Source organism: Silene latifolia, chromosome 9, assembly GCF_048544455.1.
Source record: "Silene latifolia isolate original U9 population chromosome 9, ASM4854445v1, whole genome shotgun sequence".
NCBI lineage: Eukaryota > Viridiplantae > Streptophyta > Magnoliopsida > Caryophyllales > Caryophyllaceae > Silene > Silene latifolia.
The window spans coordinates 27,713,665-27,785,753 of record NC_133534.1 but is presented as its reverse complement, the minus strand read 5'-3'; the positions used below and the strand labels follow the sequence as shown (position 1 = coordinate 27,785,753).

Genomic DNA, 72,089 nt, shown 5'->3' with positions numbered 1-72,089 from the left:
GTTCTTTACGCCTGTGTGACCATCGCATTGTGGGTAAGCTCCTAGTATGATTTTTATATCGTTTCATTGATTTTAGTTGAAACTCTAATTGGGTAATTTGGGGGTTTTGGGGAGTATGGTTGATGTTAGATTGTAATTGTATGATTGTGTGTTTATAGGAGATTATTTCGTTGAAGAACGATTGTGATTAGCTGATTGTGACGATCTTGGTGATTGCTTTCCGGGTAGGGTTTCCCTACTCAGTATTGGCTACATATTGTATTGGCAATTGTTGTGGTGATTGTTGATTAATCATTGTGTTAGATTGGCTTTGGTGATTGTTGATAGTATCTTGTTGATTAATTATATAACTGTCTGTGATCTTCGGGGTGCGTCCCTGGCTGAGTGGAGTCACTTGCGGGAGTGGCTTCACGCCCTTGATTCGCCTTCTATGGAACCCGCCACAGAAGGGATGTGCACATTAATGAACTTGGGTTTATCGCTCGATGGAGATGGGCGAGGCTTAGGTGGGAACGGCTGCGGTCCTCCACTGGCGGCAAGGAGTACTTGTTGCGATGGGTACTCTGGCAGGGCTACACACTTCGGTGTGTAGTCAGATGTGTGGAGAGGAGATGGAATTGTGGAGATTGTGTTGTGTTGATTGAGTTGTTTGTAATACTATTTCTTTGCAGCTGTTTGTTTTATGTAATCAGTACTGACCCCGTTTAAATGTTTTTAAAAATTATGGTGATCCATTTGGGGCTAGTGAGCAGTTATTGAGGAGGTACGATTGATGCGCATGGGATAGCTGGGTTGAGTCGTCATGAGCTGTTTTAGAAGCCTTCCGCTGTGTCGAATGTTGTTCTTTAGCTAGTTGGTTTAATATTTGAGAACCTTTGTATTTTATTTTATCGATTTCGATTTTGGTTGTATCGCTTTAAACTTCATTATTATTAAATTACGTTTCGTTATTGTCTATTTGATTTTTATTGCCTCGGGTAACCGAAATGGTAGCACTCTCATTCCTTAAGTGGTCCTGGTAAGGCACTTGAAGTATGGAGGTGTTACAAAGTGGTATCAGAGCGACGATCCTGAAACCCGTAACCAATGTACCTAATAAACATAAGGAGTCAAACTAAAATGAACCCGGGTAGGAGTTGTAGGAGCTAATGCAAAGACTTGGGAGACGTCCTAAACTCGTGAACTCGCCCTACAACTTTAAACCGGTCACTATGGGGTGTCATGGGATCGCTATGTGTTTACTAATGTTCTATTGCGTATGTTGGATGACGTGTTGTATGAATATGTTGTATGGATGGGTGTTATATGGTTGAATGGAGGTGTGGTGGAAAAGATGAAGGTAATTATTCATGGTAACACGAATTATGGTGGGGATTGCTACTAGTAACTATTGTTTATATACATATGATTGGATGAATAAATTGTATGAATACGGGTATGAATATGATCTATGAATTGGTTTGAAAAGATGAAGTAAGGAATTGCATGAGAATATGAAATTCATGTGGAGAACATGTTTATGTGATGGAAGAGGATTTTTTTTACTTTTGCTATGTTAGTAACATGTGAATAGGGGATTTTATGTCGTATATTATGTTATTGTTGTATGTAAAGGTATAGAATAAAAGCATGTGGGTAAATCATAATTGACAAGTTAAATAATCTATGTGCATGATGAATATTGTTTCTTGGCTTTTGAATATAGTAACATGTGATTAGGAATACTGGTTTTATGAGTATTGAGTTTCTTTTGTTTACCTTGTGGTCGTTTAAGTTGTTTGGAAGTAAAAATCAAGTAGTTGTGTTTTTCGATTATAGAGAGGTTTTATTTAAACTCTTATAACTTGATATGTATATATGATTTTGACGTGATTCTAATTGGAGGTGATAGCTTTTCTGTTACGATTCTAACGATAGGTCACACGCCCAAAATGACCAAGAAACGAGTGAGATATGACCATTTTACGAAAATTGGACAGTGCTGAGAAATGCGTAGGGTACTCGATTGAGTGGCCCTCACTCGATCGAGTGCACCTCTTGTTACTCGATCGAGTAACACTTACTCGATCGAGTAGCCCTGGTAATTTTTTTATGTGTCTCTGACCTTCACCTACTCGGTCGAGTAAGTCACTCACTCGATCGAGTGACCTGTACTCGATCTAGTGACCCCTGTTTTGGGTCATATGCTTATCTTTTGACTTTGTTGCCTATTATGTTTAATTCAAAGGTGTTCTTTTGCTTCCTTATGCATTGTTTTACGTATGTGTTGGTCCTGATGCGTAAGTTACCCAATCTTGTGATGTAAGGAGTGAAACCTGTGGTGAGTATGAGTTCGGTGGGGAGGACATGAGTTATATGTGGTTGTGATAGGTAGTTTGAAAGAAAAGGAAGATTGGTAGGGTTTATTAAGGCATGGAGCATGTTTTGTGAGATGAGATGAGTGATATAATTGTGTGTTGAGTACTGTAAAAGTAAGTGAATGTGGGCAAGGGATGATGTGAGTCTAAGGAACGTGAGAATGAAAAGATTGAAAGGAAGGATGTGGATAGTGGCAACTTGAGATGTGGATAGAATTATGGAGGGAGATGGTTAGGAATAGTGTGGGTTAAGAATATATGTAGTGAAAGGTCGTTTAAGAAGGATTGAGAAGGGTGGTATATAGTGAACTTAATGGAGACATGTCGCAACGTAGATTTGCAGATAGTGAGTGAGTTTGAGAATTTGTATTATCACGAGGTGAAACTAATGTGTGATTTCCTTGGGCAAGTAACGTTATGAAATGAGTTTTGGGATGCTAAAAAATAAAAATAAAAAAAAAACTGATTGGTGATAAGTGTGAGTGATAGCATGCCAAGAAAAGATCCATGATAAGAAAGGGTGAGATGATATTGATATGAAATAATGGTATTTGAGCTTTGGAGCAATGAGAAGGTAACCGGAGGACTAAAGAGTTAGGTAGAAGTAATAAGGAGTTGAGCTATTAATTGGTATTGTTGAGTGTAAAAAGAAAGAAAGGATAAAAAAAATAATAAGCTGAGAAAAATATTGACCGGAGTTATGTGATATAGAAGTAAGGAATCATCGAGATGTATGATACTGCCATGAGGATGTGAGTTAATGGTTATATAGGAGTTTCAGGACAACATGATTAGTCAGGAGTTTCTAGGAATTAAGGGAGTAAGAAGTTGGTAGAGTATTTGCACGATAGGAGATCTTGGTGGTGAGTTGGGTGACGATACAACTAGGGATGGATTGGACATAATGTGGAGGTAATTTTGTTGATGAATTTGATGTTCGTTATTTGGAATGTTAACCGAAGATGGGAAATGAACTATTATATTTAGAAGTGAGTGTAAGATATTGTTATACGAGCAGTGGTGGTATTGTGGTATTGTCAATAGTGGTTAAAAGTGATGATGGATAAGAACAATAGCAATTCTAAAGAGGTTGATTTTGTAAAGGCCTGATTGAAATGTATGGTTTTAAGGAAGTATAAGATGTGGTTATATGAGGCGGGTGCTAGTAGTTGAATATTAATGGTATGGTTATACTTGGCTGGAGGTGATGGTTATGCGAATGGGAGAATATGTTATGAAGGGCATACAAGTTAAGCTCGGGCGAGAGGTAACCTTATCGAGTCGTAACTTATGTGATCAGGATTGACTAGTTGGATGTGATTATGGGTATATGATGTGTATAAACGTTTGTGTGAGGTTCTGACCTCACGATAAGTGGTATGGTGTGATAGTCATAAAGTTGTTATCTGAATGTTCTGTAATATATGTTGGATACGATAACCTAATGGAATGATGTTCAAAAGTGATAGTTTGGGTGATCTGGCATGGCTAGTTATACTTGTATGTGTATTCATGATATATGTTTATTCCGTGAAAAGGTATGGATGATATTCACAAGATTCTTGTCTATTTATTCCGTATAATATATTGTGTTATGATCTAGTAAAGTAGTTTTGAGTAAGTTTTCTTGTCCAAAAAGTTATACTGAGTCAGTGTTTATGGAAATTGTATGTGGTTGTGATGTTTATCGATGTGGTTGTTGTGCCACGGGTGGTGATCCGGGCACGGTACTTCGTGTTATGATGCGGGTATTTTCGCGCTGCGGTGCGGCTTTTGGTGGCGGTGTTGCGATGCCGTCACCGGTTGTGGGGGAGTAGGCGGGATGATTACGATTCGAGTTTCGAAAGTACATACCAGTTATACATAGATTGTTGTTTTGTTTTGTTTTATGTTGCTTCCTGTGAGTTTCGGATTGTACATATAGACGATTGTTTTGTTTATTGATGTTTCTTACCAGTTTTAGTTTGGAAGTAAAGGTAGAGTATGATATGGAAGAGAGTTGTGCATATTTTCGTTGTTGTCATGGTATAGTGATATCCTGTTGATCGGACATAGTTGCGAGAGGTTGTTGGAGTACTTGTGATGTTCTTTTAGAGGACGCATTGGTTGACTTAGTAATGGCAAGTGATTTGTGGAACATGTGTTGTACAGATCTGAAAGTTGCAGGTGGTCCATAATCTTTTGTTGAGACATTGAGTATAGAGTGTTGGACATTAGTATCATGGTAAGTTGTGGATGAGTTTGTGGTAATAAAAGGGAGAACTTGAGGATCTAGTGTGAGTGTGTGTAATAATTGTGGATCGTGAGTTATGAGTATGGAGATAAGTGCATGTATAGAGGACTATGTCGTTTTGGCGGTAATAGGGAAGAGTTGAAGTTTTGGTTAAGCTAAAGATTTTGTGGTATAGGTTAGGTGGTGTGGTGAGTGAATTGAGGTATGAGAACTGTTTAAGTAAGTGTGACACCCCCATACTCCAAGTATCTTACCAGGACCACTCAGGTATAGAAACGTCACCATCTCAGTTACCCGAGGCAATGATAATCAAATGACAATGAAGAAACATAATTTAAATAGCAATACGTTTTAAAGTGATTACATGTTCAAATCCAAAACTAATAAAAGTACGATACAAGTTCTTAAAATCCAAATGTCTCAAACAACTAAAGTATAACAGCGGAAGACTCTAAACTGCTCGTGGTGACTCATCCCAGCTAGCCCAAATGAATCATATCAACCTGCTCAACAACTGTTCACCATCCCCGAATGGATCACCACAATTTTACAAAATAAACAACTGGGTCAGTACTAATTACACTACATAAATCACAATAAGACAAATGCCAATCAGCTCAATCGTCACATCAAACCCCAACTCCATAATCAATCTCCTCATAACTGATTACACACTAAAGTGTGTAGTCCTGCCAGAGTACCCATCGCAACAGATACTCCACACCGCCAGTGGGGGACCACAGCCGTTCCCACCTAAGCCCCGCTCATCTCCATCGAGCGATAAACCCATGTTCATTAATGTGTACATCCCTTCTGTGGCGGGTTCCACAAAAGGCGAATCAAGGGCGTGAAGCCACTCCCGCAAGTGTCTTCACTCATCCAGGGATGCACCCCGAGGATCATAGACAGATACAACAACAACAACAACAACAACAACAACAACAACAACAACAACAACAACAACAACAACAACAACAACAACAACAACAACAACAACAACAACAACAACAACAACAACAACAACAACAACAACAACAACAACAACAACAACAACAACAACAACAACAACAACAACAACAACAACAACAATAACAACAACAACAACAACAACAACAACAATCAACGATAATATACAACAACCGTCACAACCACCAACAATATACTATAACAACAATCACAACGAAACCACCAATCACAACATGTAATTAATACTGAGTAGGAAAACCCTACCTAGAATGCAATCACAATTCAGACGATCTAGCAACTGTCTCAAAACCTTTCTTCTACAAACCCTCCTTCTATACACATATTCATACAATCACTACCACAACAATATAATCATAAAACCCCCAATTCCCAAATTAGGGTTTAACTAAAATCAGTCAAATGCTATAAAAATGGTACGTAGAACTTACCCTTGACGCAAGGATTACAAAGGTATAAAGAACAAAGGAGTCCGACTTCTCTAGCTCTGGGATTTGTCAATAAAGCGGAAGAACAAAGTAACGTAACTTGAATTCTCTTTTAATCGGTGAATTAGGTTTGTAAAAGTGTTTAAGGAAGATGACGAAAAATATTATATATTAATCCGCCTTATTAACAAAACCCGTCAAATAACACCCGATAACCGACTTACTCGATTGAGTAAGTCTCGTACTCGATCGAGTGCCAAGGCTACTCGATAGAGTATCCTACAGGCAAACTACTATTTTGTATTCCAAACATACTTACTCGACAGAGTAAGCCCCACTCGATAGAGTTCCCATAAACTCATAAAACCGTAGTATTACAGTAAGAGAGCCTTGGATATAGGAATGTTGAGTGTTTATATTATAGGCGGTTATCTTTGACATGCGGTGGTGATGAGGTTAATGAGAAGATATAGCTAAGGATTTAGTACTAGTGAATTACGAGGACGTAACATTTGTCTTAAGAGGAGTAGGATGCGATAAAAGAGAAATTCATGGTTGTGCATGTTGTATTATATTTGGAAGTAGAGTGTTGGTGTAGCATAAAGGATGGATCTTTGTTGTGATTGATTTTGTTAAAGGTCATGGCCGTGCTTGTAGTAGTGTGATCTTTAGGAGTGTGATAATATTTCGATAGTGTTGACAGTTGGATGATGATGTTTATGAGTTCGATAATGTTGACAGTTGGATGATGAGGTTACGAGTGCGAGTAAACTTCGAGGACGAAGTTCCTTTTAAGGGTGGTAGAATATAACATTCCGTTTGATGTTTATGAGTGTCATGATATTGGATTTTCTAGTAGATAATATGTTAGTGAAACGGAGCTAGCAGCGTTTGTGGATGGTAGTTGGTAGTGTATAGAGTTAGTGTCGAGAGAGACTATGATGTAGTTAATACGATATCGTGAGCCATGTTGTGGAGGTAGGAATAGTTGGTGGAGTTGGTGTTAAGAGTTCATGTTTTATAGGTTGGGGTTTTGTTTTGAGTTCTTAGTTGCGTTGTTGTGTCTTGATCGAGTTAGTATGTTTGTTTTTATGTATGGGTTGAACTTCGGGGACGAAGTTCCTTTTAAGGAGGGAAGACTGTAATACTACGGTTTTCTATGTCTATGGGTACACTATCGAGTGTTACTTACTCTGTCGAGTAAGTATGTTTTTATACGAAACAGTAGTCTGCCTGATGGGTACTCGATCGAGTACGTGTGGCACTCGATCGAGTAAGGGGCACTCAATCGAGTAAGTCACTTACTCGATCGAGTAAATGTGTTTTACGGGTTTGTTTTGACGGGTTTTGCTAATAACGCGAGATTAATATAAAAGGCTTCTGTCATTTTCTTTAATCACTTTTCACCTTTCTAAACCTTTCAAAAGAAAAAGAAGTTACGTAGTTCTCTCTCATCGCATTGTTGGCAAATCCTAAGGGCTAGAGTCGTCGGATCGTTGAGTTCTTTACGCCTGTGAAACTGTAGCATTGTGGGTAATCTCCTAGTATGATTTTTATACCGTTTCATTGATTTTAGTTGAAACCCTAATTGGGTAATTTGAGGGTTTTGGGGAGTATGGTTGATGTTAGATTGTGATTGTATGATTGTGTGTTTATAGGAGATGATTTCGTTGAAGAACGATTGTGATTAGCTGATTGTGACGTTCTTGGTGATTGCTTTCGAGGTAGGGTTTTCTTACTCATTATTGGCTACATATTGTATTGGTAATTGTTGTGGTGATTGTTGATTAATCATTGTGTTGTATTGGCTTTGGTGATTGTTGATAGTATCTTGTTGATTAATTGTATAACTGTCTGTGATTTTCGGGGTGCGTCCCTGGCTGAGTGGAGTCACTTGCGGGAGTGGCTTCACGCCCTTGATTCGCCTGTTAATAATAGAAGGGAGAGTATAACTGAATGAGATGATTATTATTAATGAATCGGTTACATTATATAGTAGACCGTCTTGGAGGATAATCCAAGAATAATCCTAAATATCCTAAATGATAATATTATGATAACCATAATATTATCTTTACACATAATATATATTTCCTAATATTCTATCCTATCTAATATTCTATTCTAATATTCTCTAATACACCCCCTCAGTTAAAACGGTAGTTGACGGACGCTTTGACTGGACGAAAAGATATAGTTGTTGACGCCGTAGTAGATGAGCCAACTCGATATTTGTCGACGCGTTCACCGAAGGTATTTCCTTGCATTTGTTGAGGATCATGCCGAAGAGCCACGCATACTAAACATAAAGAAAACCAAACGTGCACGAGAGTCGAAACAACTCGTGAGACACAAACTAAATTAAGGTCAGGTGCACGAGGGCCGAAGCAAACTCGTGAATCACCGACAACATAAAAGAAAACTAATGGTGCACGAGGGCCGAAGCAAACTCGTAAAACACCGGTACGGTGAGGGCCGAAGCAAACTGATCCGTACAAACAAAATAAAACAATAATATTAAAAAAAAATAACAAAGCACACGTCCAGGGCACTTCGAGTCGGTTGCGGCTATTGCGACGGTCGACGATGTCGTACCACCCGGCCTGTGAGGCAGGGGTGGTGGTCAGAAGCGAACCCGAGACGGACGAAGAGAAGGCGAGGACGGGACGTGGCAGAGGTTTAGAGCGGTGGCGGTTGCCGAGGCAACATGGCAGAGAAGGTCGCCGTAGCAACCATAGACAACAGCGGCGAAGGCAACGACGGCATCGGCATGGACAATGGCAACTCGGCTATATCGATCGGGGCACAACAAACTTGAAGCACGGAGGAGGGTAGAGAAAATTATTTATTCCTAATATAATCTAGGGTTTCGGTTGTGTTATACGGAGGTTGTCGGAGATGGCGGTATATGTTGTGGTTGGGGCTGATGGTGGCCAAGATCCGGGTTAGCGAGATGGCGACGGCTGGTTTTGGTTGGTGAAGGTGGGTATGGCTGTAGATGGAGGCAGGGGAAGGACGGGGTTTGGCTCAAGTGGAAAAGTCCTAGTCTCCTAGATGTACTTTATTATTAATAATAATAATATAATAATAATACTATGAATGTTGCGCATGACTTGATTATTAAGGTAATACCCGCCGGAGATGGTATAAGACCGTCATCTCCGGCCGGTGGTTTAGAACACGAGATTGTGGCAGGCGGAAGGGTTTTTGATAGGAGCGATTTTTAGGCTGATACCATGTTAATAATAGAAGGGAGAGTATAACTGAATGAGATGATTATTATTAATGAATCGGTTACATTATATAGTAGACCGTCTTGGAGGATAATCCAAGAATAATCCTAAATATCCTAAATGATAATATTATGATAACCATAATATTATCTTTACACATAATATATATTTCCTAATATTCTATCCTATCTAATATTCTATTCTAATATTCTCTAATATCGCCTTTTATGGGACCCGCCACAGAAGGGTTGTGCACATTAATGAACTTGGGTTTATCGCTCGATGGAGATGAGCGGGGCTTAGGTGGGAACGGCTGCGGTCCCCCACTGGCGGCGAGGAGTACTTGTTGCGATGGGTACTCTGGCAGGGCTACACACTTCGGTGCGTAGTCAGATGTGTGGAGAGGAGATGGAGTTGTGGAAATTGTGTTGTGTTGATTGAGTTGTTTGTAATACTGTTTCTTTGCAGCTATTTGTTTTATGTAATCAGTACTGACCCCGTTTAAATATTTTTAAAAATTGTGGTGATCCATTCGGGGGTGGTGAATAGTTATTGAGCAGGTATGATTGATGAGCATGGGATAGCTGGGTTGAGTCGTCACGAGCTGTTTTAGAAGCCTTCCGTTGTGTCGAATGTTGTTCTTTAGCTAGTTGGTTTAATATTTGAGAACCTTTGTGTTTTATTTTATCAGTTTCGGTTTTGGTTGTATCGCTTTAAACTTCATTATTATTAAAGTACATTTCGTTATTGTCTATTTGATTTTCATTGCCTCGGGTAACCGAGATGGTAGCACTTCCATGCCTTAAGTGGTCCTGGTAAGGCACTTGGAGTATGGGGGTGTTACAACAGACGGGTACTCGGGTACTGCCGGGACCGTAGGTCCACTCCCCTCTCCTACCTCGGGCTCAGAAGCCCTTCCCCTCTTGCTCTGACGCGTTCCCACGGTTGGTCTCGGCATCTGTTTTCAATACATGACTTAAATATACAAACCACATATACTTGAAAACATGTAAAACATGCATGTACAATCATAAAAAAAACTACTAAGTACACACTTTCACCAACAATCCAGAAATTATGAGTATAGGTTCTCAAATTTACTATCAGACGGTCTCACAGCTGTAAAAAAAAAATTGACAATCATGGCATCAATTAACCTCACTACTACCACTTCTGAAAATTAAACCTTCAAAACAACTTCATAAATAGACAAATTTCACAATAATATAAGGCGAATTTCAGTTTGGGGTACTTTTAAGACGGAGTTTTAAGACAAAATTTTGAGTGAAAACCATCAAAATCGACTCTAAACATGATATATACAACATACATTACTCAATTTTCCCCCTTTTCATACAAAAGACAATCAAAATTCAATTCAAAATCTCAAACCCTAGAAATTTCGAGTCACATAAACCCCCAATTTGATTCGATTTTTGCATGGCTATCAACAATAATCAACAAATTGAAGCAATTAAATCATATTACAACGATTACAAGCAAGATTTTATGCATATAAACCTGATTTCTCAACAAACTTCAACTGTTATACATGCTTTTAATCAATTAAAACATAAAAAGAGGATGAATATTATTACCTTGATGAATTAGCAAGTAAAAGGACGGATTAAGCAAGAGAAGCACAAAAATGAAGCACCAAAATCACAAGAATAAGAGCACTTTGAGAGAGACTAAGAATTTTTAGGGTTTTTGGATGAAGGAAGAATAAGAAAGAAAGAATTAGGGAAAAGGGTAAAAAGATCCTGTGTTTCAGCGGTACTGTAGCAGCTTACTCAATCGAGTAAGTAGGTTACTCGATCGAGTGGCCTCCACTCGATCGAGTTGGAGTTGCTCAATCGAGTTTTTCATTGGCAGATCCAACCTTTTGATCTCATAACTCCTAAGCTATATCGAATGAGGTCTACTCGGTCTAGTAGGCACTCGTACTCGATCAAGTAAGGCTAGGTACATGATCAGAAATTATGAGCTTAACTAAAGATTCCTGCAAAACAGCAACGCGTGTCGATTCCAAAATAAATTCGGAAATCGTCACAGATTATTATACTTTTTCACGACGTATTACTACTGCACAAGTACAACGTATCAATTCTAACAAACATGTTACTTCATTCAACTCTTTCTTCTCATTCTATGACAACCATTACTCAACCAAACGATTAAACTTTTAGCTTTCTCATGCATACTTTCAATACGTTCCTTTTACTTATGATCATACAATTGTGACTACAACAAAATAACTTCTAATCATATCACTCTAAACATACATCTAACATTTAACCATTCTTTATCATCCAAGCATACTAATAGTTTAACCATATCTCAACAATTATCAAGTAGCTTACTCAACTTAATTACGCCTCATTGCGGAAGCATTCAACCATTTATCTATCACCTTTACCAAATACTATTTTGATAACCATTACCACAATTCAAAACTTACTAATTAACATGATTACCACATACAAGACTCACAAGTTCTTTATATCAACCACTAATACCCACTATTTGGAACAAACATTACCATTACCACATCATACACCTTGTCACGTATTATAAGCGTTTCACCACTTCTACTACTTGCATTCACATTTCCACTCAACCATAGACTTCACAGTTCTAATCACAGTTATACATGCTAGCATTCCTAAAACTCCATCACAAACATTTCTAACATAACCATTATACACGCTAGACACATTATTCCCGACTCGATATCCCCATAACCGGTGACTGGCTTAAGCATAAAGGGCCATGATTTTGAAATGAAGGCGCCTACTCACCCAAAATCATGCATCAGCTGGGGCTCCCAATACATATACGCCAGGTTCATTTTATTAGACTCACTACGTTCATTAGGTTCATTTGTTACAAGTTCCAAAATCGTCGCTCTGATACCACTTTGTGACACCCCCATATACTAAGGAGTCTTAACAAGACCTTCCCTAGCATATAAGGGCATCACCATCTCGGTTTTCCGAAGACAGTAATAATCAAATGTCGATAAAAGAACATTTAAGTTACATTACAAGTGATTAACAAAACTACTAATATATAAAAGATATAACTCAAGACCACTTTATGAACTACTTCTGTCATTACTCGTGAAAGACTCATCCCGCCAAGCACCCAGCTAACATCCACATCACAACCTGCTAAGACTGACTGCTCATCATAAGGGATCACGGTAGACACAACAGAAACAAGCAACAAGACAAACCACACAAAGTCAGTAACTGAAGAAACACGCCAACAACCACAGATACAACACAGGCACAACAGAACATACACACATCGCATCTCCTCCAACCAATCTCCGTCACCGACTGTCCACTAGACCAGCTCTGCCAGTGGGGGACCACAGTCGTACCCACCAAATCCCTGCTCATCATACCGAGCGATAACCATGTCCCATTAATGTGCACATCCCCTCCTGTGGCGGGTTCCACAGAGGGTGAAACTAGGGCAAGAAGACACTCCCGCAAGTGACTCCACTCAACCGAAGACGCACCTTGAGAACCATAGACAAACAATCACAATCAGCTGTACCATAACAACGATAATCAAACCAACACAACACCAACCAATCACCATAACCAGTCAGCCATACCGACACAACAACAAGCAGACCACATCAAAAGACACTTTAAGCAACCAACAATACTGAGTAGGCGAACCTACCTTTAGCGCACCACAGCGATTCCACGTCCGACCACATGATATCAATCAACCAAGCAACACACCTACACAAACCATACAACCATCCATAACAACCACTGCAACCCTAACTGAAAACAACAACGATAATGATGATGACGATGACATACCTACGCATAGCAATTCGGCATTAAGACCGCTACCCAACTCAAGTAACCCATCTCCATGACACAAGCATCCTCAAGGGCTCCAATGGAAGGAACTATGGTGAAGGGAAGGAGAAGGGACGACATCTAGGTTTAGGGAAGAGAGGCGGAAATGATTTGCGGTTTCTCAAAACATGACTTATAAATCCTCGATGTAAACATGATACTCAATCGAGTAACTAACTTACTCGATCGAGTGACCCCTACTCGATCGAGCTTCCAAGCTACTCGATCGAGTAGCCTCGACTAAGTCGAGTACCACATACCCAAAGCTTACCACGTCACAAGTCATAGCTCGTAAAGTTTCCAAAGGTCAAGATATGTCACTAAGGTCGGTCAACGTCTGTCAACGGGTCCCTAAAAGAACGGGTATTACACGAGTTTACCACGAGTCATGGCAGATATAGTTTCACATCGCTGATAGTAGTCTTGAGTTGTATCTGTTATATCGTCAGTCATTTGTATTTCACTTATAATATAATGTAATTGTTATTTTATCGACATTTGATTATTACTGTCCTCGGGCAACCGAGATGGTAACGCCCTTATCTGCTAGGGAAGATCTTATTAAGGCTCCTTGGTAGATGGGGGTATTACAAATTGGTATCAGAGAGACGATTTTTGAACCTGTAAGAAATAAGCCCGATGAACGTAAAGAGTCTAATAAAATGAACCTGGTGTATGTAAATTAGGAGCCCCAGATGATGCTTGATTTTGGGTGAGTAGGCGCCCTCATTTCAAAATCACGGCCCCATTATGCTTAAGCCAGTCACCGGGGACGGGATATCAAGTCAGGAATTATGTGCTTAGTGTATGATAGATAAGTTAACAATAACTGTGATAGAATCTCTGTAACTCTAATTGTGATGATGAATTGTATAGGGTTGTAGTTGAATGGAAGTGTGCGTGGACGTAGTAGAGGTGGTGGGAGTGTCGATAGTGCATGATAGTATTGGGTGATGTGGTGATAAATATGAGCTCTAAATTCTTTGTATGCGTACAGGATTATAGAGGAATGGTGAGTCTTTGTATGTGATGATGATAGTAAGTTGTAAGTCTTGTACTAGTTATAACGCTGGTCAAGTAGTAATTGGAGTAGTGTAGTGTGAGTTTGTTGAGTACTTTTATGATATGGCATGTCTTGGTCGAATAATTTAGTTGATAACTTGTTGTGACATGATCAAATTTCTTAGCAAACTCGGATGATATATGATGATTTATTGTTAGATGAATGCTTAGCGTAGTGTATGTATAAGTTGGATTATTGAATTTGAAAATGCATAATTAGAAGTGAAGTAATGTGTTGATTGCAAGTACGAATAAGTTAATGGTATGGTAAATCATTTTGCGTAGTGTTTGTTATAGAATGACGTAATATGTGTCTCACTCGGATGAAATCGTTAAGTTACGTTTGAGTAGTAATAATGTGTTATGAATGAATGACATAATCTGTGATGATTTCCAAATATACTTTGGAATCGACACGAGTTGTTTTTTTGTAACAATCGCTAACTACAGTTGTAACCGTGTACCAAACCTTGCTTGACCGAGTACAAGTGCCTACTCGCCCGAGTAGACCTTATTCGATCTAGTTAGGGAGCTATAAAGTCGATAAAGTTGGATCTGCCAGCGAAAACTTGATCGAGTAGCTCCAACTCGCTCGAGTAGAGTGTTGGAATATGTGTCCTCCGACAATAATGCGATCACAACTGTTGATCATGATGATCACATGTTTAAATCTCATTTTAAGAATACATGTGGGATGTAATATTTTACAGTCAACTGGTCCACACATATCGGTAACGATTGGCTGACTAGAGTTTGACATTACTGTCATGCGACGGTGGTGATCAGTTGATCCCCTTAGGTCATACCTATAGGGAAATACCCTTAATTGATTATTTAATTAATCGTATGCCGATACGAGTTAATTAAATTGCTTAAAATTGACGGATGATTTGTGAGTGAGATTAACGTGTCTTATTGTAATTCGATTATATTAGATACGGTCTAAGTAATCGAATTGTTTTATTACTTGGATAAAATTATTGTTTACGAAACAATTGAAATCGAAATTGAATGAATAATTTATTATAAATACAAGACGTTGTAATTTATAATTTGATAAACCGTTTTGGTACAAGTAATTACGAATTACTAGTCGATTTTATAAATGACATATTTTATGAGTATGTTGATTTTTAATATGTTAAACATACATTACATTGTGACATTTCATGTAATAGGTTACATATGACAAAATTAACAAGTGACAAAATAAAATGGACTGCCCATTTTATTTTAGGTGTACCGAAATAAGGGAGGGAGTATAAGATTTATATTGTGTTTTATCTTGAGTGGAAAACACAATAATTAAATCTAGCTAGTAGCCATGCATACCTAGCTTTTGAGAAGAGCAATTTTTTCATGCATTGACTCCCCCATGACCCATACCCCAACCGGTATTCCCACTAGAGAAAGACTAATGTTTTCTCTTTAATTATTCATTACCTCATATAATTTTTCTAGTGTGTTAGAAATATACTACTCTCTACATCTTATGAAAAATTAGAGAGATAAAATCTCCAAAAATTCCTTCCTCTTGACCGAAATTACAAGAGACCAAAATAAATATTTTGGGTCAATTTTATTTTAGTAAGATTAGTATTATTTCTAGTACAAATAATATTAGTTATTAAGGGATTTCTTTGGGTATTCACATTTGGGAGGGATTCTATTTTAGATCCTTTGTTCATCCACTTTAAGGAAAGCTCAAGAACAAGTAAGAAGGAGATCTTACTTGTGCCCTTTAATCCGAAATTCCATAGTAAGAAAGACGATTTCTTCTCTTGTCTATTTTTGTTTGCATGTATAAGATCTAGTTTTAATTTTATGACTAATGTAAAATGTCACATATATGAATATGTTATATAATGAGATTAATGAACCTACAAGCGGTATCATGAGCTTTAGGTTGTTTGCATGTAAATCGGTTATTGTTTTTCCGAGTTATAAGATTAACAAACAAAAGTTATAAATTTGTGTTTATTATGAAATATCACGAAATTTATTTGCATGTTAAAGTTTCTGGTCCTAATATGTATTTAGGATATTTTGGTTTATTTATGGATTTTATTGTTCATTTTATATTATAAATGGCATTAAAATGTGATTTTTATGATAAAAATGTCATTTTTGGACTAAAAATAGCTAAACTTCGATTTTTTTCAGTGGTTTTTGGATATGTTTTCACATATTTTATCTACTGATGGCCTGTAAATTTTCATAAGAAAATGAGTTGTTTTGCTCGAAATATGGATTTTTCAAGTTAAAATCGTATTTAAATGGGAAAATAGGTTAATATGAGTTATATTTCGAATCTGGTCATGGAAATTTAGTATGTTGTCAAATGAAATTTTACAAGATGTGTGTAAAATATTTGGCTATAATGAAGTCTTTATGCATGATTTATGATTTTTTGATGAAAAATCACATAAATAGTGACTTTAATTAGTAAAAATGCTAAAACATACTTCATGACTAAGGAAAAACTTCACATGTTGCATTTTATCATATATTTCAGATCTAAAAGTGAAAAGTTGATAAAAATAATTTTTCTCATATTTTTATGGTAATAATTGTTTAAATCCGATAAACCGCAACATTGTTTTTCTCGATAAATTTTCGAAATTTTTAACCTAAGTTTTGAACACTATGAGTATCATGGTATTTTTCCAGAATATTCATGAGTTTAAATTTTAAATTTTGAAATTATTTGAAATTTTTATGATTTAATTTGAAGTTTATGGAATAATTTTGTATTTTAGGTCCATTCATGAACAATATTAAGAAATCTAGGTTAATTATTGTCAAAATATTAGTGGAGACTAATTTTTGAGTCCTAAGTTGGTTAGGGTAATTAACTTGTACATAAATATGAATTTATGTAATTATTGTGATTTTTAAAAGGTTAAATCACGCAAATCCGTAAAAACCGATTAATATACAATATTGGCTCCTTAAAGGCGATTTAGCATAAAATTGGGCATGTTCATACATATTATAATGCTGCATTTTATTTATGATTGTCATATTTTAATGTTATGTAATTTTTGAATTATGTAATTTTACTTAGTATGGCCTTAGTTTTAATTGGTATTACTCGAAATGTATGGACATATCGATTCGGTTGTAATTTATTGTGATCTCGTATCACCGTTTTGTAATTTAATAGATTTATTTTATTTTAATTACAAATGTATAATAAGAAATTATGTAATTTATTATGTAATTTATTTATTTCGGAGTTCCTTGAAGACGGTGCCACTCGAGAAGGCGATCCATCAAAGAAAGTGTTGCCTTGAAATGCGTGCCAAGACCGAAGTTCAAGGGACCAAAGGAGTTGGTTTCCGAATTTGTAATAGTTTATTAGATTTACTATTTTAGGAAGGCCATACTAGGATTTTATTTTTATGCTTTGCATTTTATTTATATGTTGCATGCATCGCTAAATCGCCATAACTAAACATGCATTTTAATCGAGTTTATCGACCGTGTCAATTACAATTATCGTATTTCACCGCTTTAGTTCACTTAAAACGTGATAGATAATAAATTGACATGACCTCTCGCTAAAATAAACAATTGAGACATAGCCTTACCAAAAAGTAGAAACCATGAAAACCTATTTCGTGAGGGAGTGAACTCGGCTTTACCGGGGTACAAACCTTGTTACGTAGGGGGAGTGGGCGATAAATGTCTACCCACCGAATTTATAAAGATGAGGGTTGTATTCGGCTTTACCGATGCCCAAGTTGATGTAAATTTGGATCATGGACACATTTATTCGAAATTTGGGTTGAACTAAACGAAAGTATTCTCGACGGTTGCCGGATGTGTTTCGGGCTAAAGATAAATATTAACGTTTTATCGACCAAGAGTTCTAAAAGTAGAATCGATTAAAGAGTTAATCCACCGAGTTATATTGATAAGGGTTGTATCCGGCTTTACCGATGCCTAAGTTAATATGAATTTGGGTCTTGGAATCATTTATGATAGTTGGGTAGAGGTCACTATATAAATGTTCATATCTTGTTAAAATTATTTACAAGTATGATTAAAAATGGCAAATGTTAATATTTCCTTTTCCTCCATAGTTGTAGTTCATTACAATGAATCCACCAAACGCTACTACACTGATAACTATTGAGTCTTGCCACAATGTTTTTGACGACGTTTGCTTCAACAATGATTTCGACACTACTAGTGAACTTTCTTTTGGGATAGGCTCGGATGGAAACATAAACTTCATCACTTCTTCTAAACCCCCTACTACTACAAGATCTCTTGTGAGCCGGTCTCAGGAAGACCGCCTCATAAAATCTATGGGATCTTTGTCTTTGGAAGAGAAAGATGTCAAAACTAGTGGGAGCTCAAGCAATCAAGTTCTTGCTTCCAAGGGTAAAAGGTTCAAGACGAAGGGAAAGAAAGGGAAAAACTTCAAGCAAGTTAAAGATGAGTGCCATTATTGCTATGTCATGGGATATTGGCTTAGGAATTGTCCCGTATATTTGGGAAATATAAGGGAATGAATCATCGTTCCAAAAAGTAAAATTCCTAAGGAAATTTATGTTATTGATGTAAATTATACTTCCACTACGACATGGGTACTGGATACCGGTTGTGGTTCTCACCTTTGTAATCATTTACAGGGGTTAAGAGACGTGAAGAGGCTTAGCAAAGGAGATGTGGATCTACGCCTTGGAAATGGAGCTCGAGTAGCGGCCGAATCCAAGGGAACTTATGTATTAGCTTTGCTTAATGGATTTGAGTTATATTTACATAATTGTTTTTATGTGACTACACTTTCTAAAAACATTATTTCAATCGCTATGTTGGACATGGACGGTTTTTATTTTGTCATTAAAAACAATCGTTGTACTATTTCAAGGAACGACTTGGTTATAGGCCAAGCTCCTTCCATTAATGGCATTTACATTTTAGAAACCTCAAATCCGACTAATGTCATCTACAACATTCAATCAAAGAAACTCAAATCAAGTGATCCAGATGAATCGTTCATTTGGCATTGTCGATTAGGTCACATAAACGAGAATCGCATCAAAAGATTAATTTTGACTAATGTGATTACACCATTTGATTATCAATCATATGGAACATGTGAATATTGCCTTCTTGGCAAAATGACTCGTAATCCTTTTAGCGGTAAAGGAACTCGAGCAAGTGAACTATTGGGACACATACATACCGATGTGTGTGGACCAATGAGTATCACCGCTCGAGGAAATTATGACTACTTCATAACCTTCACCGATGACTTGAGTAGATATGAGTATATTTATTTAATGAATCATAAGAGTGAAGCTTTTGAGAAATTCAAGGAATTTCAAAATGAAGTAGAGAACCAATTGAACAAAAAGATAAAAGCACTACGATCCGATCGTGGTGGAGAATATCATGGCCTTGAATTCGATTCACACTTGAAAGGTTGTGGTATTATATCACAACTTTCTCCACCCGGAACACCACAACTAAATGGTGTTGCCGAAAAGAGAAATCGAACCCTACTTGATATGGTTCGATCCATGATGAGTCAAACCGAGTTACCGAACTCGTTTTGGGGATTTGCGATTCAAACCGCAATAAGATCTTTGAACAATTGTCCCACCAAAACCACCAAGAAAACTCCATTTGAGATATGGAAAGGAAGAGTTCCTAATGTATCCTATATGAAAATTTGGGGATGTAATGCTTATGTCAAGACTAAAAATGACAATAAGCTAGCCCCACAATCTGAAAAATGCACCTTTGTAGGCTATTCTAACACCCGAGGTTACTACTCTATAAACCTCAAGAAAACAAAGTGTTTGTGTCTTGTGAGGCTGTCTTCTTAGAAAGAGAATTTATTTCTAAGAGACAGAGTGGGAGAAATTTTGAACTTGATGAAGTTCAAGAGCCACAAACCGAAGTAGATACGCAAGAAGATGTTCCTTCGTCATCTAACGTGGTTGTCCCTCCTCCACTTAGAAGAACGGGCCTAGTAATTCGCCATCCCGATCGATATGTGGGACTTATCGAAGAAGATGGAACACTCGATGTGTTGCTTTTAGAAAGTGACGAGCCCGCCACCTACAAGGCTGCAATCTCTAGTCCAAATTCCTCCTTATGGCTTGAAGCCATGAAGTCCGAGATGGATTCTATGAATGAAAACCAAGTTTAGAACTTGGTGGATTTGCCTAAAGGGGCAAGACCTCTTCAATGCAAATGGATTTTCAAGATCAAGAATGGCATAGAAGGACATGATGATGTCTACAAAGCTAGGCTAGTGGCAAAAGGATTTACCCAAGTCCAAGGTCTTCATTATGATGAAACCTTCGCCCCCGTAGCCATGCTAAGATCCATACGGATTTTGTTAGCGATTGGCGCATTTCATGATTATGAAATATGGCAAATGGATGTCAAAATCGCTTTTCTAAATGGGCATTTAGAAGAGGAGGTGTACATGATACAACCCGAAGGTTTTGTCGATCCTAAAAATCCTAACAAAGTGTGCAAACCTAAGAGATCTATTTATGGTCTTAAGCAAGCATCTAGAAGTTGGAATCATCGATTCGATCATGTGATAAAAGAGAATGGTTTCACTCGAAGTGTTGAGGAACCATGTTTATACATGAAATTCAGTGGGAGCAATGTTGTGTTCCTAATCTTGTATGTCGATGACATACTACTCATTGGAAATGATATTCGAATGTTGTCTTCTGTTAAGAAGTAGTTAGATAACCATTTCCAAATGAAGGATTTAGCAGAGGCACAACGCATATTAGGTATCCGGATCCATAAAGATAGATCCAAGAGGGTATTGGCACTAAGTCAAGAATCTTATGTTGATAAGATTCTTCGACGTTTCAGCATGGATAAATCAAAAAGGGGATTGGTACCTATGGTAACTGGGACGATTTTGAGCAAGTCTCAATCGCCCTTCGAACCCCATGATGTTGAACGCATGAAGTTGATCCCTTATGCTTCCGCTGTTGGATCAATCATGTACGCCATGATATGCACACGTCCTGATGTCTCGTATGCCTTGATCATGACGAGTAGATATCAAGCAAATCCAGGTGAGAGTCACTGGATAGCCGTCAAGAACATCCTTAAGTACTTGAGAAGAACTAAGGATTCTATATTAGTGTTTGGAGGAGACACTGAGCTCCGTGTTAATGGTTACACGGACTCAAGTTTCCAAACGGATAGAGATGACATGAAATCACAAGCTGGTTTCGTTTTCATGCTCAATGGTGGTGCCGTTAGCTGGAGAAGCTTCAAGGAAGCTGTGACTACGGATTCAACAACGGAGGCTGAGTACATTGCAGCATCAGAAGCTGCCAAGGAAGCTGTATGGATCAGGCAATTCACGGAAGGTCTAAGAGTAGTACCTGTAGGAAATCTATATCTCTATACTCAACATATTCATATATGTAATGATATTAATTTAGTCATAAAATTAAATGATGATCTTATGCATGCAAACAATAAAATAATTAAAGAAGAAATCATCATCTCACATTGATGTTTCGGTTTATATGGGCACAAGTGAGTTCTCCTACTCACTTGTTCTTGAGCTTCCTTAGGTGGATGAACAAGGATTCAAGTAGAGAATCTCTCCCAAGGTTTTATACCCAAAGTAACAACTTAATAAAATTAATATTATTATTACTAGAACAATATTAATTTTGTATAAAAATTGACCCAAAATATTATTTGATCTCTCAATAATATCGGTTAAGAGAGAGGGAGGAGGAGGAAGATTTTATCTCACTAAAACTCTTATTTTAGATGATGAATGAATGATACACTTAAATCTTTAGGTAGTGTATAATAGGTAAAAATAAGGAGAAAAACCCATGCATTTCTCCTCTTGAAAAACCGGGTGGAAGGGGAAGGAAGTGCCCAATGCATACACAAGGTTGTCTTCACAAGATCAAGTAGGTTTGCATGGCTATTCCTTAGGTAAATCATTATGCTTACCACTAACATAATTAACATAATATATTCCTAATACCACCCCTAATTTCGGTCATTATAGATAAAATGGACTCCATTTTATTTTTGTTAATTTGTCAATTTGTCACATGTCATATGTCACATAAAATTGTTATGTATTTTTAACATATTAAAAATCAACGCATTAATAAAAATACGTCATATACAAAATCGACTTAGTAATTCATAATTACTTGTACCAAAATAATTTACCAATTATAAATCACAACATCTTGTATTTATAATAATTTATTCATTCAAATGCAATTGTTTCCTTAAACAATAATTTCATCTAAGTAATAAAACAATTCGATTACTTAGACCGTATCTTATTTAATCAAATTTTAATGAGACACGTAAATATTGCTTCCAAAATCGTTCGTCAATTTTAAGTAATTTAATTGACCCGTATCGACATACGATCAATTAAATGATCAATTAAGAGTGTTACCCTTTAGGTATGACCTAAGGGGATCAACTGGTCACCACCGTCTCATGACAGTAATGTCAAACTCTAGTCAGCCAATCATTACTGATATGTGTGGACCAGTTGACAGTAAAATATTACTTCCCAATTGTATTCTTTAGAATGAGACTTAAACATGTGATCATCATGATCAACAGTTGTGATCGCATCATTGTCGGAGGACACATATTCCAACAATCTCCCACTTGTCCTCGACAAGTGTGCGTCACCAATTCTCTTGTCCTATTACTATCTCCCACTCAATACAAGGTGTCTTTCAGGTCGTACTTGCAAGTGATCATATCGAGAGTGGTTTCCTTGATCTGGAGAATAACTGATTGACCGGATTTATCTACCATAGATATCTTCCGAGCGTGGCCACACATTTCCAGTTTATTACTCCTCGAGTGGCCCCGAGATATTGTTATAACCCTGACTAGGGGTGGACAATTCATATTGCACTCATTCCCTTCGACTAGTCACAGCCATCATAACCCAAAATATGCCCATTTGACCTCATTTACGAAGGTCGTAGTAACACAAATCAAAGTTACTCTGAAACTGTGCCACCTTAGGCGAACAGTCTTTAGTCAAAATAATCGACTCATTAGAATACTATAGTAGCTCTCGCAACGACCAGGCTATATAAATTTGCCAGAACTCTATAAGCAGTCATAAGGCCCGACAAGGTGTTCCTAACAGTCTGCCTATGTGATCGACTAGTCATTCTCATATTACTCCATGGCACTTGAACTTGCCATTAATCGCATCACACTCTAGTTACTTCGAGACGTCACCGCATGTAAGTAACTATGGGCGAATACAATGCTAATCCGTGTTCACTTTAACGGGGTTCAATTGTCTCTACAACCCGTTTGGATACAACAAAGTATAAGGTGAGTTAATAATAACTCAAACGACAAATGTCGACATCACATTCGGGTAGTCAATACCATATTACAACCTTGTGATGCATATCGTAAGTGTGTAAACACTTGTTGATTGCAATAGAAGTTTAACATACCATGTGTCCATGTGTTCAAACTTCTTTTAATCGCATTTCCTTTATATTCATATTATCTCTCATAGCATGAACCTTACCAAGTACACATATGGGTTCCCAACCTCGGTTTGGGTTCTTTATCTTGAAAGAACTTTCCTGTCGATTATCACAGAACCAATGAATTTGCGGTGAATGATTCAACTTGCACTGATCAAGTACTCCATCCACTCATAATGCACTAGGTAAATGTTTTGCAGAATCTTGCAACAATTTGTCAAGAAGATTAGCCTAGCACTTCTCACAAGTCCTAGCATATTAGGAAATACTAGTTTTGAGTAACTTCTTACTTCAACTAAGTACTTTTCCTAAATTCTTATTTCTCCTTTTAGCTGAAAAGCTTAGGATTATCATAAATCCTTACGCGTGTTCGGATTTTCTTTAATATGTGCAACCTCTTGACACATAACAGAGTGTTCTGTCCAACACTGAAATCGCTCATCGGATTCTCCTCGAGAATACATGACGATTCTTTTATGGCTTGCCAATGAATCATCATGCTCTTATGCATATGATTTATTATTGGACATGTGCATGATTATTCTAATGGCGGAAACATTAGTAACTTTTAATCATGTCATCAACTATACTTAGGTTCAATGAATGACCATGACTGCTTATGGTAATTCCATTTTCATCGATATGAATAACCTACGTTTCTTGTTGATTTGATGCGTATATCTCAATACTTATCCAACATCTCATGATGTGATTGGATTCATCATAGTCCATTTTTCATCCAGAATTGAAAACTCAAATACTTCTTTGTGAAAGAATAGTATTAGCTCGTTATTCCTAATGAGTAATGAGTTATAAACCTTTACAGGATGATTGCTCCCACTAAATTTCATGTCTTCACATGATAATTTCCAAACTCCCACTTAATTCCACATGTTTCGAAATTGACTACTCAATTGAAACATTTCAAGAATTGAAATATATTGCTTTGCTAAGTTATTAAGATAAAACCATATATGTTCCCATCATATCCTTTCAAAATTCCTATTTTGAAGAGGTCTCATCTTAACCTTATGGAAAGAGATTTTAATCTCTAACTCATTCATTTTATAATGATGCGTAGCAATGTCATTATTTAAATATGAATAATATCTAATACACGTCCTTCAAAATACCCTTTTCGGAAGGAGGTTTAACCATTTCATTTTCATAATGAGGTTAAGTAATGACATTAGCGTGGTTAATACTTAACTTAGCTATTGAGGATATCGGTATATCAATCCTTGCAACCTCTAGTCATAAATCTCGTTTATTTTCTAGGATGTTACTTTGATTCATTTAGGCTCTTAAGTAAATATCAATATTGAAACTATTGGTCAAAAATATCATGAACTAGTCAGTTAAGACTTTACATTAGTCATATTTCTTCCAAAACTTTCTTTTGGTCTCCTCGTGTAGTTATCTTGAGAACATATTCTTTTGATTACTTCACTTGGTCTCTTTTGTCATGTAGATCTATTCGAGACCATAGATCTCATCTATTCGTGTATACTATATAAATAGGTATACCTTTATTCAAATCATTCTCCTTTGCGTAGATCTCATTTACACAAGTACACATATTTCACAAATTTTTCTTGATGTTCTTTGTGTCTTCATTTTCTCCCACTCTATCTTTAGAATGATTATACTAGAGATTCAAAGATAGCATATGAGACACAAATAATGATTTTTGAAGGATAAGGAGGACTATCTCATAGTTTGACTAATTGTTTTAGATTTTGTAAGTGTACTTGGTGATTGACATTCCTTTAAGAGAGTTCATCAACTCAATATCATTTTATAAATGATCATACACAAGCCTTAAGCTTGTGAACATATAATGAATCCCATCATTATAGTTGTCTATTAGATCACTTTAAGTGAATGATCATATGTTTCTATGAGCAAGCGGATAAAGATGAATTTTAGAACAAGGATAAAAACGATAAAACGGGTGACTTGGGTTGCAAACCAAGCCACCATTATCCAAAATACAACCATTATCCAAAATACATTTCCATGTCGAACATGGAAATCAAAAGGTTCTAAAATCCAAAACATAATTAAAATAAGACAATAAAAAGCGAAGCTTCATGAAAGCTATTCCTAGCTTCTTGATGGTTTCTCAAGCTTGATTTTCTTTTCCCTTGTCTTTGCTTGGTGGAGGCCCTATTTACAATAAAAAGGGAATACATTATCACAACTTTGTATCACAATAACATAGTTGAATTAGAAACATAAAAGAAAGGATAGTCATTTACCTACTGGAGTGATCTTTCCAGCCTTAATATCACCAAGGTATTTGGAACAATTTCTTTTCCAATGTCCAACACCATTACAATAATGGCATTTATCAAGAGGACCCTTCTTGATTTTGGAAGTGCTAGCTTCATAAGTCTTAGCTTTGGTGAAAGTGAGAGCTTGCTTCTTACTCTTCTTCCCATTCCTTTTGAACTTCCCCTTGCTCTTGGTGCTTATGTTAAGCACATCCTTAGGTGGGTTAACATTTAACCCCATGTCTCTTTCGGCTTGCACAAGTAACTTGTGCAATTCTTCAAGAGACACGTCCTTGTCTTGCATGTTAAAATTCACCCGGAATTGAACATACGCCTTGACCTTGGATAAGGAGTGTAGAATCCAATCAACAACAAGTTCTTTGGGGATTTCAACTTTTTGAATCTTCAAGGTCTCGACTAGCTCCATTAATTTGAGCACATGAGGGCTGACCTTTTGGCCCTCTTTGAAGTCGAGATCAAAGAATGTCGCGGCCGCCTCATATTGGACGATCCGCGGAGTTTGTGAAAACATTGTCACAAGCTTGGAGTAGATTTCATTAGCGGTGCCCATTTTAAAGGCTCTCCTTTGGAGATCCGCCTCCATCGCAAAGATCAACACATTTTTCATTGCGGCGGACTCCTTATGGTAAGCCTCATATGCTTCCCTAGTGGCGGCGGTCGACCTAGTATTAGGTTCGGGTGGAGAGGCTTCGGTGAGGTAACGAAGCTTGTCATCACCTTGGGCGGCTAGTTTGAGTTGGGCATCCCAATCGGAGAAATTTGACCCATTCTTTTCAAGTTTACAACGATCCATGAAGGATCGAAGCCATGAAGTATTAGCGAGAGGTGTGGCGTTTGGGTTTGGAGTAGCCATAGGTTATGAGAAATAGAAGCGGTCTACAAAACAAAAATAGAAGGAGTAAAACAAATGTCGTTTTAATAATAATAATACTCGTAAAAATTTAATTTAAACAAGTTTTATTGCATTTTTCTAGTGACCTCTACCCAACTAGATAAATGATTCCAAGACCCAAATTCATATCAACTTGGGCACGGTGTGGCCGATGAAACTCTTATCAATATAACTCGGTGGATTAACTCTTTAATCGATTCTACTTTTAGAACTCTTGGTCGATAAAATTACATTAATATTTTATCTTTAGCCCAAAACATATCCGACAAGGGCACGGTGTGGCCGATAAAACCCTTATCAAAAACTTTTTTTGAGTTCAATCCAAATTTCGAATAAATGTATCCATGATCCAAACCCACATTAACTTGGGCACGGTGTGGCCGATGAAACCTTCATCAACATGAATTCGGTGGATAGACATTTATCACCCACTTCCCCTACGTAACAAGGTTTGTACCCCGGTGTGGCCGAGTGCACTCCCTCACGAAATAGGTTTTCATGGTTTCTACTATTTGGTAAGGCTATGTCTCAATTGATTATTTTAGCGAGAGGTCATGTCAATTTATTATCTATCACGTTTTAAGTGAACTAAATGTGGGAAATTATTTGTATACTTCCCTTAAAATGAAGGATTATAACGAATTTAATGATGACGATCACTAGTCAAAAATTAAAATACATAAACAAAAGTAAAGGATTCAGAATTAACCTTCGGTCCTAGCAAATACGGCCTAAGAACAATATCAAAATAGATATTCTCCTATCAGTTGCACCCAAGATGCTCCGAGAAATGCCCTTGATTTTGCTAGAATCGATCCAAAAATTAAAATAATTTTTAGGTTTTCTTTGTGTTTTTCCGATGAGAGAGGAGGCAAAAATGAAAAATGAATTAGGTCAGAAAATCCTCTCCCTCACTCACCTATAAACCGTATATAGGAATGAATTAGGGTAGGCTTTTCTTTTCTATTTTTCTCGGCCCATAACCGAAATAAGGAGTATTCTTTCCTTATTTTTGGTTATTCCAAAAATGTATAAAATGTGTTAAATTATCATCTAGTGAGGATCGAACCCATGACCTCTTGGTTTGTGTACCCTCACTATTACCACTATGACACATTCAACTTGTTGATATTAAATATAACCGATTACATTTAATTACGAATTAACAGATTAATTCGTCCAAGCTAACATTACATATATTTAATTAAATATAACTTATTATATTTAATTTACGAATTCACAGTTAATTCGTCTCAACTAATATTATTTAATCTTCATTAAATAATTGTCTCATCAACACATTGACTAACTGTTTAGTCATATTAGGCATCAATGTGATCATATTTCTATAACTACATCTCTCAAACACATCCTATAGGTGTGACCTTTAGGGACCAGTTGATCACCGCCATCTGTATGATAATAACGTCAAACTTTCTAGCAAGCCAACTGTTATTAGGTAAACGTTAATCAACTGATTAAATATATGAAGTATACCCTTGTGAACCTGTAAGAGATTTACAAATGTTATCACACTAATTTGTGGAGGACACAAGCTCCAACAAACTCCCACTTGTCCTCACAAGTGTATGTGCGATAACCGATTCTCATATCCTAAAATTTCTCCCACTCAATGTAAAACAATTTGCAAATCCGTATTCACAAAGGTCGTATTTTACAAGCGATCATCATCAAGAGTGGTTTCCCCGACTAGAGAGTAACTTAACTGATAAACGAATCAACATTCGAGCATGGCCATGCATTTCAGTTACAACTTCTCGAGCGACCCTGAGAAATAACTATACCTGATAAGGGTTGGATATTTTCCTCAACTCGAATCCTGCAGATGTAAGCACAGTATGAAATGACCCAGAAAAAATCTACTTAGCCTCCGATTCACGGGCAGATCGTGAGAAAGAAACCAAAGTCACCCAAAAACTGCCTTAATCTCAAGAGACAGTCGATAGTCAAAAGAATCGACTCTAGGAACACAATGGATGTCCTATCCACGACCTGGCACCGAATGTTATTAAACATTTAGGACTCCATTACGTTGTCACAAAAAAAGTTGTCCTACGAGGTATCGTTATAATCTCGCATCTCGTGATCGATCGATCAACCGTTTGACTTATGGCTCGTTGAACCCACCATCAATCGACTGCACAATATAATAGCCGGAGTTATCAGCTCACATTGGTGATTACGGACCAAAACAAATATAATGTAATTCAGTTCACTTTGTGGCGTTCAATGTTGTCAGTACAATCCACATGAAAAACAAAATATTATATATAAAACGATGAAGTTATAAATAGTATATATGAAAAAGATAATGTATCAAATCCATAATCAAGTACTACAACTCAGGAACGCGTTTAATTCCCATGGAATTAACGTGCCCTACATGCTTATCATAATTCAACGGTTTAGTGAGAGGATCCGCGATGTTATCATCCGTCGCAATCTTGTCTATCACTATTTCTTCTTGCTCCACATAATCACGGATCAGGTGAACTTTCTGATGTACATGTCTAGATTTGTTGCTAAACTTTGGCTCCTTAGCCTGGAAGATGGCACCTCTATTGTCACAATAGATGGTGATCGGGTCATTCGAACTAGGAACTACCGTAAGTCCTTGTAAGAATTGACGCATCCATATCGCTTCCTTTGCTGCCTCCGAAGCGGCATAGCACTCGGATTCAGTAGTAGAATCTACTACAACACTCTGTTTGGAACTCTTCCAGCTGACCGCAGCACCATTAAGAGTGAAGACGAACCCGGACTGATATTTTGAATCATCTCGATCTGTTTGGAAGCTAGCATCTGCGTAACCGATTGCGCATAGCTTAGAATCGCCTCCATAAGTCAATACCCAATCCTTAGTCCTCCGTAGGTACTTGAGGATGTTTTTAACAGCTATCCAGTGTGTTTCACCTGGAGTCTTTTGGTACCGACTCGTCATACTCAATGCATATGCCACGTCTGGACATGTGCATATCATGGCATACATGATCGATCCTATTGCAGATGCATAAGGAACACGACTCATGCGCTCATTCCCTTCAGGCGTCGTGGGTGACTGAGACTTGCTCAACTGCATCCCAGTCGTCATTGGAAGGTTCCCCTTCTTGGAGTTGGTCATGCTGAACTTCTCAAGAATCTTATCCAAATAAGACTCCTGACTAAGTGATAACGTCCGTCGTGATATATCTCGGTAGATACGGATTCCCAAAATGCGTTGTGCCTCACCCAGATCTTTCATCTGGAAATGGTTCTTCAACCATTCTTTAACCGAAGATAGAAGAGGAATGTCATTCCCAATCAAGAGTATGTCATCGACATACAATATCAAGAATACAATCTTGCTCCCACTCGACTTGATATATAAGCATGGTTCCTCGACCGATCGAGTGAAACCATACTCTTTTATCACCTGGTCGAAACAATGATTCCAACTCCGAGAAGCTTGCTTAAGTCCATAAATGGAACGTTTAAGCTTGCATACTTTCTTAGGATGTTCAGGATCTATGAAACCTTCGGGTTGCACCATGTACAACTCTTCCTCCAAATAACCGTTTAAGAAGGCGGTTTTCACATCCATTTGCCAAATTTCATAATCATGAAAAGCGGCAATCGCTAAGATTATCCGAATGGAACGTAGCATGACTACAGGTGCAAAAATCTCATCATAGTGCAATCCGTGCACTTGAGTGAAACCTTTTTCCACAAGTCGTGCCTTATAGGTATCTGGTTGCGCGTCTACAGAACGCTTTATCTTGTAAAGCCATTTGCACTGTAGAGGTTTTACCTTATTAGGTAAATCAACTAGATCCCACACGTCATTCTCATACATGGAGTCCATCTCGGATTGCATGGCTTCGAGCCATAGCTTTGAGTCGGAACAGGTCATAGCACCTTTATAGGTAACGGGTTCATTACTCTCTAGGAGTAAAACGTCATTCTCCTCGACCATACCAATGTATCTGTCCGGAGGATGAGAGACTCTACCCGACATCCTAGGTTCCTCAGGAATATTAACCGTATCAATAGTTGGAGGAACAACTCCCTCCATCCGTTCCTCGGTTGTTGGCTCTAGAATCTCCGACAGCTCGAAGGTTCTATTACTTGTCTTGTTCTCGAGAAATTCTCTCTCTAATAACGTCGCACTAGCCGCAACAAAAACTCGATGTTCGGTAGGCGAATAGAAGTAATGACCAAATGTTCCTTTTGGATAACCTATAAAGTATGTCTTGACCGATCGCGGGCCGAGCTTATCCTCGTGTCTCCACTTGACATAAGCCTCGCAGCCCCAAACCCGAATAAAGGACAAGTTAGGGACCGTTCCCTTCCACATTTCATATGGAGTCTTGTCGACAGCTTTAGACGGACTTCGGTTAAGTATAAGAGCAGCTGACAAAAGAGCATAACCCCATAATAAATCAGGCACTACCGTGTGACTCATCATGGATCGAACCATATCAAGTAAGGTTCGATTTCTCCGTTCGGACACACCATTCAATTGAGGTGTTCCAGGTGGAGTTAACTGCAAAACGATTCCACAGTCTTCAGGTGTTGATCAAACTCATTTGAAAGATATTCGCCACCTCGGTCTGAACGGAGTGCTTTAACCTTTCTACCCAGTTGGTTCTGTACCCTGTTCTTGTATTCCTTGAATTTCTCAAAGGACTCACTTTTATGCTTCATTAAGTAGACATATCCGTATCTACTCAAATCGACCGTGAAAGTGATAAAATATCTATAGCCATCTCTAGCGGTAATTGACATAGGTCCACATACGTCCGTATGTATGAGTCCTAATAGGTCACTAGCGCGCATTCCAACACCTTTGAAGGAAATTCGAGTCATCTTGCCAATGAGACATGATTCACATGTGCCCTATGTAGAAAAATCGAATGCGGGAATAGTCCCATTATCGACGAGTTTCTTCCCGGGTTTCTCATTTATGTGTCCCATTCGACAATGCCATAGATAGGTTTGATCTTTGCCACCAACCTTTATTTTCTTATTATTCACGTGTAATACTTCTGTAGTTTGGTCTAAGATATAAATTTCATTCATGGAAACTGCTTTGCCATAAATCATTTCATTGAAAGAGAAAATACAGCTATTATCCTTTATTGAAAATGCAAAACCGTCTTTAGCAAGTACGGAAACAGAAATAATGTTCTTAGACAAACTGGGTACATAGTAACAGTTATTTAAAAATAACTCAAAACCACTAGGGAGTTGGATTACATATGTTCCCTTCGAGACAGCAGCAACTCGTGCTCCATTCCCGACTCGCAGGTCCACATCACCTTTTTCGAGAGGTATGATGTTCTTTAGGCCCTGCAAATGATTACACAGATGAGAACCACAACCAGTATCAAGTACCCAAGTTCCGAAACTTGCATGGTTAATCTAAATCATATGAATATAAGATGACATACCAACAGGAATGACGCGGCCTGCTTTGATGTCCTCACGGTAGACGGGACAGTTCCTCCTCCAATGTCCAGTCTTGTGACAATGGTGGCACTCTATGTCACCGCCCATGCTCTTTGCCTTGCCCTGTGAGCCACTAATCTCACCAGGCGCACTCTTACCATTTCCTGGCTTTTTAAACTTTGGCTTACCTACAGCTAGGTCGCCATGAGCCTTGCCCTTACCTTTACCCTTGTTGGAAATCGTGAGAACATCCTGCTTCATGCTCCCACTCAATTTCATATCCTTCTCGGTCTGTACGAGAAGGGAGTGTAGCTCATGAGGACTCTTTTTCAAGTCATTCATGTAATAGTTCGCCCTGAAAAGGGCAAAACCATCGTGAAGAGAATGAAGCATTCGGTCAATGACAATGCTCTCACTGATTTTACAATTCAGTGCCTCCAGCTTCTCGACATTCTTAATCATGTGAAGAATGTGTGGGCTAACCGGTTGGCCCTTCTGGAGTTTCGCATCAAAGAAGCGACAGGTATGCTCATATGTAATGATTCTCGGTGCTTTTGAGAACTTGTTAGTGAGCGTAGTGAAAATCTTGTTTGCACTTTGGGCAATGAAGCGTCTCTGCAAATTGGTTTCCATTGCAAAGATGAGTACGTTCTTTATCGCACCCGCTTCCATAACGAAATCACTATAAGCGAGTGTCTCGTTGACTCCTGCATTGGGGCCTGGGTTGACCGGTATTGGCTCAGTTAAGTACTTGAGCTTACCGTCAGCAATGGCAGCATTCCGTAGTGCCGCCTCCCAATCCGCAAAGTTGGACCCATCATTTTTCGGGACGTGTGAACCGATTCATCCGGTCCATGAATACTTTCAGCCAAGACGCGCGATCAAGTGTGGCACTAGGCATTGGGATTGCGTTATTTCCAGCCATTTCGTTGTAATAGTATTATGAAAAATAATCGTGTTCTACATCATGAGAAGAAGAATAAAAATAATAAGCATGTGCATCGTTTATATTTTTAAGTCTAATGAACTACTGTCATAACGCGAAGACTCAAAACATTTATACAATTGACCTCCCTCAAGAATTATATAAATGACCCCAAGACTCAATTCTCTGTAAATTGATAAGATAACCTTTTAGCTAATTCTACCGTTAGAATTCTTGGTCGATAAATTTCTGTAAATTCTATCTTTATTCCATCATAATCACGAGAAACTCTTCGAACTATGATGTTGAGGTAAACTAAGTCAACACAACTACTTACCCAACGTAGAAGGGGTCATATTATGCCTACCGACGAAGAAGGGATTCATAGTTGTTTGCCCTTATAAAGACTAATCTCAATTTCCGTTTTAGAGGAAGATCCCATCAACTTTATTTTAATTCATTTTAAGTGAACTAATATCTAGCATGCGAGAATGAATAAACTAAGGTGATGGCTTAAAGACAGTGGCATCTGTATGTCCATGAAAACTAACAAACAACCTATATGAGTCAATTTTCATTCATTGTATTAGTAGGTGGTTTGGTTTTAGGCGGAATATGATGCATATACTAACATGTGAATAAAAAGCAATAAGAATGAAAAACGTAAAAACAGTAAAAGTCCTAGTGTGGCCTATCCTATCAAAATGAACAATAAATACAAGTTTGGAATCCTCCTTGGACCCGAGAAGCTTGTCTTGATGTTCCATCTTGATCCATGTAGCGAGAGTGAGCTCCAATCTCCATCTTTAGTCTTCTTTTGAAAATTACAATAAATAAAATTTACATAATAAACCTATTTATTACATTCTAATTTCAAAACCCAAAAACTAAAGAAAAATAAAGGAGATTCGAGATCTCATAATTACATTAAAATTATGTTTCCTTCATTACGAAAACATAATTTTACTAAGGCCACACTAAGTATTACAACTGATTGCAAAAATACGTAAATTAAATTCATTCAATCGATTCATTCAACAAAAATAAAATATAATGCATCAACTAAAATAAATTAAACATACATGACACAATTCCTTAATTATGTTGATTAATTTATCCAAACCACCTATTTAAATCAAATTAAGTGACAATTCCTCAATTAATCACATTAATTTCAATCTTAATTCATATTAAACTTGTAATATGAATTCAATCCGTCAAAATTTTAAACTGCTTTAAAATAATTCGGTATCTTTTAATTGTGAACCGTTTCACAATAACTAATTGGCCAAAATCAAAACAAAAACAAAATCCTTTTTTTTATTTGGTCTCGGCATAAACAAAGAAAAACAAAACAAGCATGTTTCTTATTTTATACACGGTTTTATCTGTAAAAACCGAAACAAAAAAAAATTTTTTTTTTTAAATTCTGTCCCCAGTGAACAGTAGCACGTGAACAGTAACAACAAAAATTTTTTTTTTTTTTTTTCGGATGCTTTTCCAAAACTGCATAAACAAAACAACCGCGAAAAAACTTTAATCGGTTTTTCTAATTAGAAAAACCGAGAGCAAAAAAAAAACAGCAAATTTTTTTTTTTAATACTGTTCATCCGTGAACAGTACAGAAACAGGAAAAAAAAATTCACGGTTTTTAAATTAGGAACCTAATGCCTTTTTAATTTCAACTTAATCTGCATTAAATCAAACATGACGATTCCATTTATGTTTTAACTTAATCTGCATCAAATCAAACATCGACCAATTCTTCATATGATAATTTTAACTAATTAAAACAACATTATGAAAAATAAAAATGGAAATCTCGCATCAAAAAGAACAAACACCGGCTGCAAACATTTTTTTTCAATCGGCATTAACAAAAAAAAAAACAGCCGTGCCCTAAATTTTTTTTCCGGAAACCCTAAAAGTTTACATACAATTTTTATGAAAATCATCAAAATTAAAATTCGTGGCCTTTGCTCTGATACCACTTGTGGGAAATTATCTGTATACTTCCCTTAAAATGAAGGATTATAACGAATTTAATGATGACGATCAGTAGTCATAAATTAAAATACATAAACAAAAATAAAGGATTCAGAATTAACCTTCGGTCCTAGCAAATACGGCCTAAGAACAATATCAAAATAGATATTCTCCTATCAGTTGCACCCAAGATGCTCCGAGAAATGCCCTTGATTTTGCTAGAATCGATCCAAAAATTAAAATAATTTTTAGGTTTTCTTTGTGTTTTTCCGATGAGAGAGGAGGCAAAAATGAAAAATGAATTAAGTCAGAAAATCCTCTCCCTCACTCACCTATAAACCGTATATAGGAATGAATTAGGGTAGGCTTTTCTTTTCTATTTTTCTCGGCCCATAACCGAAATCTATATATCTATATATATACACAAAAGAGAGTTTTTTCGAGCGATCTGAGAGCGTCCACATCATCAAAAATAAATTTAGGAAAGTATAATTTTTGATGTAAAAAATAAAGTGAAGAATCTTTTAATTATTATAATATGTATATTTCCTAAATTATATTCAAGTGATATTTCCAATTTTTATATCAAACTTTTACATTTCATTTGTCAAAAAAAAATCGTTAAAAAAATTATGAAAATAATATAATTAGCTTTGTGGTAAAAATTGCTATCATTAGAGTATAAATTTCATATTATTTTCTCATATTAAAGATGGTGTACTTCTTAATATGAAAAATTGTGTACTTTTTAGTATGTTTTGTCCCACATTGAAAAAAAAGTAGTGTGGTGAACATACTACATATAAATAGTAGAATTGTCCCACATCGAAAGATTAGTATAAGGTGGGTGATTTTATAATTATACTAGTTGTTTCTCCACGCGCGGTGCGCGCGGAGATCCAAGACGCGTTTCCATTTGTGTGGCAGCAAATCTGTTTATGGCGTAGACTTTGCGAGAATTACTGAATGTATGTTGCTGTAGTTGCATTTTGTTCTAGAGTAGAAGCTTTCCTTTTTACGTGTAATGTTCAATGTAGCTGTCCTAATCAGACCGGCATAATTACCAGAAATTAATGGATATCTTATAAGCACGAGTATTCTGAATGTTAGAGTCTTACTAAACTCGCTTACGCTTAAGTAGTTTCGTCTGTTAGAGAGTTGAACTACATTCTGAAACAGCAGTACAACTAAATTAAGGATAGGATAAGGATGTTACGAATAATATGTTAAAGGTGCACGAAATGATAAAGAAGAACTACTGCCACAGATAGCAGATCTAATGCGCAAGCAATTCTGAACTGCGAAACATAATTATAGCAGGCTATTAACTCGCACTTATTGACGGATGACATGTTTAGGGACGCGAAATGCATAGTTTAAATGTGATGACAACAATAGTACGAATTAATATCTTAAAGTTGGAGATTAATGCAACTGTAGATGCAAACTTGGTCCTTATCAGCGAGTTGCCTTCCTTGTTTCCGCAATATGTAAGGGACCTTCTTACACATTGGTGTGCAGGTAAAGTACTCTGCATCCTTTTTTGTTGCCACCCATAGATATGGTCCATGTCTTGGTTTGTACTCAGCAAAGTAATCTTGTCTGCTACGTCCTACTGATTCAAATTTCTCTTGCAATTTGAATGCTAAACTGCATGATTCATCGTCATCTCCAAATTCAACGCGAACTATACCACTGAAATGTTCTGCTTTTGTGCAATTGGTAATGCTTAATACTTCTATAGTATACCCATGGCTGTTGAGAATGTTTGGTAATGCTTCTACATTTCTCGGTACATATCGTCCCCCCTCCATTTTCCCTGGCACATTAGCGAGAATGCATGTGTATGGCGATACAAATTGATCTCCCATTTTCTATATATTTGTTATTTAGTTTCTGGTTGTTTACCTTACGTTTATGCCTTTTGTTTGTGTTTAATCTGTATCTTATATATACTATTAGGTCTGAAATCTGGACAGTCAATTTTTTCGCACAATTCATTGTACTTCTATGTTCATACAGTATCTTTTCCACTTCTAGCAGTATTGTTGTATCTGTTGGTTTGGTTGCCTGTTACTATTCTTTATTAATCTATATTTATAATATTTATACAGTCCTATTTATTGGCTATTGAAAACTGTTTCATTAAGATACTGATTCATTGCCCGTAATTTATTTCCATGTTGCTTGATATATTTTCTGTTATTCTGATTTCGTTTATGCGATTTGATTATTAGTAGTTGCGCGTTTTTTTTCAAGTTCACTGTTATTTCTTAAATATCTGTAAGCATAAGGCCTATTTTTGGTTGTAATTTGTAAAGCTTTGTTGAACGGTAAACCAAATCTGAAGAGCTTCTTATGATCGTCATAGTATTTATTATGTCCGTGTAAGTAATTTATAATAACAGTACGTATTGCTAATAAAAAGGTAACTTGCACATAAAATGTCTTGAACGATTTAGTGCACATAAACTGTCACTGACGATAGTCTTGATCTTTCATAGTACTTAAATAAAATGTAAATGGCAATGAAATTAGTTTTCTAAGGATGCAGTCTGATGAAGGCATGTGAATGACATTGTTATACAATCATTTGAAGTACTCAATACAACCTTAAAGTCTCTAAATCCATATGAGTAACAAAGACTTCTTTATAGTAAGTCTCTCTGAACTTATCAATTTTGAAGGGCCAACTAAAATCAAATGACATCACTGTTTGGCGTCAACCATACTATACTATCATCCTTTCCCAGCTGCCAAGAAATTAGCAGAGACTACCCAACAATGTAGCTTTGTTTGTCTACATACCATACTTCAAGTATCAATTAAAATGAGCCAAATAGACGAACTCTTAATCCCACAATTAGCATTTTTTTTATGTTAACATACACCTTATCAGATCTAAATACTGGAAGTAACTACGATAGGTAATGATGATCTTGTCTGAATTAGTTAATATAACACTCTGAATTCAGCTTTACAATTCTAAGCGTTGTAAGTTAGCAAAGTTAATGTCCTCCAATCGAACCACAGCTTTGCTGTTACTGAACTGTGATCTGAATTCAGGTCCTAAATTCCTGTTTATATTGTGTTATGAACTGAAAATTCTTCTTACCTTGTCTATAAATTGACTCTTCATGTGTATCTAATTACTGCCTAGAAATCAATCATAGTTTACATGCCTATTGAAACAGTAAAGTGAGCCTAATTCAGCAGCTTGCTTTGATCTTTCGCGGAGTTAATTATCCAATTATTTGACCTAAAACTGATTGTAGCCTACTATATTGATAGTTATAGATTACTGCGGTAAATAATCTGATAGCCTTACAGCTAAGTAGACGCCATTTTTTTGTGGGTATTTTGTGCATCACCGTTGATAGAACGAAATGAACACTGTGAAATGTAATTTAATCACTCGCGTCTAGTTGAAAGCTCGTTACATGTTATCCAGAAAGCAAAGAACAGTTGCTAATACTACAGCTGCATAAAGGTTTGCAGCTCATGACCTTATATACACTGAAAATACAACCCCCCTATTTAAGATTGTTTTAGGATACAAATCTAGGCATAGACACTTCTTAAACATCACAACCTAATTACAAAATAGCCAATGTTTAAAACAAAGGCGACCCTAGCAGGTTTCGATATGTTTGATTTGCGTAGCATGACATAACTACCTGCAATCACCCTACGTAACGCCACATTTTTACATGCAAAAGGCTACTGTAGGTTAGGCTATATAGACAAACAAAAAACCCGAAAATCAGACCTGCTTACGGAACATCTTTGCACTTAGTCGGAGTCATAATACCCTTCACTTCCGGACGCTTCGGAAGTGTAAAGCATGTACCTCCTATTAACCGCCTGTCTTTTCTCCAATCTTTTGTGAAATGCTCGCTTTTCCTTGTCATTGTTGTGGTAGTTACATCCACAGAATTTGTGGACTAACTTGCCTTTCCTGTACAGCGAGATCATACCCCCATCATTTTCCCTTGCCAACTGCGAGTTATAATCACGACTGACCTTTGATGTGTCAGTGCCGATTATGAACCACTTGGCCCAACACTTGCAAACCTCAGACATGTTCCTTTTTTCCTGGATTGTCAAGCTTGTTGAAGACATTGGTGACCACATCCTCTAAACTCAGGATTTCGTGTTCAGATTCATCACCATTCTTGATCTTCATTTCTACCTTGTTAGTTGTGAAGATGTCTTGAGCAGCAAACGTGGTCTTCTTCCACCGCTTGTAATCTTTGACAAACTCAATCTTGTCCGTTTCATTTACGTAAACACGCCTGGTGCATTTGAATTTTGGCATGATTCTTCTTATGTTTAAAAAAAAAAAAAAATTCAATATGCTAACTATTTTATCTTTATTGGAATAGAATGAATTGATTGACTTGTGATTTTAAGATCTTTGTTCAAGAGAAGTTTAGGTAGACAAGCTATTAATTAGTAATGATGAAAGCTAATATAATCTGCATGTCAAACAGTAATTTGCGTTGTATAATGCGCTAGAAAATGCAAAGCTCTATATTTTATTTTGGTTAGTTGGGATTTAAAGCCTCATTAGTCATTCATATGAACAGTTATGGCGCATCAAAGTGATATCAGTATGTCTTGTGTATTGTACTGCGCGCGTAATTTAGGCTGATCAAATATTCATGTTATCTTTTACTCTGTTTATTTTGGTCATTTGTTGTCCTTTTCTATTTTTGGGTGTCTTAGTGATTTGTTGTTTTTTCTATTTTAAGAAATAATTCGAAGAATAATTTGATCATTCATACCCAATTGGTCACACATGTCATTCAATTAACCTTTTTAAAAAAATGTACTCCTCTCGTCCCGATCATTTGTTGTCCGTTCCATTTTAGGGTGTCTCACTCATTTGTTGTCTTTTCTATTTTAAGAATGAACTTGATGAGCAATTTGATCATTCACAATCAATTTATTCTACCTGTCATTTAATAATTGGCTCTCTCCCCTTTCCTTCGTCTTTGTGCCAAAACCAAATGACAACAAATGACCATGATAGAGGGAGTAATAATTAAGATAAGCTATAGTTGGTGAATAACCATTATATTCTACGGAAATAGGATCACATGGTCCTCTAAGTGGCTTACTAATATGTTCTGTTAAGACATACTATATTTGTTAGCTTAACCATTTAGTTTTGAACTTCAGTACCTTTTTTTTTTGTTTTTTTTTTTTTTTTTTTGATTATATAATGTTTGTTCTATTTGTATAATAACATTTTAAATGAATCTTATAATTGTAATCGGCATTAGGTTCAAGACTTGAAGATTCATGTTGATGAATGGGAATGATTTTTTAGATTATGATTCTAAGATACACTTTTTATTAAGTAATCTATTAGTTTAATTGGATACACTATCTACCTAACACAATAAATAGGTATATTGAAGAGATAAATAAGAACCTTTAAGTCTAAAAACTGTTCCGTATCTAGATTTGTAATCTACACTTAAGTAAACGTAACATAGATAATATATGTATAAATGTCCGCCAATTTTGTGAATTTTAACTTTGTATTATTGTTGCTAACGTCCATTGTTAAACCTTGTTTTTAAATTGGAAATATTCAGATCAGTTATAGTTAGTGAATAACCATTTAATTTGACAAGAATAGAATCATATGGTCCTTCTAAGTTGGCTTAGTAATATGTTATCTTAGTACGTCAAGCTACAACCTGGTCCATATTTGTGAGTAGCTTCAAGTCTGTGAATGTAAGATAGTAATGTTTATTTTGATATCTTGATAAGATATACAATACATATCAATTTGAGAGTTGCAGAACGAAGTAAGATAAGCACGAAATTAAAAAGAAGATATATAAACTAACAAATGATCAATTAACCTATGAAAGATTAATAATCATCATAGTAGATTAAGTAGCCTTAGTACAAGGCAGAACTGAGTTGTTCATAAGTACGCTGATTTGTCTGGTCCATAGTTTATACTACACACAAAAGCTAAGATTAAGATAAAAGAGTACACGCAGCAAGCTTAGCAGCTCGGCGAATTGTTCAAGAGTAACAGTAGATTGACAAAATACCAAAATGACAGGCCATGACCACTAACTATTACGACTATGCATGTGCTATTGTAGTCCATACTTGATAGCTTCACGGGTAAGTGCGCAGATTTAGGACTGTGTTCTTTTTGGTCCCCCTTTTTTTGGACGTCGTTGGTCGTGCGAGAATGTCTTTGGAGATCTTTGGCTGATCGAGGATATTTCAAGTGCATCTTCTGCAGGAGTAGTAGTGACATTGGTTGCAGATTGGTCAGGAACTATTTGCTTGTCAGCTGCACGAACTTCAGAATCGTCTATAACTTGTGATTCTGGGATTGTCTCCTGCACTGGTTCAGTTTTTGATACAGTGTCATCTTCGTCGTTAACAACGACCCGCTTCACCACCCACTGCAAGATGTTATTTACTGAGAGGGATGTAGAAGGGCCAACTTGAACTTTGAAAGGAGTTGTACAGAGTAACTCTTGTACAGCTGAGAATGCTTCCTCATGGTCCTGAAAATTAGGTTAATAATTATTAATATGTGTGTGCTAGTTTATTAGTTGAGATTTTATGTTGTAAGCCTTACAGAGTGCTTCATGTGGAATATATCAGCTGCTGACATTTTGAACAATCTTTCAAGATCTGTAAATGCGGTCATTGGCAATGTTCCCTGTTCCATCGATATTTCGCATTGAATGTGATTCTGAAATAGATGTTGTCTAAGCATTAGTACCTTCTTTGTGTTTTAGCTATTAATTATAGGTTATTGAATGAGTTCTATTATTAGCCATGCTATATGTAAGAGAGGGATTATGTATATTTACTTATTTGAAGTTATTGTAGTACTAAAATGATGCAGTAGACGTACTTTGGCACTGAGGTACAATCAGGCGCGGAGCAATTGTTGCATGTGTATGGACGCCCTGGTGGCATGCTGGAAGTTTTAGCACATTTTGAACATCCTATGTATGCATGCACTTTATGTAGTTCAGCAGCTGGTATAGTAACTTCTAACCAATGTTTTTCATCTTGCAAAGCTGATTTTGCCTGTTGGAAGTATGATGCAGATTAGTAAATGCATATGTAGTAGGTATATTAGAAGGTGCATCAGTAAATTGTGTTTACTTTCTTAGCACGAAGAGCTGAAATTTTGGTTGTATTTTCATTTGGCATAGGTAGCTTGACATGAAAGAGCCTAGACTGAAGTTGTGTCAAGGATGTGTGATGGCTTGCCATCCTGTAAAAGTGAATAACATTAGCATCTGAAATAGCATGTAGAAAAGGTCGTGTTCGTAGTGTTTGAATTAGGACTACTGAGTTCAGAGAGTACCAGGTTTTCAGCGCTTCTGCTTTCTCGCCAACAGGTGAATGTATGATGGCTGTTGAGCTAGAAGTGGTCATTGAGAAACCTGTAAATGGTAAGGTATAGTTATTAATTGCCAGTTACTACATTTAGTGCGTATGTTTAGAATTGCAACTAAGTAAATGTATCTGACCTTTGTGATTAGATACTCTGAGAGCTGTGAGTCCCACGATCCTAAATTTGCCAGGTTCTGGAATCAGCATTGTGCAATCATCTTCTGCCAGGTCATCCCAAACTGAGATTGATAGTGGCTGCGGAGTACTGCGTAGGTTGTTCCATTTAAATTGATGTTATTAGTTTCATATACAATATTTGTTGTTTAGTATTTTAGCACTAACTAATCTGTAAACTATGACTATGATTTACCTGTGGTCAGTGAGCACAATCTCACGAACATTTGTTTCACGGTTCTTGTTTGTTGTAACTTTACGAGAATGTTCTTCTACAAAGAGAACCACACCAACTATATCTGCAATATATAAGAAACATGGTAATGGTATGATGGAGTACAGTTTTCCTGTAGTACAACAAAGTAGTCAAAAAGATGATATAGCTAATCACTTAATCATACCAAACATCTCAGTGTAATCAGTTGCTCTGGGCAGATGAGAAATGGGTCTATAGTCTATGGTATTGGTGCCATCATCAATATCAACTGGTAGGACAATAGTTCGCTTTCCAAAGTTCATCTGGAAATCAACATCTGTGGGGTTAAACTTATACTCTGGCTTCAGAGGAGATATTGGAGTGTTGGTTATCTCATACAGTCTGTTGTGCTTGAATGCATCTTCATATTGATCGACTTGGTCAGCAAAAAGAGCCCCACGCATCGTAGATCCCTGTTAACAGTACTATGTTTGTTAGTTACGGTTTATTAAATAGATTAATCCTAAGACACGATCAAGAAACCTAATTACACATACTATTTAGATTTGTCTGTATATTCATTGTTATTATACACACAACAAATCTTATCGCGTGGTACTGACTATATTTCACTTGTTAGCAAAGTAGCTTTCAAGTGATTTGTTCATGTACAAAGAGAACAATGTTTAAAAAGAAATGTGCAGTGCTTAGTTGTGATGTACTTAGGCAAGTAGAGTTTAGGGTTTAATAAAACTACTTGTAGTAGAAGACAATGTTATTCTTGATTCAAGAAGAACAGGAGATGTATTTAAAGGTTTCATCTGAAACAAGTCTTTTAGCATTTCAAGTTCACTATGTTATACTAAGCTTACCAAACGTCACAGCCAAAATGATCATTGAAGCACATCCTTTCCATTTATGCACTAATGGTTGCAGCTAAATTGAAATGTTTCATGAACGAATATATGTATATATGAGCAGAGCGTCATAAAATATACTAAATGATAATTAATTAGTAAATGCACTAATTCATCAACTACTCTATATATAGATTCCTAAAATAAGATCAAATATGATAAATTATAATCTACATTCACAATTTATTTTAGACAAAGATTTATATGAATATTGGGCTTGCCTTATCATCTTGGACGACGAAGCCCTGGTAGACCACCTTTGAAGGAGATGTCTTTGGGCGTCTCTTTTCAATTACTTTCACCTTGACCTTGTAGTCCTTAGTGATGTTTGTTAGTTCATCCAGGTACACTGGTTGCGGCTTCATTCTGTTAAGAGAGACCACAGAATAATCAAATAATTTTCATATTGATTTCTATGTATTTTGAACATCAGATTTAGTATCTGGGTTCTGAAATGCAGACTATTCAATGAAGAATATGTAGACTGAAATTGGAAACTTTTGAACTGTAAATTGGATGTAGTTTTGTAGATAATTTGAATAAACAGGTTAATTCAAAACCGCATCACATTATTTCTAAATTGACATATGAATACAGCTTTTCTATGTGAACACATATGACCAAATTAACCAAATAAGTTATGATTGTTAAGGTGATTTTTTTTTCTAGCAAGTTTTCCTGATTTTGTAGTCTTCACTTTTCTAATATAGAAGCATGACTATTTTATGCTTCATAGTATGTATGTACTTGAAAGTAGCTATGATAATAAAGACCTGATTCAGTTGTAGATGACAATGATAATCATGTAAATAATAATTCAAGAAGACAACAAATTGAAATAATGTAATATAGAGTGAAAGGATGAGTGTATCTGAGATTAGAAGTGCATACTGAAAGTTGTTTTCTTATTTCTTTGAGAACTGTAACTGGAAGTAGGAATTAGAAAGTGGTGGTACTATAAGTAGCAAAGTAGTTACTCAAACATGTGGAAGAGGTGAGCAATGACTGACATAGAATTAGAAAAGCAAGTGAATGAAAGGCAGTGAGGGAAAAGAGGAAAAGAAGGGAGGTGGAGTGCAGTAGAAGACTATGTTTCTTAGGCTAGACTGATTTCTTAGCACATGCCAATAAGATAGTACACTGTTTCGTTATAGTTAGAGTAATGGGTAGTTAGGTGATCGTTGTGAGTATTAGAAGAAGTATAATATTATATTATTATTAGTAGGTTGTAGGAGTACTATAGTATAGTATATTTATAGTTATAGTTATTTATTTATACAAGAGATTTTTATTACTTTCTTGATTATAAGATGACTTGTCTAATATTGACAATTGGCTATTGGAGAAGTTTATCTAGAAATAATTGTGTGAAAATTGGCTTTAGGAAAGGGTGTGTGTGTGTCTGTGTATGTATGGTTTATGGAAAATTGATTCATTTAACATAATTGAGAAATATTCTATATTGTACAAAAGTATTATCTAATGATCAAGTAGTTTTTTTTTTGTGTTCAAAACAAGAAAAGGTTGCTAGAAGCTTTATAATTCATTTCTGTTAAACAGTCCTTATATTACATGATTCATAAGCTCCTGCAGTCAAAAGTGCATTACATTCCTTGATACAATATAGCCAACCATTGGCTCATATGCTTTGTTAAGCACAATGGTGGGCTAAGTAGCATGGTTGTACTAATGGGAATAGAGGTTGATTTCGCAGGTGTGTGACTCATCTCGATAAGCAGAGTCACCCTTGCAGTTGTGTCTTCAAAATCTAGACAATATATTGTCCTAGTTAGGTGCCAAAAAAAGTACGCTGACTTTGCAGGAACACTTCCTTTGTGAGGTTACTTAGATGATGCCTGCAAGCCTCAAAACATCATAAGAAACAATGTTTTTCACGGATTGTTGTGATGAAGCATGATCTGTTGATGCGAAACAATCATTACTTTGTCGATGTTCTAGCTCGTGAAAGACCGACATACAACTGTCCATGAGAAAAACAGGGTCTTGGAAGGTAGATAGCAACTTGGTCCAATGTCTGCCCCTGTGGTTTATTGATGGTCATTGCAAAACTCAACTTCAAAGGGAACTGATTACGTTGGGCCCGAAATGGGAAATTATCGAAAGCGATGGCTGCATTTTAATACGTGGGATAAACACATGGTCACCACTGTAATGTCCAGAAGCTATCATGCATTCTATTAGATTAGGCGTAAATCTTTTGCAAATTAACCTAGTTCCATTGCAGAGACCAGAAGATGGAAGAAGATTTACGAGCGAGAATGACTGGACAATTTTCTTTCGAAATTAATTCATAAGGACTCATGCCTCCTGGACAAAGTGTATTTATAAATTCAACTGGATAAATGTTGCAGTTATCAGTCAGCATTGAATCGTAGCCTCTATATGTGACAGCTTCTCCTGGGAATCTATTTATAAGAAGTGTATTAATAGCACCAACATCTTCATTCATGGGCGTCAGTATTGATCGTTTGATAAATATATCAGTACCCAATGCGTTAACATCGATTAAGGTATGCAATATCAAAGAATCGTAGTTATCAACTCTTCTTCATCTTCGCGTGTTTCTACTACAATCCCAGGAGGCGCTTCAATCGAGCGCTTTCTTCGATTTGAAGCTCACCATTACCAAGAGCCAAAAGAAATCTGGAAAACTCTGGATCATCTTTGGCTCGAACATTAACGGTTAAGCGATATTTGTTCAGTTGAGACCAGATTGCAGAGGAGACCATGCTAGAGTTCACCACTTCTCTTAACGATCTATGAGGGACTACTGGAAGCACTTGGCGAAAGTCACCTCCGAACACAATTAATTTTCCACCAAACACCAAATCTGGGTCACATAGATCACGTAGTAAGTGGTCCACGGCTTCAATCAAGTTTCCTTCCTTGCCATTGAAGCTTCATCCCATATAATTAAGCTGGTTGCTTGTATTAACGCAGCAAGGCTCCCTTGCTTTGGCACTGCGCAGGTCAATGGGACATCCAAATCTAAAGCAATTTTAAATCTGGAACTGGAATGTGTGGTTCGCCCAGAAGGTATGTTTGCTGCAGCTATACCAGAAGTCGCAGTAGGTAATACAATCTTACCAAGTAACCGGACTTCAGCGTACAAAGCATTGTATAAGTACGTTTTACCAGTACCACCAGGACCATCCACAAAAAAGGCACCAGGCTTGTTCTCCCTAACATGTTCAACTATGGTATCGAAAACTTGTTGTTGTTCTGGATTCAATGAACTGCGACATTTTACACACTCTTTTGGTATAGGTGCATTAAGTGCATCAATTATATCTCGGGTTCTGCGGAGCACAATATCCTGGGTTTCGCTCAAGTGCGCGAGTCCAAATGTGCGTAGACATTTGCCCATTGCTTCTAGATGCTGTTCAAACTTCTGAACCGTAAGAACTCTTACAGTGTATGCATCGTTTGGGTGATCTCTTCTAAAGTCTTCAGATAGTGCAGTGTAGTACTTATCCCACAGGTTGACAGGATCTTTTGGTGGCAAAAATGAGAACAGATTGCAAACAGACGTCGTAGAGCGAAGGCATCTCAGTACATTACATGCTTCAAACAAGGCACAAATCAACCATATTATCTTCTTCAATTAACCCGAGTTCTAATGCGACTTCTTGGTAAGTTGAGCAACAATGACCATTGACTGTTTTAAGATCTTCAAAAGATTTGGGAGATTTAACATGATTAAGTAGCAATCTCAAGAAATACCGTTCTCCTTCTGATGGCGAAACAAACACAAGCCTAGCTATTACAAGTAGTTTATTTCTTCTTTTGAACCAAGTCCGTATTGTCTTATCCCATCTATAGTGCTCAGTAAATTGGCTATATAAGTACCTTTCAGTTGTTTTGTGTTCATTATCGTTGTTAATCTTGAAGAATTCAGTTAATGGTGTCCTGATCCGCTTTTCATTGGAAACTACCCGAGTTAGGTTTTCATGAGGCCTTAATTGTATTGTCTGCATGCTTGGAAGATGTATTGGAAGTGGCATGACTGGTGGATGGATCTCGAACAGATCAAACCCATAAATCTGCCACATTGCTTCTATTGAGGAAACCCAGCGTCCAGACTGGTACTGCTGAATTTCATCAACTACTTGTACTGCATCTCCTGCTGCTATATTGAACGATATCTTATCGTGACCTTTGTAGACATACTTATATAAATATTTAACTGCTTGTATGGTGGAGCATACTTCGACATTTAAGTGACAATCGAACAGGTCAAGGAGGTATGGGTTATATGGAATAACCCAACGGTTGTCGAGTTGCTCACCCCTTATCTTAGCACTATCTTCTGTCTTACGCCGCCTGTAGACAGGATATCCATCTGAAATATTAGTTGTTGAATCTGCAAATTGCTTCGGATACGCATACTTGCATCGGCCTTTGCTACTTTTGTGCTGCATGCATTGACGCTCAGGGTCTAGGTGGCCACAAGGCCCATGCATCATATGCTTTAGCACAGCCGTGCGCAGGCTTACATTAGTCACTGGCGGGATCTCAGCACTAACAAACTTATCAAAGTCGCTAGTACAGTTCATCCTACTACCAGGCTTCATTATTAGCAGTATATGTGCATGTGGAAGGCCCCTTTTTTGAAATTCAACTACATACACAAATGCAGCAACTTCTCCAAAGATCTTATCTTCAACCAGCTTTTTCTTCAATGCTAGCAACTTTGCACGAAACACTCTAGCTACTATATCCGGACGATTCGAGCTTCTTCTCCGGAGCTAGCTCTCTTTTTATTTCAGGCCACTGCATTGCGAGTAACAATGATAAAAAAATCTGGTTTCCCATAGCGCTGTCTGTACAAAGAGCCATTGCATTAAGATACCTCCTTTTCATATCCCTAGGTCCTCCAATATAAGTTGCTGGAAGGATAACTCGTCTACCAACGTTAGTTGCGCACTGCTCACCTGCATCTATTGTGTCAAGTAAACCCTAATACAATTCAAACCTTATAGTATCTTGGTTGTTTCGGAAATAGTCCAAGCGAGTGTTTTCTAATTTCACGTACATATCAACCACATATTCTCAGAAACATCTCCCACTTCAATAATAAAGATGTTCCCCGGCCTGTTCTGCGACTTGTAGCGATAGTACTCTCGGCAAGACACATTGCGTTCTTGTGAGCCTGGTCTCTGTGAACTTCCTGCAAGAAGGATTTATGATTGAGTTAGGTGGTCGTGCATAGGGGTGAGGCCATGACTTAATGGAGCAGTAAAATCAATGCTTACTTTGTTCTTCTGCATTTAGTAATCCTTCAGCGTTTTCAAATGTGGAAGGTAGGGGCATTTCACCTTGGCTGGATGACGCTGTATTTGTAATAGGAGCAAGGGTCATACTACTATGACTTGTTGATGCTGTATCTGCTTGGATAATACGCTTTTTCAAACCTTGGTGCCAACCACACTCTCCACATGGGAAAAGAAGAGGGTCTTGCGAAGCGGGTCATAACAACCATAGTAGTGCATAATTCTATGAGAGGCTTGCGATCGCCCAATTACTAAGATATGGGGTCCACTGGTTTCACCTAATGTCGTATCATCACCCGGATGACAAGAACTTCATCGAGGCGTAGGTACATTGCTTACACGTTGGTCTCTTGTAGGATTTTTCGAATACGTATCGTGTATTGTCGATTCGTTAATATTCTTTAATGATCGGAAGAAACGTGCATATGGGTTTGATTGTGTTATATTCATCGATATGTCAATCACATTCGATCTAGGTCCGAAAAGCACCCGGAGCGATTAGCGACTTCATGTTGACCATCATAAAAGTATAATTGCAAATACTTTGGATTTCCGTCCGTTGGCACAAGATCTGGAACGTTGTGGTAGATCTGACCATGTAGCTTAAACACATAGATTCCTTGTTGTGTATCTGCGTAAGTTTTACCTCCAATTGAGCTGAAAGCAAATAAGTTATTGTAGAGGCGTGCATATTTCCCGAAATGAGTAGACAAAGTGGAGTGCCGGAGACGTGTATAATCTGGACAATGCTACAGGATAGCTGTTGGATGGTAGCACTATTGTTCCATCTCCGCAACAAAATGTACGGGACTCGAAGCAATTCTCTTTGCTAGACACTTTGTACATGACTAGACAACCGGTAGTTGGAGAGGTTTCCCTGGAAGCGGTTGCCCAATCATAGCAAGAAAAAATGCACTTTGCAAAGTTGTAACATGAAGTAAAAAGCTAAATACTTATATATGCATATAGGACAATAGTTAAACTACAACCGATAAAAAATATACCTTCTTTGTTTTGGTGTTATAGGCTGTGTGCGTATTTTTTTTGGATCTCCTGGACCACTTCTGCTTTGACGGCGCCTAATGTTTAGAGATAAAGCTTTAATTCATGTCTTAATGATATAATCTTATAATACAAACTAATGTGTGGTTAGAGCATTACTTTGGAACAGCAGCTAGAGATTGGCCTTGTGTCCTACATTTTCTCTTTGTCCGGCTAGTTGCAGATGTACTTGGGTAGTATGGGAAGTCATCATCTGCAAATAAGCATGAAACATCACATAAACTCAAGGTAAATAAGCTATAAACATCATTATCAAACTAATTGTGAAAAGTGTAACTTGACTTGTTCACTTACTCATCTAATTAATATACAGAGCATATGTAAAAATGCAAGCCCTTTGTCCTCTGCAATTTTTTGCATGCTAAATGGTTAGTTTTATTGCTTAATAAGTAGTACATCAATGGGGACTGCTCTTGTAATATACAAGGCAAGAATACGCACAGGAAAAAAAGTATCTAATATGCTGTGAGCGTAAATGATCAATAACCTAATAATTAGGTGTGGATAGAACCAATCTTACGCTGAACTATTTCCACTGAAGGAATGTCACTTTGATTCGGAGGAACAAACTATTGTCAGAGCACCGTAGTACCGAAAATAATCAAAAGTTATAAATTATTAACGAGCGTATTTAATCTATAATTGTACTATAGACACGGCAATTCCGAAGGCGTAGTTTTACAGGCTAATTTAGAACAAACCCGCAACTTTTAAAACTAATTGAGGGCTGTCAAATCTTAGGAAATACTTGATAAATATTCAACTGCATTACAAATTACTTAAGATAGCTGTAAGTAGCTGAGGATTACAGTACAGACATATATTTTGACTGCAGAAATTGAAAACATAATGACATCTTCTAATGTCTGCTAAAGAACTTACAATACACCTTGCTTTATAAAATACAGGCTAGCTATAGAACAAGTAGCGCTACTGACAAGAAACATAGCTAACATGGACATTATTATAGTAACTAAGTGTTACTGCCCAGTTCTCACAAAATAAAAAGCAAAAGCAACTACGCATATAATACATGGCTTATAAAAAGCAAAAGCAACTACGCCCAGTTTTTTGATAAGAAAATTACAAGCAACGCCATCAGTCTAGAAGTGTGGTTGCAAGTAAGCAAAAGAGCATAAGTGGAGAACCATGCTGTCATCACACGAACTTAGGATTTTCTAAAGAGCCTATCAATAGAATCTGCAGGAATTATAAAAGCTTTCTTATTCTTGTTTTGTAGCTCAGCAACAGTGATGGATGAAGCTACGCTTATCTTTCGTTTCTGAGGAGGTGGAGGCGGAGATTTCAGGTCATGGATTGTGTGCAGCTCACCTTTAGGAGTAGTACAATCATTGTCAATCAGCACAACACTATTAAGAAGACCCTGCTGCACCTCGCAAAGTTTTTTTTCTAAAGTATGGAATTTTTTCTTGACATAATTGCATACCATTGCAGCAAACTTAACTTCATCAGGAGCATAGTTTGCATCAATGATGTCGATATTGTAAATAGGTATTAAGTACTCTATGACCTTGTGAGCAACTTCTTGTTGTGATGCAAGTGCTGTCGCAGCAACATCGCTAAAGAAAGAGGCATGTGGGTGACTTTCACCATAATGATCTATAGTTGTCCATGTAGTGAAAGCTGAAGGATTATGTTCTATGGTATATAAAGAGGGGCTGTGAATAGGAAGCTTACTGATGATTACCATAAGAACAGACACCATGTCAATGGTCACAGAATGTAAATGAGATATCTCATAGAATTCAAACTCCTCATCTAAACATATTTTAGGTAGGCCCTTTCCTAAGCGGTCTATTTCTACATGCTTCAAGCGCCACAAATTGGCACATCTATTATACTCTTGTTTTTTAGCAGCCGTAAAGTCTGCAATGTAGATGTCAAACTTATCTATAAGATCAGAGATAGCTGTTCTTGCAGCTTTTTCATATGACTCCTCTAGAGTAGCTGAAGGGCCTCCTATATAAATAAGTTCATCAACCACATAATCAGGCGTGACAGTTACAGAGACGGTGTTTTTTTCTAAGCCCAGTACAGTATATGTAGGGTTTGGGAATTGAAGACAGTCAGTGATTCGTGTTAGCAAAGGCTGAAAAGGAATTGCGATCTGTATGGCTGATGTAGCCATCGTCTCCAAGCAATGTTTCCTATATAGAAGGGCAAATAATGATCAGCATTAGCTGGTAGGGTCAGTCCATTAAATAGGATTCCATGAATGCTCAGGAAATACAGGCTTACAGTGGCACTGTGTGTGCACTGCACAAATAGCACAACAGATCAGCACTGTAACTTCAACCATTAGGAATTTGCAGAATTCCTGTGGTCTAAATATACAGAACTTTGAAAAATGGTTTTTCAACATTAGCTTGTTCAAATAACTCTAGACTTCAGTAGTCTACAATTACAGCTGAACAAGCTATTTTAGCTTATACTACATAATTCAGAACTATCTAAGGTTGTCTGGAGCTTAGACTGTCAAGATTCACCTTAATGTTTTAAAGCACTAAGAAGTAAAACTTTGAATTATCTATTAAAATCTACCAATATCGAAAGAAGACGCGACAATTGATGAACCAAAAGAGAGCAGCAAATAGAACAGCTATGACAACAAACATATTAATATACCCAATTTCCAATTTAGCAAGAGCCCTTCAAATTATTGCATACTGAGACCTCTTTTAAGAACCACTAAACAATCAGTGATTAAATGTCACAATAATTCTGAGCTATTTAATTTAAATTATACTCCATTCCATACAAACTAAAAAACTGAGATTATATACCTTAACATATAACTATTTGATCAGTAAGACAAAGCATGTTAAATTAATTTGCAAGAAATAATTGCATGCAAATTTAACTAATAAGTACAAATGCCGAAATAAAAAGTCGGGTTCAATCTACTTTTCATATAACTACTAACAGAATTGTCAATGATAAAGCGTAGTGAATGAGCAAGAAAGCACCTTCAAAACTGGTTGCTTGTTATAGAAGAGCGAGAATGAAGTATATCGAGCATTGAGAGAAAAAGATCGATATTAGTGATTGTGTGTAATTGAAAATGCACATATGTTGTTATATACAGAAAAATGTAGTACATGTAGTAGGGTTATTAAACAATTCTTTTTTATAGTAAAATAATATTGCAAGCCCCACAAAGCTCAACTTATGATGAGATAAGGTGACATAGTTGCAGAAAATATGTGCAAAGGTGTAAGTATAGTTAGTAAATTATGAGTATAAGAATAAGTTAGTTATATTGGCGCCTTTTTTTTTGGTTGATTTCAGATTTGGTGGGATTGATATGTACTTTGTTGGTTGGTTATTGCCCATTGTCTAATCAAATTATAAGTATGGACGCATGTGCTGAATGAGTAGCTGGTTGCATAGTACAGATTAGTTCATCTAGACAATCTTGCAAGTTGTTTAATCTTAGTCTATATTAATAAGGATTTGTAGGTATTATTGGATACAAATACGCTTGTTTACGTAGTGATCTTAAGTAAAATTTCAGCATTCATAATGTTTTTTTTCCTATTAAGCCTGATAAACACAAGATGAGATGCTTGCTTATTCGTTGTCTGATAAAAGCAATCTGCTAAAATAATCCTTAAGCTTAGATTTCCAGACAGCGGGTAAAGACTGACATAAATGAAAGCGTATATTAAGGATCTGTTTGGTCGTCAAAGAGCAAGCATACGAAAACAACGGTGAATCTGAGAAGACGAATTGACACTGTAACTCTGAAAGTAGTGTTAAGCATGTGTAACAGTCCATCAGAGGCAACATGGGTACTCTACATTAATACATTCGATTAATAATACATGTAATCAACAAGCAGAAAGATCAGACCTAATGCCATTTAAATTTGAAAGCACTGATTATCAAACGACTACACATCATGGACAAAAGCATGACATAGTGATAGTAGTCCCCATGAACATAACATATTACTAAAGTGAGTAAGAAAGAACAAGTGCTTAGAACATTAATTACAAGTAAACATAAGCAAGCAAAGTCCATAATTAAAAGGGATATTTAATAGGAATACTCCAAACTATTATGGTTCTTCTCAAAATACTCTAAACTATCATTTAACTAGGAATATACTTAACTATTATACTTCTCTTCTTTTAATAGAATTGTCCCGTTTTTAACTTGGAGTAGCAGGTAACACTTAACGCGCGGATCTCACTTGCCTTCTTATACTAAGCTTCATCTCCTTCCTTTTCCAATTACACAGTAAAACCTCCATTGTTATATCTCCTCCCTATAATTTATTTACCTCTTATTTATCTCAAAATCCTAATCCTCAATTTAACTCAAATTAGTCCCATAATCCATACCCTCATCCCCTTCAATAGATTACACATCATCCTCGTAGATTATCCCATCTCTAGCACAACCGAAACTACCACCACTCGCTAACCCGAAACAACCATCACAGTTCAAAAAATCAACAAAAGCGCTCAAATTTAACTAATTATTACCAAAATTAAGACAACCTAATGGTCTCAAATATTCCATTGGAGTGAGTATTTCCATTGAAATCCAGCAATCTAAAGGCAGATGATTTTTACAATCAATGGTGAATCCCAGATTGACTCCTTAGGCGAGGCGATTAATTGCGAGTCTCCTCATGAACAATTTCAAATTTGTATGAATGATTGGCTTGGCAAAAATGTATCTATGTTGCTAGACAAGTTACGCAAAAATGTTGCTGGACAATTTGTATGAACCTCAATTAATTGTGGGTATATATCATTTGTTTAAAATTTGAACAATTTCATACTTTGGATCTACAAATAGTATTTGATAATGGATGACAATGAAGCCCAGAAGGTGTTTTGATGTTAAGAACTTTGCAAAAATCAATTTAGGAGAAGCAAGAGTATAAAATGGTGTATTACGGCTAGAAGAAGAAGAGGGGTATTTTTAAAACCAAAACAAAAAAAACCGGTCGAACAGGTAGCCCTTCCACCCATTCTAGTCGATGGGAAGGGTATATTAGTTGAGTATATTCCTAGTTAAATGATAGTTTGGAGTATTTTGAGAAACACCATAATAGTTTGGAGTATTCTTATTAAATAACCCTAAATTAAAAGGATACATACTAAGCAAAATACAACCTCCCCAGACACAGGCAGAACACAACAAAACAAGAATGACCGCTGCTAACAAGCAAACACAATACACGAGGCAGCGCAGCAGGGTCACAATATTACAGCTAACTGACGACTACCCTAAAAACGGACCTTTTATTTAGAAAACATAACATAGCACCTGTGCATCTAGGAGCGAAAATATTCTAGACATTCCTGGTGCGTTTGCTGGTAGACCCTTGTTGTAGTGGAGCCTTATATTAAACAGGGTTACGACCAGCTTGACACACAATAACATTGCTGGGGCTAGCCAGACGGCTACGTCGCAGAGGTTCTGGTTTGACAGGTGCTAGAGTAATCTGAGGAATATGAGCTGTTTCATTTTCAAATGACATTTCATCTTGCTCAATAAGTAGGTTTGAGAATGTTGGTTCATTAAGGACCCCATTCATCCTTGCTCTTATCGCAAAGCAGCTTTCCAGTTCAAGACCACATAACAAAGTTCCTAATTTAGATTCACGGGTTCCATAATTTGCGTCAACAATCTCAAGATTGTATGCAGGTATAAGATACTGTACGATTTTCTTAGCCAAATAGCTTTTTGCATTCACAAGGGTGTCACAAGTTGGCCCAACAAAAACCTCCTTGGATGCATTATTAAGCTGAGGCTGGACTATTATCCAAGACGTGTAACGACCAGTGCAGTGCTTGACAGTATCCAACGGTGTACACTGAATTGCAATAGCCTTGAAAATTTTCCTGAGAAGAGGCATATAGTCTAATAAAACATGAGTTACATTCGCAGGACTACCAGGCATATTCTCCTCTAAAGCACCCCTGCTTTTTCCTTTGATAAGATCTTCTAATTCATAGCGCTTAAGCTTGTAAAGGCCACTGCAGCGCTCCAGAGCACTGTATCGATCAAAAGTTAAAGTCTTCAACAAGGACTCCCCACTTCTTAATTAGATTACGAACAAACCTTCTTCGCAAAACCTCGCAGACTCCTCTATCGTATTAGCGCGCCACCTACATATGTTAGAGTTAAAATCACAGTAGGTGACTTCATTATATTCGTTTTAACTGCCACATATGCACTATTCTTAGACAGGTCCAGAATATGGTAAGCAGGCTCAGGAAAGTGCAGCACAACAGCTATTTGTTTCAGCAGTGGATGGAAAGGTACAGTTATCCGATTAACCGTCGCAGGGAACACCTGTACAAATTAAACCCGTACAATCACTCACACACGCTTAACTCTTATCACATCTAAACAAGCTTACACATCTACAGATTCGATCAAAGCGATAATTCGGACTCAAACACTTATATCATGAACGCTGAAAATGAATGGAGCACGGACACAATACACATTCTAGATTCAAACTTTCGAACAGTGCATGCAGCCAATGCTACATAAGACGATATCATTTAAGAGCCGAGTCACTTATATATATGCCTAAACTATTTAGAAGAGACCTAGGAGACAATTTCAATTTCACTTTTAACAAACTTAACTTGATTTGAACTTAACACAACTGTATTTGATAGAGTGTACCCTGAAGTGTCTTTGCATAATTCTAACTGAAGTAATTTGAACCAAGTATTTTAAACTCCATGAAAGTTAAATGTGTTCTTTTAATACTTGATTGAAAGCACACATGAGTTGGTGCAACTTGACCAAACTTATCGGGATAGTAATCTTAATCAGTAATAAAGATAAACAACTAAATTTGAAACATGCCCTGATCTAAACACTTCATGCAACAAAGATTGTCGACCAAGATTTAACAATACTGAGGTCAAACAAATTTGAAAACCAGTGTGTCAGTCTAATCTAACCTACTGTACTTAACTCAAGACCGCTATGGAAAATAAATGAGAGCGTATAAAAAAATGGAACATAGAGTTACATAGCATAATTAGACACAGAGCTAAACACCATAGTGAGGAGGGTAAGCATGTAACTAAATAAATCAAAGCATACAATTTGTCAAATGTTTAAGCAAAATATATACCTTTGGATTAGGCATGTGAAATTGTTGTTGATGATAAGCCATCAACCGTGCAGTGAAGAAGAGTTAATTGTGTTTTAGTAAACAACAGAATAATATCACCACTTTTGATAAAACCATATATAGCAAATAAGCCAATAATAAGTATGTATATATGTAAATTATAGTCATTGTCTCAACAATACCCCTATAAAAGTGTAGTACTATAAAAGTAGTTTACATAGCATAAAATATGGGATTCTTTGAGATATCTTATCTAAAGTTTTGAGTAAGTACCAAGTTAGTATGCAAATTTAGAGTGTAGGGAGAAGCCATGTGTAAAGTGGTTTCATAGCCTTACTATATTTACTGTTCATGAACCAAATCATTTAATTTCTCAATTGAGAAAGTGAAGAAATCCTGGAACTGAGACTTCCAAGTTACTTAGTAACCAAGTACCAATTTGGTTGTGAAAATTCTAAGGATTATGAAAATGGTGTAAGTAGGGCCCTTGTAGATATGGAATGCTCACTATTTTAGATTCAATTATGTTTGCAACACTTGCTTTGAAAAAATATAGTACTTCGAGCAACAGATTATTATCACAACTAAACAACTCGGTGAAAAGCATTGAGCAAAATATTACATATATATACATTGTCAACCAAAGTTTACAAACACGCAGTGTGTTGCTCAATCAATCAAAACACATCGTAGACCAAACTCCTAGTCGGGACACCCACTATTACGAAGCTATCCGATTACATCAAAATAGGCCACGAACTTTCTAACGTTAATCGATTATAACCCTATAACTTATAACAAGTGCGGGGCTAACTACGATGCCATTTAAGAGACCTCCACAAAGATATAAGCTACAAAATATCAACCATGATAACTATCAATAGAGGAAGATGAGGAATCAAGTTTTTGGAGCATTTCTTCTCTTAGTCGCTCTTCATGTAGCGCTTCTAGATGGTCACAATACACATCAAAGATTCTTAGGGGCTCGTGGTGTCCTTCTCCGCAAGATATCACTATCTTCCCACGGCGAAACAGAGATATCAAACACTCGCATTCCAAGCCAAGACATTCCGACCTTTCAAAGAATTCAACTACTTCTCCCGTCGATTATGAAGTTCTTCTCGTTTCAGCGTTACGGATCCTGCAGTAACTCAAAACAAAAGACGTACCAATAATCAGGAAATGTAAAGTAGCAGTAGGCTCTAAACCTTTATACTATATATAAAAGATTGACTGGAACTTACGATCTGTGACAATCCCACCCATTATCGAGGCAGAAATTGGGCATGGAAGGTTAACACACAGAGGGCGAAGATGTCTAAGGACTGAACCGTGTTGAGAAAACAAGTCGAATACAGCGGTTGACGCCATGACAACATCTAACCGCTGAAATAGCTTTGGCGCATCCGACACAATGCGGTCGATTTTTTCCTGGATATCTCGGACTATAGCTGTATTCTCATTCATATTGCCTATCTCCTGTCAATCTACATATTCTCTTAATATAATGATCATTCCATCATACTCAATGGACACTAACTGAAAAGACATCTCACATAAACCAATTACACTACTCTTATTAAATCAAAGCATATGCTTTTCTGTTAGCGACTGTGATTAAGTAGCAGCAACAGACAACAATTGAATAACAATTATCAGCATTGATTCCTCAACAACAGACCGCTAAATCTAATCAGAATTGTCAATGCAAAACCACTAAACCTGATTAACTTCAAAGCAACTGAAGGTAGCAACTCTTAAAATTGTCAATGCGAAACCACTCAACCTAATCACAAGACACAACCTTAGTTTAATTTCCAAGCCATTGAAAGCAAAACCGCTAAAAGCATCAATCAAGTTAAGATCACATAACAATTATCAGCATTGATTCCTCAACAACAGACCGCTAAATCTAATCAGAATTGTCAATGCAAAACCACTAAACCTGATTAACTTCAAAGCAACTGAAGGTAGCAACTCTTAAAATTGTCAATGCAAAACCACTCAACCTAATCACAAGACACAACCTTAGTTTAATTTCCAAGCCATTGAAAGCAAAACCGCTAAAAACATCAATCAAGTTAAGATCACAAATTAACAATAAACTTAATGAACAAATTAACAATAAACTCACCAAAGAAAATGGTAAATAAAGAGGCGAGCAAAGCAGCAGATCTGAAATGATTCGAGATTAAGAAATAAGAAATAATGAGAGACACAAGACACAGCCTTAGTTTAATTTCCAAGCCATTGAAAGCAAAACCGCTAAAAGCATCAATCAAGTTAAGATCACAAATTAACAATAAACTTAATGAACAAATTAACAATAAACTCACCAAAGAAAATGGTGAATAAAGAGGCGAGCAAAGCAGCAGATCTGAAATGATTCGAGATTAAGAAATAAGAAATAATGAGAGATGGTTACAGATAGAGAAAAAGAGAATGAAAAAGGTCAAAATAACCAGGTGAAGAAGAATGAGAGACAAAGAATGAACAGAGAGAGACAATAGAGAGGGAACAATCAGAAAGAAGGTTAAAGAGCAAGAACAGTGCAATGGCTATTCATCACGTGAGACACACGATTAGCACTGCTCTACTGTTCATAACCAACGTTTTAGAGAAACTTTGGACATTTATAAGGGCTTTAGAAATAGGAGACATACTTAGAACTTAGGCATCAACCCAAAATCTTTTGAGTTTCTTAAGTATTGTCTTGGAGAACTCTTAAAAGTTTATATCATTATATTTTCTACCTATAGATTTTGTATGTCCCACATTGAAAATAATGTAGGTGTGGTAAATATACTACGTTTAAATAATATAATTAGAATTTTGTTAAAAAAAATCTATCATTAGAGTATAGGTTCATATCATTTGCACATATTTTAATTATAATAAAAAAATAAAAAACAAACGTATGAATATTAATAGATAATATAGTATTTGCTTATTATTAAATTGGGTTGGATGTCGAATTAGGTTCAAAAAATATGGTGTACTTTTAAATATGTTATTCGTCTCACGTTGAAAAATAATGTAGGTGTGATAAATATATACTACATATAAATACGGAGTAGTTGAATTGTCCCACATCATAAGATTATCATAAGGTGGGGTGATCCCGTGATTACAAATATGATTTATCCTTGGAACTTAGGTATCACCCCAAATATATTGAATATCTCAAAGTATACTTAATATAAGAGACTTTAAACATAATCTTGAATTAAATGTTAAATTTTTAAAGTTGTAACATTTTTTTAGGTGGGAAAAAGATCGATAAAATGGTCAATATTATAACGGAAAATTTTCATGGTACCCTCGAATTTTGTTAGATTACACATAATACCCCTAATTTTAAGTTTGTACATATAATACCCTTTGTGTTTACTTTTTCATAACGTCGTTACTCCTATGAGTAACTAGATGAGTAATTGAGCATGCCATGCTATTTGTGTTTTGTTATTTAGGTATTAAATGTTAGTTTATTAAATAAAATATGGATTTAAGAATTAGATGATGAAGTGTTTGTGTAATAGATAACAAAAGAAAAAGGCGTCAAAAGTCATAGGAGCAATGACATTATGACGGAAGTTGTCAAATGGTAATATGGGAAAGAAAAAGGTGAACACAGGGGTACCATTTGTAGAAACTTTAAATTAGGGGTATCATGTGTAATCTATCAAAGTTCAAGGTTACCATGAGAAATTTCCAATATTATAATGATATAATTAATTAAATTTTCATTTAAAAGAGAGAGATATCCGTACCAATAAAACAATAAAGGGAGTACTATTTATTAATTGTTATTTTATTGTCACACCATCAAACTTAACGTCTATTTAACAACCTTTATATTAGGGGGTACCATGGGAAAAAAATGAAACTTCAAGGATACCATAAGCAGATTCTTAAAAGTAGGGGTAACATGAAAAATCTGACAAAATTAAGGGGTACCACGGGAAATTTCCGTATCTCAATTATGATAAAAAAAATGAAGAAAAACAACGACAAATATTAATGGAGAGTACTTGATCATATTATTAAACTTAAATATAACTATTAGATATAATGAGTAACAATTAACCGTATTCGGTATTCGGGATCTGGTTGAATGTCGAACTAAGTGCAAAAAAGATGGTGTAATTCTGAGTATGTTATTTGTCCCACATTGTAAAACAATGCAGGTTTGATGATATACTACGTATAAATAGTAGAATTGTCCCACATCAGAAAAATAATCCAAGTTTGGTGAATATATTACTTATAAATAGTAGAATTGTATATACTTAACCTTTCCCAAAAAAAAAATAGTAGAATTGTCCCACATCGAAAGATTAGTATATGTAAACAAACTATTAGACATAGAATGTAAACATTAAACCCTTATGTTTTTTTTTTTTTGCATTATAAATAAGTTAATTACCCCGTTGCAACGCACGGGCATTCAAACTAGTAAGGAGTATTCTTTCCTTATTTTTGGTTATTCCAAAAATGTATAAAATGTGTTAAATTGTCATCTAGTGAGGATCGAACCCATGACCTCTTGGTTTGTGTACCCTCACTATTACCACTATGACACATTCAACTTGTTGATATTAAATATAACCGATTACATTTAATTACGAATTAACAGATTAATTCGTCCAAGCTAACATTACATACATTTAATTAAATATAACTTATTATATTTAATTTACAAATTCATTAATTAATTGCTCTCAACTAATATTATTTAATCTTCATTAAATAATTGTCTCATCAACACATTGACTAACTGTTTAGTCATATTAGGCATCAATGTGATCATATTTCTATAACCACATCTCTCAAACGCATCCTATAGATGTGACCTTTAGGGACCAGTTGATCACCGTCATCTGTATGATAATAACGTCAAACTTTCTAGCAAGCCAACCGTTATTAGGTAAATGTTAATCAACTGATTAAATATATGAAGTATACCCTTGTGAACCTGTAAGAGATTTACAAATGTTATCACAATAATTTGTGGAGGACACAAGCTCCAACACTAAAGCGGTGAACTACGATAATTCTAATTGACACGGTCGATAAACTCGATTAAAAGATGATGCATGTTTTAGTTATGGCGATTTAGCGATGCATGCGACATATAAATAAAATGCAAAGCATAAAATAAATCCTAGTATGGCCTTCCTAAAATAGAAAATATAATTAACTATTACATATTCGGAAACCAACTCCATTGGCCTCTTGAACTTCGGTTATGGCACGCATCTCGAGGTAACACCGTCTTTATGTATCGCCTTCTTGAGTGACACCGTCTTCAAGGAACTCCAGAATAATTAAATTACATAACAAATTACATAACTTCCTATTATACATTTGTAATTAAAATAAAATAAATTTATTAAATTACAAAACGGTGATACGAGATCACAATAAATTACAACCGAATCGATATTCCCATACATTTCGGGTAATACCAATTAAAAATTAAGGCCATACTAAGTAAAATTACATAATTCGAAAATTACATAAAATAAAATTATGACAATCATAAATAAAATGCAGCATTATAATATGTATGAACATGCCCAATTTTATGCTAAATCGCCTTTAAGGAGTCAATATCGTATATTTAACGGTTTTTACGGATTTGCGTGATTCAACCTTTTAAAATCACAATAAATTACATAAAATCATATTTATGTTTTCAGTTAATTATCCTAACCTCTTAGGACTCAAAATTAGTCTTCACTAACTATTTGACTATAATTAACTCATATTTCTTAAAATTGTTCATTAATGGACCCAAAATTACAATAAAATGCTATAAACTTCAAATAAATCACCAAAAATTCAAATAAATTTGAAATTTGAAATTTAAACTTATGAACATTCTTGAAAAAATACCATGACACTCATAATGTCCAAAAACTTAGGTTAAAATTTCGAAAATGTATCGGAAAAACTATGTTGCGGTTTATCGGATTTAACAATTATAATCATAAAAACATGAGAAAAAAAATATTCATCAACTTTTTCAATTTTAGATCTGAAAAAGATAATAAAAAGCAACATGTGACGTTTTTCCTTAGTCATGGAGTATGTTTTAGCAATTATTCACTAATTAAGTCACTATTTATTCTATTTTTCATCAAAAAATTCATAAATCATGCATAAGGACTTCAATATAGCCTATTATTTTACACACATCTTGTAAAATTGCATGTCACAACATACTAAATTTCTATGACCAGATTCAAAATTTATCTCATATTAACCTATTTTTCATCTAAATCCGATTTTTATCATGAAAAATCCATATTTCGAGCATACAAACTCCAAAAATTCTGAAAAATTACAGGTCATCTTAAAATAAAACATGTGATAACATATCCAAAAATCACTGGAAAATTCGAAGTTTAGCTAATTTTAGTCCGAAAATGACATTTTAATCATAAAATCACATTTTTAATGCCATTATTATATATGATGAACAATAAAAATCCATAAATTAACCAAAATATCCTAAATACATTTTAGGACCAGAAACTTTAACATGCATAATTTATTTCGTGATATATCATAATAACACAAATTTACAAGTTTTATATGTTAATTGTATAACTCGAAAAAACTATAACCGATTTATATGCGAACAACCAAGGCTCTTGATACCGCTTGTAGGAAATCTATATCTCTATACTCAACATCTTCATATATGTAATGACATTAATTTAGTCATAAAATTAAATGATGATCTTATGCATGCAAACAATAAAATAATTAAAGAAGAAATCATCATCTCACATTGATGTTTCGGTTTATATGGGCACAAGTGAGTTCTCCTACTCACTTGTTCTTGAGCTTTCTTAGGTGGATGAACAAGGATTCAAGTAGAGAATCCCTCCCAAGGTTTTATACCCAAAGTAGCAACTTAATAAAATTAATATTATTATTACTAAAACAATATTAATTTTGTATAAAAATTGACCCAAAATATTATTTGATCTCTCAATAATATCGGTTAAGAGAGAGGGAGGAGGGGGGAGATTTTATCTCACTAAAACTCTTATTTTAGATGATGAATGAATGATACACTTAAATCTTTAGGTAGTGTATAATAGGTAAAAATAAGGAGAAAAACCCATGCATTTCTCCTCTTGAAAAACTGGGTGGAAGGGGAAGGAAGTGCCCAATGCATGCACAAGGTTGTTTTCACAAGATCAAGTAGGTTTGCATGGCTATTCCTTAGGTAAATCATTATGCTTACCACTAACATAATTAACATAATATATTCCTAATACCACCCCTAATTTCGGTCATTATAGATAAAATGGACTCCATTTTATTTTTGTCAATTTTTCACATGTCATATGTCACATAAAATTGTTATGTATTTTTAACATATTAAAAATCAACGCATTAATAAAAATACGTCATATACAAAATCAACTTAGTAATTTATAATTACTTGTACCAAAATAATTTACCAATTATAAATCACAACATCTTGTATTTATAATAATTTATTCATTCAAATGCAATTGTTTCCTTAAACAATAATTTCATCTAAGTAATAAAACAATTTGATTACTTAGACCGTATCTTATTTAATCAAATTTCAATGAGACACGTAAATATTATTTCCAAAATCGTCCGTCAATTTTAAGTAATTTAATTGACCCGTATCGACATACGATCAATTAAATGATCAATTAAGAGTGTTACCCTTTAGGTATGACCTAAGGGGATCAACTGGTCACCACCGTCTCACGACAGTAATGTCAAACTCTAGTCAGCCAATCATTACCGATATGTGTGGACCAGTTGACAGTAAAATATTACTTCCCAATTGTATTCTTTAGAATGAGACTTAAACATGTGATCATCATGATCAACAGTTGTGATCGCATCATTGTCGGAGGACACATATTCCAACAGTACCTACCGCCAATGATCCCATCACTCTCTATTATGATAATAGTGGGACGATCTTCCAAGCTAAAGAGCCAAAGTCTAGTAATAGATCTAGACATGTACTTAGAAAATATCATGTAATTAGAGATTTCATTGAAAGACAGGAAATTGCGATATGTAAGGTTGGGACGGATGACAATATAGCCGATCCGCTCACCAAGCCTTTATCGCAGGCTAAACACAATGGACATATGGTGTCCATGGGTCTTAAACGTGTACCTAGTTTGTGTTAGATTTTAAAATGAAATATAAAGTGTTGCTTTTGTTCATGTTCATAATCACATTTGTCTTTTATCTCTTCTTTATACATTGTTACATCCAAACGGGTTGTAGTGACAATTGAACCCCGTTAAAGTGAACACGGATTAACATAGTATTCGCCCATAGTCACTTGTATGAGGTGACATCTCGAAGTGACTAGAGTGTGATGCGATTGATGACAAGTTCAAGTGCCATGGAGTCATGTGAGATGACTAGTCGATCACATAGGCAGACTGTTAGGAACACTTTGTCGGGCCTTATGACCGCTTATAGAGTTCTGGCAAATTTATATAGCCTGGTCGTGGCGAGAGCTACTATAGTATTCTAATGAGTCGATTCTTTTGACTAAAGACTGTTCACCTAAGGTGGCACAGTTTCAGATTAACTTTGATTTATGTTACTACGACCTTCATAAATGGGGTCAAATGGGCATATTTTGGGTTATGATGGTTGTGGCTAGTCGAAGGGAATAAGTGCAATAGGAATTGTTCACCCCTTGTCAGCCAATCTTTTGGTACAAGTAATTACGAATTACTAGTCGATTTTGTAAATGACATATTTTATGAGTATGTTAATTTTTAATATGTTAAAAATACATTACATTGTGACATTTCATGTAATATGTTACATATGACAAAATTAACAAGTGACAAAATAAAATGGACTACCCATTTTATTTTAGGTGTACCGAAATAAGGGAGGGAGTATAAGATTTATATTGTGTTTTATCTTGAGTGGAAAACACAATAATTAAATCTAGCTAGTAGCCATGCATACCTAGATTTTGAGAAGAGCAATTTTTTCATGCATTGGCTCCCCCATGACCCATACCCCAACCGGTATTCCCACTAGAGAAAGACTAATATTTTGTCTTTAATTATTCATTACCTCATATAATTTTTCTAGTGTGTTAGAAATATACTACTCTCTACATCTTATGAAAAATTAGAGAGATAAAATCTCCAAAAATTCCTTCCTCTTGAACGAAATTGCAAGAGACCAAAATAAATATTTTGGGTCAATTTTTAGTAAGATTAGTATTATTTCTAGTACAAATAATATTAGTTATTAAGGGATTTCTTTGGGTATTCACATTTGGGAGGGATTCGATTTTGGATCCTTTGTTCATCCACTTTAAGGAAAGCTCAAGAACAAGTAAGAAGGAGATCTTACTTGTGCCCATTAATCCGAAATTCCATAGTAAGAAAGACGATTTCTTCTCTTGTCTATTTTTGTTTGCATGCATAAGATCTAGTTCTAATTTTATGACTAAATTAAAATGTCACATATATGAATATGTTATATAATGAGATTAATGGACCTACATAGAGGCCACTCGATCGAGTAACAGACTCGGGTTTCTTATACCCTTTTCCTATCTTCCTTCTTCTTAATTCTACTTCACATCTAAACCCTAATTCCTCTATTCTCTCTGAAATATGATGAACTTTGGAAAACGATGCAACTTCAAAACTCAACTCTAATGAGATTTTACTCAAACTTGACTCAAAAGCGAAATGTTATATTAAAACTTTAACAAAAAGGTCATTTGTTTCAAATTTCTCGAAAACTTTAATGCGACGTAATCCGTCATAGGATGGTACATGTCATTATAGGCAAATTCAAAGTATTACTATTCGATTGGTACAAAACATAACTTAGAGAAGTCAAAATCCGGGTAGGTATACCATTCTTTTTCGAAAATAAAATTTTAAGACGGAAAAACTTCTTATGCCCGACATCACAAAACGTCGTAATCGAAGATTAGAATAATAAGGAATAAATGAAGTACGTCACGAGCGTAAAATCAAAGCTTATGTATACTTTTCACAACATTTTCAGGAAATTTGTCAACCTTCAAGACGGAAAATTTTGATTTACACCATTTTATAGCAAAATTCCAAAATAATATTATAGTTTTACAATACTATTAAACCATATCTGGGTTCAAATCAAAAAGTGTTCATGTTCCTCAGTTGGTTCAAAATTTTAGACCAAAATTGCAATGAAATATTCGTTTCTAAGACAATGTACCGCACTACTAGGGATGATAGTAGTTTTTGTAAGACGATTAAAATAAGTTTCAATTATGGAAATCAGAAATAAGTTAAAACTTTTAAGTTGAAAATTTCGCATACTAGGTAATATCCGACATTCACAACAATTGTTAAGTCTTTCTTGTTCAACATGACCAGCAACAAACACGAAAATCCGGTTATCGACTCAAAAGCACAAGTTTCTAAGCTCATCCATGGTGGAAAAGAAAATTTAACATGAAAATTTGATCTTTGACCATTTTAATGGTAAAGAAAATCAACCATTACTATGAAATTCAACAAAGTCATGCAATTATTTGATAAAACTTGAATAAACATATGTATATACATAAAACCATTTTAAATTGCAAAATGAAGAAGATGACTCAACTACATGATCAAAATTTGAGAAGACACATAAAGAAAAGTGGAGTAGCAACGTGTAATTCAAACAACAAATCACAATATGAAAACTTTGAATTTATTTTAAGATAAATCGATGTCAAAGTTACGAGGTTCGAGATAGAAATGAAAAGATAAGGTAGAAAAGAAAATTTTACACGAATTTCTCAGCTCAACAGGCCCACTCGGCCGAGTACTTAGGGCACTCGGTCGAGTGCAACTCCACTCAGTCTAGTGACAGGTTACTCGATCGAATTGAAACCTTTCAGAAGTTTTCCAGTTTCTTGAATTTACCCATTTGGTCGATTGACAGTTCTACTCGGCCGAGTGGTCTGTTCACTCGGTCGAGTGACTCATCCACTCGGTTGAGTGACTGGTTAACTCGCTCAAGTACTACTCTACTCGATTGGGTAGTAGTGCTATCTTTGGTACATTACTCTCAAAAATCATAACTTTTCTATCAACAATCATCTGCTTTAACAATGACACTAGCAAGCTCAAATACGCATATGATACCTACATGCCAAGATTCGGGACTACCGTCCTCATATCAACACACACTAATCATATATACGATAAACTACTCACATGAGTCCATTTATCCATCCATCACATGTTATCATATTCCACATGAACGATTCTATCATACTATAAACCTATTACGAGTCACAAAACACATGTATTCACACCACTTTCACAGTGATCATATTCAATGTCATATCCAAACACACATTAAAACCATAACACATATGCATTTATATCACGATTACATAACGTTCCCATCCTCCTAGCCACCTACAAAGTGACCAACTGAGACGATAGGCACTAGTTTTGGTATGAGGGCGCCTATTCATCCAAAACTGATCTTCTATGGTACTCATGTCGGGTTCATTTTACTTAGACTCTCTTAAATTCATTTTTGGTTAATTGGTTTTAGGTTCCAAAATCGTTGCTCTGATACCACTTTGTAACGCCCCAATTATCCGGCCAAGATAATTGAAGCATTACCATCTCGGTTTTCCGAGGTAGGGTTTCAAAACTTCAATCAAAGAACATTTTATTAATTTAATGTTTAATAAATTACATAAACGTAAACAAATGAATAAAAGTACAATTCATGACATCTATACTTCTCTAGCCAATTGTACTCTTCTCGTGACTCGTCAAGCTCGTCCCGTCTCACACGTGCTATCCAAACAACCTGTACTTAACCTGCTCTCCATATGATCGGAAATATCATATGGATCGACACAGGTGACCCCGGAAATAGGTGACAATTACACAGACACAACAAACGCCAGTTTCAATAAACAAAGTGTGACACGACTCGAGTGTGTGAATATACAACATGACTATGATATGAATGAGACACTATCAAAAAACCACCACCACGGTACCGGGACACGCCCAGGCATACCGACAAACACAATGGTACCGGGACACGCCCGGACATACCAACAATAAAAAACAGGTACCGAGACATGCCCAGACGTACCAGGTCCGGAAGCCAACCGGATTCCCTGCCAGACGTCGTATCTCAACCACACGAGTCCCTCCGTGACTCAAGCCATTAATGTGCACATCCCTCTTGGAGTGGGAAGCTCCAAGAGGCGACTTAAGCGTAAGACGGTCTCCTAACCGTCTTACGTATCCACAACAACAACAACAACAACAACAACAACAACAACAACAACAACAACAACAACAACAACAACAACAACAACAACAACAACAACAACAACAACAACAACAACAACAACAACAACAACAACAACAACAACAACAACAACAACAACAACAACAACAACAACAACAACAACAACAACAACAACAACAACAACAACAACAACAACAACAACAACAACAACAACAACAACAACAACAACAACAACAACAACAACAACAACAACAACAACAACAACAAATCCTCCAACATATATAATCACAACATACAACGACCGTCACAATACGAAATGCATGATAGACAATATATACACCATGACATGCGCGCCAAATATGCCATGGATACCAGTTCCTCAAATATCCTGACTCCTCGAGTCGTCATGACCAACAACATGCATTACGACTCACTCAATGCAATTAAATGATAAAAAGTTTTATAAATAAATACAATAATGAAACTGAGTAGGATAAACCTACCTCACAGCATATCCGCATAAGCAATCCGTCACACAAGTTAGGCCCCTCTCGTAAACCTGTCTCAAAACATCCATCTCCTAAAATATGATAATAATACAAATACGTACAAATATATCAATCTAATACTAATTGAATACATATACACTGAATAGACCCGTCTTATACAACTACTTAAAACCCGTTCCGACACTCGATCAATCTCGCTACCCACCACCTAGAGCCGCCACCGTGGCCACCACCACGGTGTGCCACGATCGACAGCCACCACGGTCAGCAACAATAACAATAGCAACACGGCTACATCAACAACGACCAACAATCTCGACATCCTTGCTCAAGACGACCACCGCAACCCCTACCGTGGGCCACCATGTAACGCCCTGTCATTTTATGATAAAACAAGGAGTACAAAAGTAACTTTTTTATTTATTAACAACGTTTACATAAATAAAAGAAAATAGAAAAGTTGACCAAGGCGCTACCCCCGTATTTCCTCTACAGGAAATGCAAGGCTATAATCTTAATTATTAACTTAACACTTGGAGGATTATACTATACAAGTCTATCTTATTACACATTATTTTTAATACAGCATCAGTTCCTTCTCACATTCTTATTCCCGCATTTCCTTAGCACAACAACCTGAAAAGAAATATGAAACTAACGGATCAGCCAATCACTCGCTGAGTATGACTCTGGTTCCCTACAATGGCCTTACGTTCCATTATTTTATTTATTATTATCTTTTTTTTTCTTATATGGGTCTTTCAAGAATCCATATTATGGAACAAAGGGAATACTTAAAAAAAATGACATAAATCCCTTACTTATCATAATCATATTGGCCTACTATTACTGAAAAGAGACTTATTACGGAATCAAGACTCCTCCAGCCTAAGTCCATTTTTGTCTACATAGTATAAGAAATCCGGGTCTGAGACCCATCTCGTCCTTTGCCGGATAACATAATTAATGTTCAGATGGGGCCATACTTTCCCCTCCCCTCTTTGTTTATATGGGGTCATACTCCCCCCTCCCCTCCTTCCACGCACACAGGACAAAATAATGTCGTCTCAATTCAATAATCGTATCCTCAATGCTATAATTGGCCAATGATGCATTATAACGACAATACCCTTATAACTTTATAAGACGGTAAATAATATAACATGTGGGCAGTATAACAATTATAAGATGAAATTAACAATAAAACTAATATAACATGTTATTTCTACTATCTTATTTCAAATGTAAACAATTACTTATATCGATGAAGGGTTCCGAAATCATACCTTATTCTTATATATGTAGTAAATTGTATTACGAAATATTATAAAACACTTCTTACTTTTATACTTGTGTATGACGGAAATCCAAAACTTGCTCTTAAGTTTTTAACTTTCACGTAGCCTGCTATTTATAGTAACATTTTTGCTTAGCCAACAAGGCACTTTCAATTCTTATCAATTAAGGGTAGGCTGCCACGCAAAGGCATGTAGTTATACAGTTTGATGAGTATGTAAAATCTTATGTTTTGATAGGCACGTGGCATAGCTATCCATTTCGATTCGTCTCTCATACACACGTGATTCCGATATTAACTATATTTCCGTATTAGCGGATAATATATATATATATATATATAAAAATATATCATAAGGGTTAATTAATAATATATACTCTCACCCTTAATCCTTGTGCCCATATCAAAGGGGAAGAAAAATAGCAAATTGGAGGGAGTATTATTTTTATTATTATTATTATTATTGATGGGGCATATTCTGCACCCGCTGACCGAGTCAGCATATTGAGCAAGGTCAAAGATATCCACAGCAA

General features: G+C 36.1%; 1 protein-coding gene across 1 annotated transcript; it reads right to left on the bottom strand.

Annotated features, from left to right (window-relative positions):
* Window positions 1-46,825: 46,825 nt before the first annotated feature.
* On the bottom strand, window positions 46,826-48,527 carry LOC141600781 (uncharacterized). The gene is made up of 2 exons (XM_074421031.1): window positions 47,606-48,527; window positions 46,826-47,517 (listed from the first exon to the last, which is right to left on the bottom strand). Exons 1-2 carry the CDS (start codon window positions 48,525-48,527, stop codon window positions 46,826-46,828), a joined length of 1,614 nt encoding a protein of 537 aa, XP_074277132.1.
* Window positions 48,528-72,089: the final 23,562 nt, after the last annotated feature.

Excerpts from the sequence above, each read along its gene's own strand:
- LOC141600781 (XM_074421031.1), bottom strand. The coding sequence starts at position 48,527 with ATGAAGCCTGGTAGTAGGATGAACTGTACTAGCGACTTTGATAAGTTT. Across the intron at positions 47,518-47,605 it reads AGATCTTAAAACAGTCAATG|CATGTAATGTACTGAGATGC; the intron begins GTCATTGTTGCT and ends CCTTGTTTGAAG.